Here is a 72,089-nt window from a genome sequence, read left to right as displayed (position 1 = left end):
TGGAAAAAACAATTATGGAGTAAAAAAAATTAGAAAAAGGATTCTGAAAAAGGAATTTCAAAATCCAGAAATATATTCTACAATGTTAAATCTGGAATGTATTTTGATTCACACCCTCCCTCTTATTTAAAAACTAAAAAGAAAAATTTTATCATTTCACATAAATGATATTATGGGTTCAGGTTCTAAAAGATTGGGTGGAAGAAGAAATTGCCCATTTACATATGTTAGGCCTATAGCTTGTTTGGTCCGTGGGCTTGAACTCATATACCCAACTCTTAACACCGGGCTAATAAAGATTTAAGTTATACGTTACAATATTAAACAAAGGCAAAGACTTCCTACACCCAACATTTTTAAACATGCACCCAACAAATTTTTCAAATTCCAAAAATGTCCTTTATTTTGGAAATAAAAATTTGAAATTAAAAATAATACATTTTAGAAAAATAGATTTGGAAGAGATTATTTTGTTCCGGAAATAAAAATCCAGAAACAAAAATCAAAATTTCATTTCGGATAAGAAAATCCGAAATTGAAAAGAATACATTCCAGAAAAAGTAGATCCGAAAGAGATTATCGTGTTCCAGAAAAGAGAGTCCAGAATGTATTTTTATATGTACCACATTCTTTAAGGGCATTTTCGTATTTTCCCCTAAAATTGGGTGTAGTGATATGGTACCGGAAGCAATTGCCTTAAACAAACAGTGTAATACTAATAAATCTTTGTATACCAATATGAAAAGTAAAGAATATACTTCACTTCATTCTATTCATTCTCATTGTATTAAAAAAAATCGTTAGAATTTAAAAGCAACAAATTTATGTTTTTAAAATTTATATTCAATGAATTGTATCATATTTTAATAAATCGATAAGAATAATTCACATTATTTTATAATTTTAATTCATTTTTAATTCATTTGGATAATTTAAAATACTAATTTAGGAGATGAATTGGATGTTATTTCAGGAATGGATTGGCTATCTGCCAATCACATTTTCAAAGGTTGTGCTCAACAAAAGATAGTGTTTTCAAATTCCAATGAGTTAGAATCTATGTCTTCTCAACAAGTGTGGTCTGAACTGAAGAAAAGATCAAGTTGTTTTATAATTTTAGCTCAGATGGGACTTAAGAATGAAGATGAGATGAGTAGTATACATGTGGCGAAGGAATTCGTGGAAGTATTTCTAAAAAGGAATACTTGGATTAACTCTAAATAGAGAAGTAGAATGTTACATTGATCTGGTACCTGGTGTTGGACCAATGTCAATAGGACCTTACAGAATGACTCTAGTTGAGTTGACTAAATTTAAGAAACAAGTAGAAGAGTTGTTAGAGAAGTGGTTAATCCGGCTCGGTATATTTTCATGGGTTTCCACTGTTGTTAGTTAAAAAGAAAGATGAAGGGTCTCGATTGTGTGTGAACTACAGGCAATTGAATAAGTTGACCATCAAGGACAAGTATCCTCTACCCAAAATTGATGATTTGATGGATTAGTTACATGGAGCCACAATTTTCAAAGGTTGATTTGGGATCTGGATAGCACAAGATTTTGGTAAAGGCTGAAGATGTGCAGAAGACAACCTTTAGGTCTCGATATGAACTTTATGAGTATGTATTATCAGCTTAGGGGTCTCAGTGGATCCAGCCAAGATGTGAACAAAGTTTCATAAAGTTGAAGAAAAGGTTGACAAGTGCCCCAGTGCTGGTGATTTCGGATATAGGAAAAACCTTTTGAGATTTAGTATGATGCTTCACATCAGAGATTGAATTGTGTCTTAATACAAGAGAAGATATGAGTTGCATATGTTTCAGTACAACTCAAAGTTCATGAGAGAAATTATTCTACTTATGACTTCAAGTTGGCAGTGGTGGTGTTTGCTTTGAAGAATTGAAGACGTTATTTATATGAAGCTCAATTTTAGATGTTCAGTGAATACTTGTTTGATTAGAAAGAGTTGAACATGAGGTAGAGAAAATGGGTGGAGTTTATGAAAGATTATGATTTCCCTGTTGATGTACTATCCAGGGAAGGCTAATGTAGTTGCATATGCTCTTAGCAGAAAGTCAACACAAGTGTCAGCCATGATGATTGAAGAGGAGAAGTTGATTGAGCAGTTCAGAAATCTAAATTGGGGAGTACAATTCCATGTTAATCATATTAGTTGTAGTATATATCAAATTAAGGACTTTGTAATGGGAGAAGATGAGATCTTGAGATTCAAAGGCAGAGTTTGCATATCTACCAATGAAGAACTGAAGAGAATGATTCTAGAAGAGAGTTATAAGGGTTATATAAGTTTACGTCCCAGTATGAATAAGATGTACCAAAATTTGAAGGAATCCTTTTGGTGGTCAGGCATGAGAAAAGAAATAGCTTAGTATGTTGTGAAAAGTTTGACATCTCAGAAGGCAAAGATAGAACATTAGAGACCTAGTGGTTGTGGCAGTAGTTCGATATTCTCGAGTATAAATGGGATAACATTGTTATGAATTTTATTACCTATATGTGAGAATAGTAAGAGACCATGATGCAGTCTGGGTGATAGATGATCGACTAACGAAGAGTGCTCATTTTCTTCCAGTTAATTTGGAATAATATGGCCAAGTTGGCATAGTTGTACATCAGAGGGATTGTGAAATTGCATGGAGTGCCTTCGAATATTATTTCTGGTAGAGATCTCAAATTTACTTAATAGTTTTTGGCAGATTCTACAAGATTCTTTGGGGTCTAGATTGAGAATCAGCTCTGCATATCATTCTCAAACAAATGAGCAGTCCGAGAAAACGATCTAGTCCTTAAAAGATTTGTTGAGGATATATGTATTGGATCATCTGGGAAGTTGGAATGAGATGTTGCCTTTGGTGGAGTTTGTATAGGAGGAAGTACAAAACTCTTTTATGTTGGTATCAGAATGGTGAGACAGTATTGGTTGAGCTAAAGTTAATTCAACAAATCATTGTGAAAGTGGAACAGATACAAGACAAAATGAAAATTTCTCATAATAGGCAGAAATCATATGCAAATTAGAAGAAACCTTTGGGGTTTACGGTTGGAGACCATGTGTTTATGAGAATATCATTTACGAAGAGTGTAAGGAAGAGCTATTAAGAAGAAGTTATTCCTGAAGTTGGTTGTACCCTATCAAATCCTAAATCTGCATAATGTCTTTCATGTGTCTCAACTAAGCAAAGTATATTCAAGAATCTAGTCACGCATTGGAAATGCATAATGTGCAAATCAAGGATAACATGTCTTTTAAAGTAAAATCAGTTTAGATTGAAGGCCATCAGTATGGTAAAGGTAGTGTGGGTTGATAGGTTTGGTGATTCATCTTAAGAAATAGAAGAAACCATGAGAGAAACCTATCCCTGTCCCTTTTATAGCAAGTCAATTTTCGAGGACGAAAATTTTTCTTGTTAGGGAGAATGTAAGGATCAACAAAAATAGTCTTAGAGTATAAATGATACAATTAAAATGGTACCTGAATATTTTATTATTAAAGTGAAAAGGCTATATAAATAGAAATTTAGTTATTCAGGTTTCATTTTAAAAGAACCATCATCTCTCTAAAAACTCTTTTTCCTTTCCTTTGCCTTCTCTCTAAAATTTCGTCCTCCTCGCTCATCAGATCAACGATCAGAGTCCGCCATTGGACTCCTAGCAGTGAACTCTACAAGATTGACCGATCAAAATCTTAGATAGAGTAAGTTCATTCTTGGCTCCTTTTCCTTTGAGTTAGTTTTGATCTGGTTAGGTTTTCTTTTAGTTTAAGTTTGCATGTGAGGTTTTTAGCTTCATAATTAGTCTCTGTTAGCTCAGGGTCCTAGTGATATAGTTAGATTTGTGATCAGGAGTCTGTGGTGCAGGTTAGGGTATCCTTAAGCTTTTGGTGGGTTTGGACCTCTTAGTGAGCATCTGCTAAAGTTCAGGTAAGGGAAGCTAGTTTAAAATTTCCAATAGAACCCCATGTTAGAAGATTTGAATGTGAGTGTGATGTGGTCACCAATTCCAAATTTTGTTGCAAGATTCCTTGTTTTGAGTAGATTGTAGTTTGATTGAAATTGAAAGTGTTGTGATTGAGAATTGGTTGTTTTGATTTAAATGGTTTTGGAATTAGAAATCATATATATGTATAGATGGACATAATAACTCAATGATTCAATGAAAGTGATTCTATCATGTTGAACAGGAACTGTCAATGTAATGTGTAAATTGATAATTTATTAATTGAATGAGATATTGATTTATAATGTAATAGGTATATTAAGTTATGCATAATTTTTTTGCATATTTCGCTCAAGCTAGCAAGTTCTAGCGCAAGCTAAAAATTTTGGGTGCTCTCTGGAGAATTTTAGCTCAAGCTAGTGAATTTTAGCTCAAACTAAAATTATGGGTGATCTCTGGAGGATTTTAGCTCAAGCTAGCGAATTCTAGCTCAAGCTAAAATTTTGGGTGCTCTCTGGAGGATTTTAGCCCAAGCTAGCGAATTTTAGCTCAAGCTAAAATTCTGGGTGCTCTCTGGTGGATTTTATCTCAAGCTAGCGAATTCTAGCTCAAGCTAAAATTTTGGTTGCTCTCTGGCGAATTTCTAGCTCAAGCTAGCAATTTCTAACTCAAGGTAGAGTTAATAATAATAATAATAATAATAATAATAATAATAATAATAATAATAATAATAATAATAATAATAATAATAATAATAATAATAATAATAATAATAATAATAATAATAAATAAATAAATAAAAATGTTAAACTAATTTTTATTTGCTTTTAAAAGATTGATTTATTTATTTTTATATAATTTTTCTTATAAAGTATGTAAACTTTTATTTCATGTATAGTTAATTGGAAATCTCTTTAATTAGATATTTATATGATTAGTGAATGAATTGTTGTGTATTTTGGAAATTCTAAACATTTGTATGATTTGATTGTTTGATGTTGGATATTATGAGGTTCAAAATATGAATTCTAATCAAGACATAGTATTTTCAGGAAAGAAAATAGCGTGTTGAGATTTTTATTAGGGTGTATTGATTTGTGAGTGTCCTGTGAATGAGACGATCCTGACTCTACTGATATAATGGAATCATATAGATGAAGTTATTCAGTTGGTGAGAGTCGAAGGAGATTCATTTGGCAGAGTCTGAGGTTTGAAAGAACTAATCAGAGCAGATCAAATGGATTTATCCTGTCATATGAGATGATGAGATATTGAGATTGATTATGCACATGACTGTGTGGATTCACAGTGAGTAGTATGACGGATGCAGGTCTCTGGATGCTAATTTAAATACACGAGTCTTCAGAAAGTAGAGTCAAGTGTCTATGTGTTATGAGTCAGTAGAAGTCTGACATGGAAAAGATGAATGTTGAAATTGTTGATAGAAACTTGATGGTTATGTGAAATGCATGAGAAAGGATGGATTTATGTGGATGTTTAAAGTTATATGTATGTTATAAGTTTTAAAAATACCTAACTTACCCTTTGTTTTGTTTTGTGGTTGTTTTTCTTTGATCTGTGATGATCGTGTATTTTACACGGGAGCAGATGATGTTACCGTTGATAAAGTTTCTCGGTGAGAAGATGGATGATGGAAAAATATTTTTTTTTTCTTTTGAAATTTTGTTTTTAATTTTATGTAAATGTTTCAAGTCTTATGAAGAGAGAGATATTTTGAAACATTATAATAATAAAATTGTAGATATATTTATATTATATTTATATATTTATTCTAATATTTAATAGAGATTATGGTTATTAGATATGAGAAATATAGGAATGTTACAAATGATAAATACTTCATTTTACTAATAAAATGAGATATATTAATTAATATAAGATAAAACTTGTGTAAAAAAAAAATATTACAAAGAAAAATCATCTTTATATATAGGTATAGATTAATAAAATATCATTTATATTAAAAGCTACATGTATTTTTATTCTTTATTAATATAAATATTTTATATTTTATATAATTTAGGATTTTATCTCTGAGTATAAGAAAAATAAAAACTTTAAATTTATCATTGTAAACATGTTATATATTGAAACTTTATATAGTAAAGTAAAAGTTCGTTAAATATGCAATTTAAAATTTAAAATCGGTAAAAACTAATAGTCGACATACTATATCATATTTTTAATTTTTAACTCTATTTATCTATGAAAATAATATAAATATTTTTTTGTAGATTTATATTAAATATTAAAATTTGGGACCCCTTGTATATGGGGCCTAAGATGGTTGCACATATTATCTATCCCGAAGACTGTTCCTAACCACAGTTCAAACAATCACTAAACATGTTTATGCAAAACTCTTTACTATTATTACTTTTAGAAAAAAATAAAATCAACTTCTTTAAAAAAATAAAATAAAATCAACTTCTGTATAAACTAAAACAGTTTATTACAAGTTAAATTATTGAAACCTTTTTTCAAAACCTATTTTTTAATTCAAATATAAATTAATTTTAACTTAATAAAAAATAGTTTTATTTTTCTCTTCTATAATTGCTTTTGAAAAAAAGAGAGCCCATGAATAGCCTTTTCCTTTCTAGTTTATCATAAACATGATTTTTTTCGATACTAAATTTGCAATATGTTTTTAGAAAGTTCTGGTTGTCCAAAAATTAGTATATAATTTCCTTTTTTTTTTACTTTGGAAATTAGTTTTCTAACTTTTTTTCCTTCAGAATTTTTAAACAATTGCATTGCAAAAACTAGTTTATGAATAACATAACAAGATAATAATATTTTTTTCTCACTCATAATAATGTACTTTTCATATAAATTAATTTCTCTTTACACTCGTTTTTTTTAACCGACTAAATGGAGTTCTCCCTCCCTCCCCTCTTTTTTTTACATTGATGAATATAATTTTCTTTCTTTCTTTAAATTTTTATTGTTGCAAATATTATTTTTAATAGGAAACAAAACGATATTACTATTGAGGTAGTAAAATAGAATAAAAATAAGATATATGGATGACAAGAATAATAAAATTTATAATGTTTATGATTTGTGTAACATTTAATATATATCAAATAACACACATAACAAAAACAAAAACAAGAAAAATTCATTTTAACTTCCAACAAAAAGTGGGAGTTATAAAAAAGAAGCCACTAGTAATGACGAAGTTTACTCAAGTTGGACACAAAAATAAATGTCAAATATTGTGTCCAAAATGAAAACCTCTAACTCACACTAAAAATTATTAAAATAATAATAATAAGTTAGCGTATGGGATGGGAATACATGCAATAAAAAAAATTAAGTGACGGAATAATATTGAGTACAGAATGAGGACACAAAGTGAATGCAAGTTAAAATTTATTAAAATAATAATAAGTTAGTGATGTGATTCCACTAGCACAATTAGAATGATTCTTGACATTCCTAGGAATCATCTTGAGTTGGTTATGAGATAGGCACTTTATCATAGAATTGGATCAAGGTTCTATGAACAAGAACTCACCAAAACTAGTGCCAAAACACAAACTCATATGGAAGTTCCAATTATTGTAAAATTGAACCGATTAAAATGAGAGGAAAAGCAATTGCATCGAATAGAATTAACATAGAACTGAAATGAACCGATCAAAATGAAATAAAAGGCAAGAATACTGAAAAGAAGTGCTGGAAATGTAAAAGCACCGAACCAAAACACAAAACAAAGAAGAACAACTTGCTGAAAAGTGAAACAGCCGAACCAAAAGACAAGAACACAAGCTAAGACATGAATAACAAAAGAGAAGGAAGGAAGGAGAAGAGAAAGCTCATGAAGATGGAGGAATGGTTGGATGATCACGCCACTAGGAGGATGGAGACTCCAAGATAAGTGTGCAAGCCGCCACTTGAGGTAACCATGGAACCATCAAGATAAGACTAGTGAAGAAGGCACAAAGCTCTCCAATGCTCTCTCAAAAATTGAGTATAGTTTCTCTAATTAAAATTCAAATCTGAAAAATACAAGGGCAGCACCTTAATTTATAGCCTAGAGGTGCTGAAATGCAAGCTAAATAAATTCAAAAACTCCCCCCAAATTCAAATGAAAGTGGCGCCTAAACCAAGTCATGAGGAAGGTGTGATCTCTTCTCTCACTTTGGCACCTCCTTATTTACTCCTACACCTATCTACTAACGCACCCCCCCTTCCTAAGACTCCTAACTAAATACTAAAAGATGCTTTAACAATAGAGGTTTCTAATGTTTCCCTCTAAGCACCTTCAACCAAAGAAATTACAAAAAGAGAAAATAAACGTTCCCTAGCTCCTAAAGCTTTGAACATGCTTCTTGTAAGCCTTTGAGGTGGGCTTTGACCTCCATGGCCGTCCTCAACCTCTTCTTGCTCTTGATGATTGGCCTCCATGTTCACTTGAGCTTGATCTCCATCAGTTAGTGTCTAGAATGGGGACACAAAGTATATGCAATTAAAAAATAAGTTACAGAATGAGGACACAAAATATACTACATTGAGAATGAGGACACAAAGTGGATGCAAGTTAATATTTTATTACATTTAGCGTAGGTCTAGGTAACACTAATATTTGTTTCCCAGGTAGTGTTTCCAATGACGACAATTTACTCACATTTGTTTTCTCATGTAGTGTCCCCAACGACGATGCTAAGTTTAGTTATTGTTGGAGACCCCACATCGACTAAAGATTAAGACATTTATGTTGAACAAGATGTTTTTATGTCTTCAAATCCAAGTGGAAAGCTTGAAGACATTGCTGTTGTTGTGTGTGTGTGTCTAGTTGTTTGGAACTTGTTAATTCACTCCTTAAGATGATCCAAGTTCATTTGAATCATTAACCTTTTGAAAAGATGGGTTTTATAAAAAGCTGTTGAAATTTCAACAGGTTGAAATTTTGAAACAACAGGTTGAAATTTCGAAACAACAGATTGTTTTACCTTACTAGTTTTTGAAAAGGTTTTGAAAAGCTTGACTTTGCTCTCAAGTTAATTCAACCGGTTGTTTCGACAAAACAACCGATTGTTTTTATGAAAGCCTTAACAAAATTATGTTAAGTGATTTTAATATGTTTTAAATGATCCTAACTACCTTGGCTCCTTTATTAAATGTTTTTGACCACTTGGTTGGTCTATATAAAGGTGGTTTTATGCTCATAATCTTGGAGTAAGAAAAAGAGTTTATCAAAAACAATTTTTCCAAGATTTGAAAGAACTTTGGATCATTCTTAAGTGTGTGAAATAGGATTGGGTTGTAATTCTGAACTTTAAGCTTTGTAATACCCATGTGTATTCTATTCCCTTATTCCTTGATTAATGTATTTCTGTTGTTGTATTGCCAAAAAGTGTTGTGTGTTCTTAAGGTGTTTAAGATCAATACTCTTGGTGTTGTTTGCCAAAGGTAGTGTGTTTCTTGAGGGGTTCAAGGTCACTAGTTTGGTGTGTGGTGTTTGTAATCTGGTTTGATTGCTTAGTGGATTACTCAGTGATTTCTGGGGACTGGATGTAGCTCTTGGTGTAAGAGTGAACCAGTATAAATCTTTTTTGTGTGATTCTCTCTTTCCCTGATCTTACATATATCTGTTTTAAGTTTTTTTTTGTTAACTGCTGGTAAAAACAACCGGTTGAATCGCAAAAACAACCGGTTGATTTTCTGGAAATCAACTAAAACAACTGTGTTTTGCATTCCTTAGTTTCTTTCTCTATGATCCTTCATTGCCTTTCATTATACTTTCAAAGTTTTCGAAAATATTTTATAAACAATTCACCCCCCTCTTGTTTAAGGCCATATATTCTAACAATTGGCATCAAGAACTTGGTACTTGAAAAATACTCAAGTTTGATCCTAAAAATCTTTTTTCTTATGGCTGAAAAATTACCCTTTGGGGAGGGTGCATACATAAACAGACCACCTCTGTTCTGTGGTTTGAATTACCAATCTTGGAAGGTACATATGAAGATCTTTGTTGAATCTCTTGATAAAGGAATTTGGGATGTAATTGAAAATAGTCCTTTTATTCCTATGCTTGAAAAAGATAAAGTTTTTTCTGAAAAACCTTGGTCCCAATGTGTTAGAATATATGGCCTTAAACGAGACGGGGGGTGAATTGTTTAAGAGGGGTTTTAGAAAACTTTTTCAGCTAGAACAAAATCCTTTGTGTGAATCCAAATCAGAATTTCAGTTAGCCAAGAATTTAAGCGCAAAACAGCAAAGCACCAAAAAAACAATCGGTTGTTTCTGCGAAACAATCGGTTGTTTATACTAGTAAAGCAATAACAACTGAATTTAAATGAGTTTAAGAGAAGAAAGAGATACACAAACAGTTTATACTGGTTCACTCTTAAACCAAGAGCTACATCCAATCCCCAGAAGCCACTGAGCAATCCACTAAGCAATTAAAACAGATTACACACAAACCACCAAAGTAGTGTGACCTTGAACCCTTCAAGAAACACACTCACTTTGGCACAACACACACCAAGAATTTTGATCTTGACCACCTGGCAACAACACCAGAAAATACAGAAGATTCAGAACGAATTACACTTGTTTACAAAACAATCTGAAATCAATACAGATGCAATCCTATTCCATTTTTTCTTGAGAAAACCCAAAGCTTGATGTGAATGTTCAAAACTTGAAAGCTATCTTTCTCACAACTGAAAAAACTCAAATCTGTTTCTCTTCTTTGTTTTAAAACATAAACAAACCATTTATACTTTTCAAAGATTGGTCAAAGCATTTAATAGAGGAGCGTATTCAGTTGGAAATCATTTAAAGCACATTCAACCACCAAAACATAATTCTGTTAGGATTTTCAAAGAAACAATCGATTGAAACCACGAAACAATCTATTGTTTTGGTTTGACAGCAAGTCAACCAACCAAAACAGTTTTCAACCTTTTTAAAAACACCTAAGAGTAAAACAATCGGTTGTTTCGACAAAACAATAGGTTGTTTTTCACTTAGTTTGAAAAACACTTAATTTCAAAAAGGTTTTAAAAACACATTAGCTTTAGATTCAACAAAGAGTGGATTACACTTTTAAACTACCCAGATCCTATCCTAAACACAACAAGAACTCCAGCCTTGCACCAAACACTTGAATTTGGATTCTTCAAAGCCCTTGATCACTCTTGATCAACAATCTCCCCCTATTTGATGAAGACAAATCTCTGATTGTTTGTGTTGGACTTTGTTTGAATCTGAAACAGTAGCTGCAAAACAAAGCATCTATAGCAGCAGGTTAGGATAACATATTTGCTAAACACTGTATCAGACAAACAACCGGTTGTTTCCTCGATTCAATCGGTTGTTTCTGTTAGCAGAAGCAGGAAAACAGTACCAATTTCAGAAATTGGAGAGATTTAACAGTTTGAAACATTTTACAGAGAGCAGACAACACAAAAACCAACCAATTCTCCCCCTATTTGTCTTCACAAATAGACTTTAACAATTAAAAACAATTTAAGAGAGATTTTGAGAGTAAAAAATGCCTAACTCATTTCTTAAGAAGAAAAACCTTTCTTTTGGTAGAAGTTTTGTGAATATATAAGCAAGTTGCAATTTTGTTTCAATGAATTTCACTTCACAATCTCCATTGTTCACATGATCCTGTATGAAGTGATGACGAATCTCAATGTGCTTAGTTCTTGAGTGCTGAATCTGATTTTTGGTGAGATTTGTAGCACTTGTGTTGTCACAAAGCAAAGGAACCTTGCTGATCTTTAATCCAAAATCTGCAAGTTATTGTTTAAGCCAAAGTATTTGTGCACAGCAGCTCCTATCAACAATGTATTCAGCCTCTGCAATAGAAAGAGCTACACAAGCTTGCTTCTTACTATGCCAAGAAATGAGACTTGATCCAAGAAGATGACAAGTGCCACTTGTGCTTTTTCTGTCCAGCTTACACCCAGCAAAATCAGAATCTGAATAACCAATTAAGTGTATAGGAGAGTGAGAAGGATACCATAAACCAACATTGGTTGTTCCTTTGAGATATTTAAGAATTCTCTTTGGAGCTTTAAAGTGATATTCCTTTGGATTTGCTTGATATCTTGCACAAAGACATACGACAAACATGATATCCGGTCTACTTGCTGTGAGATAGAGTAAGGAACCAATTAAACCTTTGTATTTTGTTTGATCTACCCCTTTTCCAGCAACATCTGCATCCATATAACAACTTGAAGGCATAGGTGTGCTAGCTTCCTTGCAAGTTTCCATTTCAAATTTCTTGAGAATTTCTTTGCAATATTTTGATTGGAATAGAAAAATTTCATCCTTTGTTTGCTTGACCTGCAATCCAAGAAAGATAGAAAGCTCCCCCATCATAGACATCTCAAACTCACCTTTCATAGCAGCCACAAATTCTTTACACAAACTATCTTTGGTAGCACAAAAAATGATGTCATCAACATAGATTTGCACCAAGATAATTTCAGAATTTGACTTCTTGGTGAAAAGAGTTTTGTCTATCATTCCACTTTCATAACCATGAGATAAAAGGAAGTTGCTAAGCCTCTCATACCACTGCCTTGGAGCTTGCTTAAGCCCATACAAAGCCTTTTTCAACTTAAAAACATGATTGGGATGTTGATGATCCTCAAAACCTGGTGGTTGCTCAACATACACTTCTTCATTGATAAACCCATTAAGAAAAGCACTCTTCACATCCATTTGAAATAGTTTTAATCCACTCATACAAGCCAAAGCCAACAACAACCTCACAACTTCCAATCTTGCAACATGGGAAAATGTTTCACCATAGTCAATTCCTTCCTCTTGATTGTAGCCTTTGGCAACTAGCCTTGCCTTGTTTCTAGTAATTACTCCAACTTCATCTAGCTTGTTTATGAAAACCCATTTAGATCTAGTGATTTTCATCTCATCTGTCTTAGGAACCAGAAACCACACATCATTCCTAGCAAACTGATTCAGCTCTTCATGCATAGCTTCCACCCATTTTTCATCTTTAAGAGCTTCTTCAATAGACTTTGGTTCAACTTGAGAGACAAAAGCAGTGTGCCTGTAGAAGTTTGAGATAGAGCTACATGTAGAAACACTCTCCTTTATCTGCCCAATGATGTTTTCCACTGACAGATCTCTTGGTATTCTCCACTCTTTAGGAAGCTCACTCTGCTGTAGAATTTCAATCGGTTGTTTCGATGAATCAACCGGTTGTTTTTCTGCACAACAGTCCAACATCTGCAAACTGATGTTCTGTTCATCCTCTTCTGTGTTGTTCTTTGAGGCTTGAATTCTTTTATGATCAACTTCATCAAACACCACATGAATAGATTCTTCTACAATCATGAGCCTCTTGTTGTAGACCTTATAGGCATGACTATTTAAAGAATAGCCAATAAAGATGCCATGATCAACTTTTTCATCAAACTTTCCTAGATTTTCTTTCCCATTATTCAGAACAAAACAGCTGCATCCAAACACTCTTAGGTGACAAATGTTTGGCTTCCTTCCATTGAAGAGTTCATAGGGTGTTTTCTTCAAGATTGGCCTTATTAGCACTCTATTCATCACATAACAAGAGGTGCTAACAGCATCAGCCCAAAAGTACTTGGGTAGGGAGGATTCACTTAGCATCGTTCTTGCTAACTCTTCAAGAGATTTGTTCTTTCTTTCCACTACACCATTCTGTTGAGGAGTTCTTGGTGCAGAGAAGTAGTGCAAGATCCCCATCTTCTCACAGAATTTGCTGAATTTCTCATTTTGAAATTCCCTTCCATGATCACTCCTTATAGAACCAATGTTGCTGTTTTTTGTGTTTTGTAACCTTCTAGAAAGCTTTTTGAAGGTAGAGAAGACATCACTTTTTGATTCCAAGAAGAGTATCCATGTGTACCTAGAGAAATCATCCACAATAACAAGAGCATAATAGTTGCCACCAAGACTCATGGTTCTTGCAGGTCCAAATAAATCCATGTGAAACAGCTCAAAGGGTTTTAAAGATGAAACAACATTTTTAATTTTGAAGGAATTTTTAACTTGTTTCCCCTTTTGACATGCTTCACATATGTGGTCCTTCTCAAACTTAAGCTTGGGCAGCCCAATCACAAGATCTTTTGAGATTAATTTGTTTAAGTGATTCATGTGAATGTGAGCAATTCTTCTATGCCATAACCAAGATTCATCATGCTTAGAAAGAAGACAACCAATAGAACAAGGAGAAGAAATATCCAAGAGATAGACATTGTTGATTCTCTTACCAATCAACATTACCTCTTTTGAGTTTGGAAGGCAGATTTCACAAGAGTTTTTCTTGAAGATTACTTGATAGCCTTTGTCACACAGTTGGCTAATGCTAAGCAAGTTGTGTTTTAGTCCCTCTACATAAAAGACATCATGAATAAGCAAGATACTTTTGTCTCCTATAGAGCCTCTTCCAAGAATTCTTCCTTTGTTGTTGTCTCCATATGTTACATGGCCTTCTTTTTTGAAGATGATGCTCACAAACTTAGATTTATCTCTTGTCATGTGTTTTGAGCAGCCACTATCCAGTTACCACTATTGCATGCTTTCCATCAATTTTCCCTACAAAGGAAATTTTCAAGTACAAAGATTTGGTCCCCTTATAAATTGTGGGTTCTTTTGATTTACATTCATCACTGGGAACTCCAGAATCTTTAGGAATCCATCTCATAATGCCTTTAGGAACATAATATTTCCTAATTTTACAGAATCTGACATAATGGCCTCTTTTCATGCAGTAGAAGCATGTAACAACTGGTTGTTTTGACAAAACAATCGGTTGCTTTTTTGGCAGTTTTGAAAATGACTTTGAAAACTTGTCTTGCTTGTTCTGTGGATTAAAACCTAATCCAGCTTTTCCAAAAACACAATTTTGAGATGCCAAGACATTCTCAAAGTTGGATTTACCCTTTGAAAGCTTATCCACAATTCTTACAAGATAATGAACTTTCTTTTCAAGATTTTCACAATTTTCGCAAACAAGAGAGTCACACTTGCAAGAAAAGTTTTTGTAAAGAATTTCAAGATTTTCAAAATCAGTTTTTGAATTTTCCAACTCTCTTTCAAGTGCTTTAACTCTATTTTCTAGCCAGTTGTTTAATCCTTTCAAACGGTTGTTTAAGAGAGCCAATCGGTTAGCTTCTTCATGAGTTTCTTGAAAAGCTTGAAGCAATTGACTGTAACTTTCAGCATTTGAAGAAGTAGAAGAACTTACACTGCTTGCATCATCTTTCTTTTTGGCTATGAAACACAGATTGAGACCTTTTTTATTGTGCCTCCTTTTTCTTCTTGCTTGACTTCTAGTCTTTGCTTTCTTTATTTCAGTGGTACTCTCATGAGTTGCTTTAAGTGTATCCCACATCTCCTTAGTAGATTCACATTCTGAGATCATAAACAATTCTTTAGAATCCAAGGCACAAGTTATTATATTCTTGGCAATGCAATCAAACTTGGCCTTCTCACTTTCTTCATTAGTCCATTGGGACCAAGGTTTTTTAATAAAAGATCCACTCTTTTTAATTTTAGGAATGAAAAGGCCATTTTCAATTGCAACCCAAATTCCTTGATCAATGGATTCAACAAAGATTTTCATTCTAACTTCCTAATACTTATAATTCAAACCACAAAACAAAGGTGGTTTGTTAATTGAAGCACCCTCCTCAAAAGGTAGTTTTCCAGCCATAGAAAAAAGGTTTTAGGATCACACTTGAGTATTTTTCAAGTACCAAGCTTTTGATGCCAATTGTTAGAATATATGGCCTTAAATGAGAGGGGGTGAATTGTTTAAGAGAGATTTTTGAAAACTTTTTCAGCTAAAACAAAATCCTCTGTGTGAATCCAGATCAAAATTTTAGTTAGCCAAGAATTTAAGCACAAAACATCAAAGCACCAGAAAAACAATTGGTTGTTTGCGAAACAATAAGTTGTTTATACCAGTAAATCAATAACAACTGAATTTAAATGAGTTTAAGGGAAGAAAGAGATACACAAACAGTTTATACTGGTTCACTCTTAAACCGAGAGCTACATCCAGTCCCCAAAAGCCACTGGGCAATCCACTAAGCAATCAAAATAGATTGCACACAAACCACCAAAGTAGTGACCTTGAACCCTTCAAGAAACACACTCACTTTGGCATAACACACACCAAGAATGTTGATCTTGACCACCACAAGAGCACACAACACTCCTTGGCAACAACACCAAAAAATACAGAAGATTCAGAACGAATTACACTTGTTTACAAAACAATCTGAAATCAATACAGATGCAATCCTATTCCACTCTTTCTTGAGAAAACCCAAAGCTTGATGTGAATGTTCAAAACTTGAAAGCTATCTTTCTCACAACTAAAAACTTAAATCTATTTCTCTTGTTTGTTTTATACTTTTCAAAGATTGGACAAAGCATTTAATAGAGGAGTGTATTCAGTCGGAAATCATTTAAAGCACATTCAACCACCAAAACAGAATTCTGTTAGGATTTTCAAAGAAACAATCGATTGAAACCACGAAACAATCTATTGTTTTGGTTTGACAACAAGTCAACCAACCAAAACAGTTTTCAACCTTTTCAAAAACACCAAAGAGTAAAATAATCGGTTTTTTCGACAAAACAACAGGTTGTTTTTCACTTAGTTTGAAAAACACTTAATTTAAAAAAGGTTTTAAAAACACATTAGCTTTAGATTCAACAAAGAGTGGATTATACTTTTACACTACCCAAATCCTATTCTAAACACAGCAGCAACTCTAGCCTTGCATCAAACACTTGAATTTGGATTCTTCAAAGCCCTTGATCACTCTTGATCAACACAATGGACTGAGCAAGAAAGGAAAAAGGCTCAATATGATTATATTGCTAAGAACATTATCACCTATGCCTTAAATTCTGATGAGTTTTTAAGGGTCTCTCAATGCGGATCTTCTAAGGAGATGTGGGATACTCTAGAGGTAACTCATGAAGGAACGAACAATGTAAAGAGGGCAAGGAAACATACTTTAATCCAAGAGTATGAGATGTTTAGAATGCTCAATGGAGAATCAATTGCGGATGTGAAAAAGTTGTTCACTCACATTGTCAATCATCTCATGAGTCTTGGAAAGGTCTTTGACAAAGAAGAGTCGGATATCAAAATTCTCAAATGTCTTGATAGATCTTGGCAACCTAAAGTCACGACTATCTCAGAATCAAGGGACTTGACATCCTTGACTACAATCTCCTTGTTTGGAAAACTTAGGGAGCATGAGTTGGAGATGAATAGACTCAACATTCAAGAGAGTGAAGATAAACATGTGAGAAACATTGCCTTAAAAGCTGCCAAGCACAAGAAGAATCAAGTTTCAAGTGATGAGAGTGAAAAGGAAACATTTAGCTTGCTGTTTAAGAAATTCAGAAAGTTCCTAAAGAAGAGAAACAACAAAAGTGACTCATCCAACATGTATGATAGCAAGAAACCTACTGAGTTTAACACTAACAAATATACATGCTTTGGATGTGGTGAACATGGTCATATTAAAACTGAATGTCCCAACAAAGAGAGGAAAAACTTCAAGAAGCATGAGAAGAAAGGAAAAACAAGAAGAGCTTACAATGATGATTCATCAAGCTCCTCTTCAAGTGTTGAAGAAGAAGCCAATCTGTGTTTGATGGCCAAGGAAGAAGATGATGCAAGTAGTGTAAGTTCTTGTACTTCTTTAAATGCTGAAAATTATAGTTAACTTCTTCAAGCTTTTAAAGAAACACATGAGGAAGCTAACTGATTGGAAATCTTGAACAATCGGTTAAAAGGGTTGAATAATTGGCTTGAAAACAAATTCAAGGCACTCAAAGAAGTGTTGGAGAATACAAAATCTGATTTTGAAAATCTAGAAATGCTTTACAAGAACTCTTCTTGCAAGTGTGACTCATTGGTTTGTGAAAATTGTGAATCTCTTGAAAAGAAGGTTCACTACCTTGTGAAAATTGTGGATAGGCTTTCAAAGGATAAATCCAACTTTGAGATTGTCTTTGCATCTCAAAATTGTGTTTTTGGAAAAGCAGGTTTAGGTTTTAATCCACAGAGCAAGAAAACTGAGTTTTCAAAGTCGTTTTCAAAACTGCCAGAAAAACAACCGATTGAAAAATCAAAACAACCGGTTGTTACATGTTTTTATTTCATGAAGAGAGGTCACTCAGTTAGATTCTGCAATATTAGGAAGTTTTTTGTTCCTATAGGTATTTTGAAATGGGTTCCTAAGGTTTGAGGTTCCTAAGACTTCTACTAACATCATTGGACCCAAATTCATAAGGGGACCAACTCTTGCTTTTTAATCTTTTCTTGTAGGTATCCTTGGCAGCCAAGAATCACTTTTGGACTTGAAGAGTGACTACTAAAAGGGAAAACCATCAAAAGAAAAGTTTGTCTTTGCAAGGTTCTTTAAAAGTCAAGAGACATCTTGGCACATGCATAGTGGTTGGTCAAAAGAGAAATTTCAAGAATAAAGAGTATGTGTGTTTTCATTTCTCAATTTATGTAAGTGTGCCTTGTGACCATATGAACATCTCAAAGTCTTCTTTTTGGGTGAATCTATTGGGGTTATCTGTGCAAAGGTATGGACAAATTGCATACTACATTTTCATCAATTTGAAAGGTAATTTTTGGTTATGAAAATGTTCTTTTTGCTGTCACAGTAAAACAACCGATTGTTTTTCCTCTAGCACCTCTGTATAATGCTGCCAAGTTTGCTTATGCATGATTAAACCTATTTCTCTTTTTCAAATCTTGCTTTTGGACAAATATACATTGAGTGTGCCTCAAAATCTGATAATAAAAGATTATATCCACTTGTTTTCTTGAAAGCTCTATATCATTTTCTATTCTTGAAATGTCAACATTGTTTTTACTACTAGACTTTTGTATTATCATTCTGATTTCTGCTTTGTACAACCCTTCTCATTGTTTATTTGTGAGAACAAATAGGGGGAGAAGTCTATGCTTGATTTTGTTGTATAGATAGCTTTAAAGTTGCGCATTATGTTGTTGCTATTCTGCACTTGAAAGCACTTGAACACTTGACTTTTTCTAGTTTTTCTACTAATGTTATATATGCAAAAAACCAGTTTGTGTGTGTCTTCTAATCTTGTTGCTATATTTGCTTTGTATATGCATCAATTCTGTGTTGCAGGACCTTTCAAGTACAGGTGCTATGATGAAGAATAATCAAAGTGATGCTTATGGTTCAAGAGCATACACCTTACTCAAATTCTTGACAAGTCAAAACTCATGACCTATATAAAGTAAGTTGTATATGTTCATCTTATGCTTTTGGCTTCATAAGACCAAATGAAATTCTAAACATGCTTGAGGTAATGCAAAGGAATGAATGTATTTCATTATGCATTTCCCATCACTTTGAAAGATGATTTGCTTTGAAAAATAACATTTTCTTGTTGTCTCAAAAAAACAACCGATTGTTTTCATGAAACAATCGATTGTTTTACCTCTGAAACATTTGAATAAAGCTGTTATGATTTCTTATGCATGATTACAGTTGTTTCTTTTCTTTCATAACCCATTATGAGTCAAATATGCATTCTTTGTGCCTCTAAATTAGATCATAAAGAGATATATTCTTTGTTTTCCTTGAATTTCAAAGCTTTTTATGAATGCCAACCACATTGGTGGTCATGGGGTTGATGAATATTTGTGAATGTATCTTTGGAACATCTGGAAGGTTTTCTCTTAACAGAAGAAAGACTATTTCTACCAAATCCACCTCTTGAGCAATCATTTGACCAACTTGAAGTTGAACCTTTTGAAGTACTCCCTTGATAGGTACTACTGGATGAAGAAAACATAGGGGGAGAAACTGTGGTCTATGGTTCTTTGATTATGTTGTTGTCATAGCTCTGATACACTACAAATTTCAGTTGCAATTTTGATATGGTATCACAAGTTTGTTGTTGCAATGGTGTTGCTACACATACTAGTATTCTGGTTTTTCTTAATCCTATTTTTACCCATTCTTCTATTCTATTTGTGAAGACAAATAGGGGAAGAATTATATGGTTTGTATGTTGGGTTTATATGATTTAGTTAGTTGCTGTATAACTCTGATTTTGCACCTTGTTTTCACTAGTTTTCACACTGATTTTGTTGATTTTCCTTATGAAAATCACCTAGTGAAAATTAGTTTTGTGGTGCTAATGATATATCAATATGATTACTGTTGGTACATGCACAAATTATGTTTTGCAGGTACTAACAAATTCAAACAAGACATCACAAGCACATCACAAGCAAACCAAGGATTTGTCTTCATCAAATAGGGGGAGATTGTTTAACAAGATGTTTTGATGTCTCCAAATCCAAGTGGAAAGCTTGAAGACCTTGTTGTTGTTGTGTGTGTGTGTATCTAGTTGTTTGAAACTTGTTAATTCACTCCTTAAGATGATCCAAGTTCATTTGAATCTTTAACCTTTTGAAAATATGGGTTTTATAAAAAGCTGTTGAAATTTGAACAGGTCGAAATTTCGAAACAACAGGTTGTTTTACCTTACTAATTTTTGAAAAGGTTTTGAAAAGCTTGACTTTGCTGTCAAGTCAATTCAACCGATTGTTTCGACAAAACAACCGATTGTTTTTCTGAAAACCTTAACAAAATTCTGTTAAGTGGTTTTAATATGTTTTAAATGATCCTAACTAGCTTGCCTCCTTTATTAAATTTTTTTACCACTTGGTTGGTCTATATAAAGGTGATTTTACGCTCATAATCTTGGAGTAAGAAAAATAGTTTATCAAAAACAATTTTTCCAAGATTTGAAAGAGCTTTGGATCATTCTTAAGTGTGTGAAATAGGATTGGGTTGTAATTTTGAACTTTAAGCTTTGTAATACCCATGTGTATTCTATTCCCTTATTCCTTGATTACTGTATTTTTGTTGTTGTATTGCCAAGAAGTGTTGTGTGTTCTTGAGGTGTTCAAGATCAAATACTCTTGGTGTTGTTTGCCAAAGGTAGTGTGTTTCTCGAGGGGTTGGTGTGTGGTGTTTGTAATCTGGTTTGATTGCTTAGTGGATTACCCAGTTATTTCTAGGGACTGAATGTAGCTCTTAGTGTAAGAGTGAACCAATATAAATCTGTTTGTGTGATTCTCTCTTTCCCTGATCTTACATATATCTGTTTTAAGTTGTTTTTTATTAACTGCTGATAAAAACAACCGATTGAATCGCAAAAACAACCGGTTGATTTTCTGAAAATCAACTAAAACAGCTTTGTGTTTTTCTTTCCTTTGTTTCTTTCTCTATGATTCTTCATTGCCTTTCATTATACTTTCAAAGTTTTTGAAAATATTTTATAAACAATTCACCCCCCTCTTGTTTAAGGCTATATATTCTAACAATTTCATAGTAAGTGAGTGCAAACCTCACCTTATAAGCTGATTTTATTAGGTTGAGTTAGGCTTAAAGACCACTTTTTAATATGGTATCAGAGTCATTTTGAGCCTATCCTAACAATTGTTTGTTGGTTTTATCAGGTCACCTGCTTTCGGTCTGTTATCAGACCACCCATAATATATAGTCTCACACACGAGTTGGTAGCCTCGGCGTGAGGGGTGTGTGTTAGATACCTCACATCGACTAGAGATTAAGACATTTCATAGTATATAAGTGGGGGTGCAAACCTCACTTTATAAGTCAGTTTTATGAGGTCGAGTTAAGCTTAAAGTTCATTCTTAATAATTATTTAATTTTATATCTATTTTAGTGTCCCCCAAACCTACGCATAGTTAAATAGTATATTTTGTCAACACTATCTTGTAAATTTGTGTCCATTGAAGGTCGTCTCTAATGCATAGCCACAAAAAGATTAACTTCAATTTCTATTGGAACGCTAAGCCCACATTAGTCCCATGTAACATTTCTCTTTTGTGCTTTGTGTCAATTTTTTAGGAATTATTATTTCTTGTAGTGACAATATATTAAACTTTGTGAAAAAAAAATAGTATAGTATAATATTTCTGTTATGACATTTACCATATGAAATCTAAGTTAAGGTATATTTTGTAGATTCTATTGTGTTATATTATATATTATATTTGAGACTTTACACTACTAACTTCTATTCTATTAATGATTTTTATAAAACTTATTTTTAATAGCATTTTATTTGAAAATTTAATGTTTTCAAATAAATAATTTTTTAATTGTTACGACACAATCACGATCTCTAGTTTTATGTCATGTGAACGTACTTTCTTAAGGTAATTTTTTTTTCTTTTTTTTATAAAAAAAAATAAATATTTCTTTTAATAGATAATAATATATTTTGTTATTTTTTTCTTAAGTCTGTTAATATAATATTGATAGGATACATCATGTATTTAAGATATAATTTGTTTTTTTTTAAATTTGGAATTCCGTCGTAATATTTTCTTTAAAAAATGTGTTGGTGAAAATGTATATAAACTACGTTTTACCTCAACTATTTAGCTATTTAGCAATTGTGAACTGTTAGTGCAAGAATCTTTTATTTTAAATATTATTATTATTTACACTAATATAAAAAGGAGGTTACATATACCTATTTGTTATATAATTAAGAAAATTAGTTATGTTAAATATCTTTGTTTGATAAATCTCATCAAACATAATTATCATTAACTGATTACGTAACATATGCAACTATTTTTATGAATTCTCACTCTCATGATACTAAAAAATGTAAACAAAAATTTAATTATTTTTCTAATTTTTTTCTCTTTTTTTACATACTTTAATTGAAAAGTTTTACAGGTACGGGTCTTAAACCTACAACCTTAAGTATGACCCTTGCAGTAAATATATAGTAAAATATAGTAATGTACAAAGTTGTATTGAGAGAGCTATTATTTAATGTATGACTTCGTCATAAAGAACATTATTTCTAAAATTAAAAAAAAAATGACTAAGTTTATTTTCAAATGTCTAAAAGATACAAACTAATTCTTAAATATTACAATTCAATGATGTTCTTGCAAGGACCTAGAAATAATCTTTTTTCTTCTGAGGCCGTTGATTTTTTGGTTTTCTTTCTCAGTGCGAGCTATCAGTTTGGGCTTTTGGCTTGGACCTCTCGACCTGGGCTTTTGACTTGGACCTCTTGGTTTGGGCTTTCGGCTTGTACCTCTCGGTCTGGGTCTTCGGCTTGGACTTGGATATGACTTTTAGACTCTCACTTATTTGGGCTAGGTCAACTAGATCTCTTGGTTCTTAATCTCGGTCTCCTCTCACGGATGGGTGTGTGTACCTGAAAGGTGCTCCGATACCAAAGTCAGAATTGGTACTAGTTAATTATCAGATAAATTCACTCTACTTACCTTTTAGGTTGAACATCTATTTATAAGGCTCTCTTATTGGGCTTAGAGGCTGCTTGGGTCTTTCCTTTTTGCACCTAATATTTTTTAAACACACATGTATCTTTGGGCTTTTTTATGGGCTTTGCTAATTTAACTAATTTTATTTTATTTTTTTAATTGATTCTGATTGCTACCTTTGAAAGTGATTCTGGATTATTGATTGCTTGATTCTTGTAAGAACCTTAAGTAGAGAAAGAGTGGTAAAAGGCAGTGTGATCATTAGAAAAAAAAAAGCCTTATTGTGTGAAACACGAGTGTTGAGTGTAAACATGTGAGAAAGTGGTGTGAGACCCAAAATTATTGTTATTTGTAACCTGTTTACTTGAGCATGGCAGGGGAATCTTCAGATAGTGGACTTTCTCAAAATACAGATGCAAGCCTTAACACAACACTTGGAAAGGATAATGAAACAACAAAGTGATGGACTCCATGAAAGGTTGGGTCAAATGGAGCAAGCACAACAAGTAAATCAAGAAAATAGAGGGGGAGATAGGAGGAGGAGAAGAGAGAATGAGGGAGAACAAAGAACTATAAGAATTGATGGAATAAAATTAAATATTTCCACATTCAATGGGAAAAGTGATCATGATGCTTACTTGGAGTGGGAAATTAAAGTAAAGCATGTGTTTGCTTGCAATGAGTATAATGAGGAGGAGAAGATGAAGTTGGCAGCAACTGAATTTTCACATTATGCCTTAACTTGGTGGAATAAATACCAAAGGGAGAGAATTAAATATTGAGGAACCCATGGTGAACACTTGGACAAAAATGAAAAGGATTATGAGGAAGAGATATATTCCAGCAAGCTACAATAGGGATTTGCAACTCAAACTTCAAAGAATGACTCAAGGGAATAGAAGTGTGGAAGAGTATTTTAAAGAGATGGAGGTGACCATGGAAAGAATGAAGAAAACGAAGCAATCATGGCAAGGTTTTTGAATGGATTGAATCATGCTATTAGGGATGTTGTGGAGCTGCAAGAGTATGTTGACATGAAAGAGTTGTTGCACAAGGCTAACCAAGTAGAACAACAACTCTAGAGGAAGGGAATCATGAGGAGTTTTAACAATAATAAAAATTTCAATTGGAAGGATAAGGTGATGAAGAATAAAGGAGTTCCCTCAAGTTCAGTCACATCTTCAAATGGGAAGTCACCTCATAGATATAGTAACTAACCACCTAAAAGGAAAACAAGTGAGGTAAAATGTTTCAAATGCTTGGAAAGAGGACATTATGCTTCAGAATGTCCAACAAAAAATAATATGATCAGTTTATCAAAGACACAAATAGACAATAAACCTTCAAGTGAAGAAGAGAAGGAAGATGTAGAGGTGGAGTTGGATGCATTGGAGGGTGATTTGTTGATGATTTGAAGGCTTATGGGAAGCAAAATGCAAGCTTTGGACCAAACCCAAAGGGAAAATATTTTCCATACTAGATGTTCCATTCAAGGGAAAATATGTTCACTCATAGTTAAAGGAGGAAGTTGCACCAATGTAGCTAGCTCAAGACTAGTTACCAAATTGAATTTGGAGACAAAACCGCACCCAAGGCCATACAAGCTCCAATGGCTTAGTGAAGATGGAGAGATGACAGTGAGTAAGCAAGTGGAGGTGAACCTATCCATAAGACAATATAATGACAATGTCTTGTGTGATGTGGTTCCAATGGAGGCAACTCACATTTTGTTAGGGAGGTCGTGGCAGTTTGACACCAAGGCTATTCATGATGGTTTCACCAATAAAATCTCTTTCATGCAGAATAACAAGAAGATCCTTCTCAAACCCTTATCTCCTAGAGAAGTGTGTGAGGATCAAATCAAATTGAGAGAAAAGAGAGTCCACGAGAAAAGAGAGATGAGTGAAACACCTAAGAGCAAGAGTGAAACACTTAAAAAGAGAGAAACACACGAGAGAAAAATGAGTGGATTACTGAAAGTGAAGAAGTTGCTACTTTCTAGCAAACCTCTTTATTTACCTTATTGCAAAAACAACACTTTGGTTGCTGACCATTCTAACCAAATTAATTTGCTTCCCAGTGTTGATTCTGTTTTGCAGGAAATCCAAACTCAAGTTGAAGAATTGATGAACAAAGGATGGGTACAAGAGACCATGAGCCCATGTTCTGTTCCAGTAATTTTGGTGCCTAAAAATGATGATTATTGGAGGATGTGCACAAATTGTAGAGCACTCAATAACATTACCATCAAGTATAGACACCATATTCTCAGGTTAGATAATTTATTGGATGAACTGTACGGTGCTTGTATATTCTCAAAAATTGACTTAAGAAGTGGTTACCATCAAATTAGGATTAGGGAGGGGGATGAATGGAAAACTGCCTTTAAAACAAAATATGAATTGTATGAGTGGCGTGTGATGTCATTTGGGCTAACAAATGCCCAAGCACTTTTATGAGATTAATGAACCATGTTTTGAGTGAATTTTTGTGCAAATTTGTTGTGGTGTATTTTGATGACATCTTGATCTATAACACTAGTTTGGAATTACATAGGGACATTTGTGTGCTGTTTTGAATGTTCTTAAAAAAGAAAAGTTGTATGCTAATCTTGATAAATGCAGATTTTGTACTGATCAAATTGCGTTTTTGGGTTTTGTGGTAAGTGCCAAAGGTGTTCGGGTAGATTATGAAAAGGTGAAGGCTATCCAAGAATGGCCTATCCCTACAAATTTGAGTGAATTAGGAGCTTTCATGGCCTAGCTAGTTTCTACAGGAGATTTGTAAGGAATTTTAGCACCTTGGCAGCACTCCTAAATGAGACTGTTAAAAAGCATGTTGGGTTTAAATGGGAAGAAAAATAGGAAAAAGCCTTTGTCGCCCTTAAGCATGAATTGACTAATGCCCCCATTCTTGCATTGCCAAACTTTGCAAAATCTTTTGAAATTGAATGTGATGCATCTAATGTGGGTATATGAGTTGTTTTGATGCAAGAAGGTCATCCAATTGCTTATTTTAGTGAGAAATTAAATGGTGGTTTCTTAAACTATCCCACTTATGATAAGGAATTGTATGCCTTAGTGAGATCATTACAAACATGGCAACACTATCTCTTACCAAAAGAATTTGTGATTCATAGTGACCATGAGTCTTTAAAGTACTTAAAATGCGAAGGAAATTTAAATAAAAGACATGACAAGTGGGTTGAATTTTTAGAACAATTTCCATATGTCATTAAGCATAAAAAAGGAAAAGGAAATATTGTGGCTAATGCTTTGTCTAGAAGACATGTTTTGATTTCTACTCTTGAAACAAAATTGTTTGGTCTTGAATTTTTAAAAGATACTTATCCACATGATTCTGAATTTGCATAAATCTATAATGCTTGCACAAAGTTTAGTACCAATGGCTATTTTAAGGACAATGGTTATTTGTTTAATAAGAAAAGATTGTGTGTTCCTAAATGTTCCATTAGGGATCTTTTAGTAAGAGAAGCACATGAGGGAGGGCTAATGGGGTACTTTGGGATTCAAAAGAGCTACGACACTTTGCATGAACATTTTTATTGGCCTCGTATGAAATGTGATGTACAAAAGTTTTGTGAAAATTGCATTACTTGTAAAAAGGCCAAATCAAAAGTCAAACCTCAAGGTTTGTACACTCCTTTACCTATTCCTGATAGCCCTTGGATTGATATTTCAATGGACTTTGTATTGGGTTTGCCACGAACTCAAGGAGGGAAAAATTCTATTTTTGTGGTTGTTGACAGATTTTCCAAAATGGCTCATTTTATTCCTTGTAAAAAAATTGATGATGCTTACCATGCAGCTGGCTTGTTTTTCAGGGAAGTAGTAAGACTTCATGGGCTACCAAGAAGTATTGTGAGTGATAGGGATACAAAATTCCTAAGTCACTTTTGGAGGACTTTATGGGGTAAGTTAGGTACCAAACTTTTGTTTTCAACTACTTGTCATACCCAAACAGATGGACAAACAGAGGTAGTGAATAGAACTTTGGGTACCTTACTTAGAACTATTTTGAAAAAAAAAATTGAAAGCTTGGGAATTATGTTTACCTATATTGAGTTTGCTTACAATAGGGTTGTTCATAGCACAACAAATTGTTCTCCATTTGAAATTGTGTATGGATTAAATCCTTTAACTCCATTAGACTTGTTACCTATGCCTAACGTTTCTGTTGTAAAGCATAAAGATGCACAGGCTAAGGCTGACTATGTGAGAAAGCTACATGAACAGGTCAAAACACAAATTGAAAAAAAGGTTGAAGGTTATTCTAAGCAAGCTAACAAAGGAAGAAAAAAAGTAATCTTTGAGCTTGGAGATTGGGTCTGGGTACACATGAGGAAAGAAAGGTTCCTTGAACAAAGAAAATCAAAGCTCCAACCTAAAAGGGATGGACCTTTCCAAGTGTAAGAAAAGATTAATGACAATGCCTAAAAGATTGATCTTCCAAGTAAGTACAATGTGAGTAACACTTTTAATGTGTCTGATTTGTCTCCTTTTACTGCAGATGATGAAGCAACTTAACCACTAGGGCAAATGATCCTTCTTGAAATATAAGGATTGTAGTTTCGTCTTATTTTCTTACAAACAAGGAAAAACCTCTAGCTAAACTTGTAATTTATACACTATTGGAACTCAGAATAGAGGAACGAATATTTTGACAATTTTAGAGAGTGTTTCTCTGCTAGGGTTTTTCCCTGCATCTTGCGATCTTATCAAGGATCCACCAATTCTTGTGGTGATCATCCTTAGGCTTTTCAAACTTTGTTTGTGGCGCCTTCCTTTATCTAGGTTTCTATTGTTACTGTTTTGAATTTATTCCGTTTCGTAACCTTAAATTCCTAATTTTACTGTCATTTCTATTTGGATTCATATCAACTAACCTTTCGGCTTCTTAAATAAGAACTTCGTTGATTGAGATTTGATTTGAATGAAACACTCTCAAGAGGAATTTCACCTAGAGTGAAAGCATCCTGGTCCGAGAGGTTTGAAGTACAAGATACACTCTCAGGAGGGATTTCACCTGGAGTGAAAGCATATTGGACTGAGAGGTTTGAAATACGAGATACACTCTCGGGAGGGATTTCACATGGAGTGAAAGCATCCTGGACCGAGAGGTTTGAAGTATGAGATACACTCTCGGGAGGGATTTCACCTGGAGTGAAAACATCATGGACCGAGAGGTTTGAAGTATGAGATACACTCTCAGGAGGGATTTCACCTAGAGTGAAAGCATCCTGGACTAAGAGGTTTGAATTATGCGAAGCATTAAGAAACTTAATAGTTTGATTCTTCATATGAATAACTTCTTCATTAAGTGTTTTGATATTGAATAAGACCTTCTTTATACATGAAAAATCGTCCTTGATCGAAAGGTTTTATATACAATGATGAGTGTTTAACTGCCCTGGACTTTGGCTGCTCCTTATCCCTCAATCTCTAACAGCGTTTCTACTACCCAGCTTGAATCAATTCTTCAATTCTATGTTTCAAAGCTACACATTCTTCTGTATGATGACCATGGTTTTTGTGGTATTGGCAATTTTTACTCTGATATGCTCTTTATGGAGTTCTTGCCTTCCTTGGTAGTGGGATTATCTTTACCGCCATTGCTTCTTGTAGGATTCTTGATCAATTAGTACTCAACGGTGTATATTGTTGAAACTTTCGACTACGAAATTCTTCTCTTCCTTTTCTAAACGAGTTTCCTCCTTCCTTCTCACTCATCTTCTTATCACTTCCATCCGTCATCGCTTGATTACGAAATTCTCTCAACTCTTCAATTTGCATAAACTTTGATGCACGTTGTCTTAATTCATCAAGATTGGTTGCCGGTTTCTTACAAAGACTGTCGGAAAATGGTCTTGGTTTCAGTGCTGTAATCATATGATGCATTGTGACTTCCGGACTGAGATTGCGGATACTTAGTGCTACCTTTCCAAAGCGCTCCATAAATGTTCTTAGGGATTCTCCCTTTTCTTGCCTTATATTCACTAATGCAATTGATGTTAGATGATGTGGTCGGCTTGTAGCAAAATGAGCTCCAGACTTTACTAAAATGGTGAAACAATCAATGGATAACGGTGGCAACCGAGTAAACCAGCTCAAAGTCGCTCCCTTCAAAGTTGTTGGGAATACTCGAAACAAAATGGCATCATTCCATGTATACAAACTTATTTGTGTTGTGTATACTGCAATGTTTTCATCAAGATCTTATCTCCATCATACTTCTCCATGGTTAAATTCTTCCAATTTTCGGACAGTGGGGTTTCTATAATGGCTTCGAAAAATGGATGCCTCCTAACAGATATTCCGACAAAGATACTAGAAGTCTTTGTATTTTCTTCCTTGTAACTTCAAAGCTTTCCTCATTATGTACCCTCTGGTGGATATGTGTTCTTGGTTGAACAGTTTCAAGTGATGTGTTTAAAATCGTCTCTTCATTCAACTTCCTCTTCATGTACACATTCTCTGCCCTTAACATACTTAACTCTTCTTCATTGCTCTTCTTTAGTGTTTCGAACTCTCTTTGTAACTGCATGAACATAGCCATTGACATGGCATTCTGATTATCTCCCTGCTCCCCAGACTGCTCTCCTCCTCTACTCATCTTTGCTTACTTCCTCAGTTGTCCTGTTTCTCGACCCCACGGTGGGCGCCAAAATGTTCTTGCAAGGGCCTGGAAACAATCTTCTTTCTCTTGAGGCTGTTGACTTCTCAGTCTTCTTTCTCGGTGCGAGTTTTTGGTCTGGGCTTTTGGCTTGGACCTCTCGGTCTGGGCTTTCAGCTTGGACCTCTCAGTCTAGGCTTTCGGCTTAGATCTGGATATGACTTGTAGACTCTCATTTCTCTAGGCTATGTCAACTGGATCTCTCGGTTTTTGGTTTCGGTCTCCTCTCACGGATGAGTGTGTGTACCTTAAAGGTGTCCCGATGCCAAAGTCATAACTAGTACTAGTTAATTATCAGATAAATTCACTCTACTTACCTTTTAGGTTGAACATCTATTTATAAGACTCTCTTATTGGACTTAGAGGCTGTTTGAGTGTTTTCTTTGTGCACCTAATATTTTTTAAACACACACTTGTATCTTTGGACTTGTTTTATGTGCTTTTCTATAATAACTAATTTAATTTTTTTTTATTTAATCTTTCATTCTGACCTTTTGATTACCGTACAAATCACAAATAATATTTTTTTTAAGTATAAAATAATTACATTTTAATGATTGTCATAAAAGGTAATGACATGTAATTGATTGACGTTTTACACCTCTGGAGACTAAATAAATAAAAAAAACATTATTTGGAGACAAAACTGACAACATAGATCTCACTTTACAAAATAAATCAATCTACCGTAAACAAACTTAATAGATATTATTGTAAAACTGAATGCATAATATAGTATTATCCTTATTATTTGAGGAGTCTAGTAACTAATCACAACAACTTAGAAAGACAACTATAACAACAATAATTATAATAATAATAATAATTATTATTATTAATATTATTTTAAATTGTTTTAAGTGGTAACAATAATTGTGATGATAATAATCACATATGATATGATAAAATGGTAATGACAATACAAAATTAGTGACAATAATACAATCAGAGGTGATAAGAACATTTTTTTAATATGTTGTTTCTAATACACACACTCACATTAATTAGCATGCACACGCAGCAACAAAGTAATCAACCCTTTAAAAATTTATAACAAGTAGTGACCTCACAAGTCTCGTACCCTTAAGAATGTCAGAATGAGGTTGTAGTTGCAAAAAAAAGTGAGGTTAAAAAAGAATGAAATGGTGGCTACATAAAATCATACTAATTCTTTTAACACTTTTTTTAACATTTATATTAGGAATGCTAATGTGGGATAGAAAAAAATGTGGAACAAATTGCTATTTTAATCTATTGGCCACCCACATAACTTCTAATTTGGATGGGACAAGTGCAAAGTAGGGCGGACTAACCCACATAGTTTCCATATCGAAAAATTTCTTTTATGTATTTTCATAATTTCTTTATGCAACTTTATATTTTTGAAATTTCTAAAATTATCTAATCTAAATTCTACAATCCAAAATATAAATTGATATTTTGATTGTGTAATATGAAATATTATACAATTCAAAACATAAATTTTAATTTCTAGAATTTTTGACTTGGGAAGTCTCTTAATTTCATATTTCGGAATTAAGGAAAAAATGTTCAATAAAAAATGTTAAAGGATAATTTGAATATTTTTCGAAATATGGGTGAAAAAGAAAGACATGGAGGTGTAGGTAGAAATTCACTTCAATCCCTACTTCATGCCACCTTCCTGAAATTCCATAATTGTTTTTTAATATTTATTTCTTTTTATCTTTTTAAAATGCATAGATTATTTATGTTTTAATACTTATCCAATATCTCAGGTGATCTTAGTTTTTTTATAATAAAATTTAAATAAAATATTATATTATATATACATAATTTTATACTATTTTTTAAATTGAAATAGTAATCATCTATCTATAGGTATTACTTTAAAAATGTATATATTTAATAAAAAATATTTGTAAAATTAAAATTAAATTAAAATTTTATTAAAAATTAGAACATCGTTATAATTTTTCTACTTATAATTTATACGTATTTATACGTATGAAAATAATAATTTGAGACTATTTACCTAATTCATCTTAATAACAAATTTTATTTTAATAAAAAAAATTATTCAAAATTTATATTTAAAAAATTAATTTTTATTAATTACTTTTTTTATGCGGATTGATCAGAAACGTATGAGTCAACTCTCATATAAGACAAATTAATAAAATCAACCATTACTTTATATAGAACAAAGTAAATACTCAATATAGATTCTTCATCTTAAAGACAACATATAAAGTAAGTAACTAAGAAAGATAACATATAAACTAAGTAACTATTGATGCGTACATTTTGAAAGACTTGGAAAATTTGACAATGCACATTACTTATCTCTTACCTATAATATTCTTTTGACCAAATTTTACGTGAAATTATTTACCACATTAGATCTTTACAAGATCACACTTATAATATATGCAAACAAATCTTCCTTAATATGATTATTGAAAATGGACACAAATATAATTGTGCTATAAAATTCTTTAATGTAGTTAATAATACTTCAAATATTTGAATTATTTAATAATCTTCATCTCAAATTTAGTTAAAAATACTTTCAAATCATAATTCTCATAGTAAAAAAATTAATTACTAACTTCAAAGAGACTAGTTGAACATACTTGAAGATGTTTTTATCACAACAATAATAAAAAATATTTTCTATTAAATGGAATGTGTTTCTCATTTTTATGTCTTTGTCTTATTTTAATAATATTTCCCTTCCTTATATATTTTTTATATTATTATTCTATTAAAAGTATTTTTATAACATATTTAGTTAATATTTTTAATTTTGTATCAAATTAAGTCTAAATTTTAAAATTTATAAACATGAATATCTTATAATTATTTAAAATTTAACCACTAGAAAAAAAATAGTATCTTATATAATTAGGAGACTGAGGAAATTAAAACAAAGCGGTTCAGATGAGAGGCCACCAACATAAATGAGGGTAGGTATGATAATTTCCATTCCAGCTAGGGGCACTACTGTAATTCAGCATATAAGATATTTCCTCTGAACAACACTCAGATATTTTCGAACCCATCCAAATATCTGCGCGTCTCTTTTGGTATACTTTCAACTTCAGTCATACTATAACCCTTTATTCCAAAAATAATTACACCCTTATATTAGTTCATTAATTAATATCACTACCTATTATTACCAAATAATTATTTATTTTAAACCTCTAATCAGAGGTTTATAAAAAACTTTATGGAGAGAGATGAAGTCACTAAACATATTTTGAAGGACTAACCTCTAAGTCTTCATCAGATCTTAACTTGATTCCCCTACTTTATAATAATTCATTTGTTTTTATTTATTTAAATTTAATTAATTTGTTTAGATGGATTAACATCTGTAGCGAGTTAGACTTTCCAAAAAAAAAAAGAATAAAACTAATCAACTTGTGTGATCTGATTTAATACATATTTTTTTATAAGTATCTTCTTTAGTATTATTGTATTAAATGAATAAATAAGTAAGTGGGAAGTGGTTTTATTAAAAAAAAAAGATAAAATCAACGAGGATTGACCAGAGTACTGGAGTCGAGAGTTGAGAGTACACCTAGATTAAATAACCCTGGTTGGGCGATGCGTGGTGGAGGTTAACCCTAGTTAAAAGATTGGACGCTATATAACAAGACATGAGGGCAAGGCATTGTTCTTCGTGCTAATCTTGTTGGTTCTTTCCGTTTGTGTCATTTAGGGTTTGTGAGTGTTGTCAATGGCTTCTGCAGAAATTGAGTTCCGATGCTTTGTTGGTGGGCTTGCTTGGGCCACTGACAGCGAAGCTCTTGACAAAGCCTTCTCAAAGTATGGCCAGATCATCGAATCGAAGGTCCGTTAGTCGCAGGGATCGGATCTGACACCATTCGGATTTGGATTCTCTCGATCTCTTCTGATCTGTGCTCTCTCATCTGTTTTGCGTTACTTGATCTATGATACTTGTGTTACTATAATGATTCTTTTATTACTCACACCAATCGGTACGTTCATCTTCATCTTTGATTCAAAGGCGAAGATCGATCGGTTCTAATCTGTTTTTTTTTTTTTTCATTTTCCCTGAATTTCAGGGTTCCGATTCCGATCTGACGCGATTCCTTGTTTTTTCTTGTGTTCAGGTAATCAACGATCGCGAAACTGGAAGATCAAGAGGGTTTGGATTTGTGACCTTCGCCACGGAACAGGCGATGAGAGACGCTATCGAAGGTATGAACGGCCAGAACCTCGACGGCCGTAACATCACCGTCAACGAGGCTCAGTCTCGTGGGAGAGGCGGTGGTGGTGGTGGTTATGGAGGCGGCGGCGGCGGTGGTGGTGGATATGGCGGTAATGGCGGTGGAGGAGGATATGGCCGAGGTGGTGGAGGAGGTAGTTACGGTGGAGGCGGCGGCAGACGTGAAGGTGGTTATAACCGTAATGGTGGTGGTGGAGGTTATGGTGGCGGTGGTGGTGGATACGGAGGTGGTGGTTATGGAGGTGGAAGAGACCGTGGATATGGCGATGGTGGGTCCCGCTATTCGAGAGGAGGTGGTGCTTCGGATGGTGGAAGCTGGAGGAATTAGGGTTGTTTTGATGTAGGGTTTAGTGGGTGAAAAAAGGGGGACGGTATGTTGTATCCTCCTCCCCTTCAAATATTGTGGTAATTTAGGTTTGGAACATCTTTATGGTTTGAGCACCTGTTACTCTTATTGTTTCTCTGTTACTGTACTGCTGTTATCGTTTTTGACCTCTCAATCAACCTGTGTACTGATTTTAAACAATAAAAAAAATGAATAGTCATAAATTATGATCCTAGTTTTTTTTTATAGTCTGTCTTCTCTGTTTTATTTCTTAAAGCTTTTCCATTCTTACAATTTGTGTACTTATTATTTCTAAAAGTTTTAATATTTTTTTAGCTCTTTCGAAAGAGTTGAAAATTGAGAAAAATAAATGTAAAATTGTAAAATGGTATAATAATGGTCAACTATGTATTCTATTGATATAATAATGGTATAATACAATTCGTTACGTCCTTCACGAAGTGACTCGATGGAAAAGTACGAGAAAGTCATGTACAAAATTATATTTAACTATTATGAGGTATTAATATATTAAGTTTTTTTTTTATTATAATTAATATAAGACTTTTGCAACTTAATATTTTATTATTATAAATAAATTCTTGTAGGATGCATGCACAAAATTATCTTTAACGAAATAAGGTTAGTTAGTAGTATGAAATCCCATAAATCTTAATTAATATTATTTAATTTAAATTTTTTATTTTTTTATTTAATCTAAATTTTTTATTTTTCTCGCTTTTAAGTATTACAAATAAATATTTTTTATAATTTTTTATTAAAATTATGGGTTATAATTGAAAAGGGTAAATGTTCTTATAAAAGTTCTTAAACTTTGAGTCACAACTAAATTATGAGTGAGATCACTTATTATTTTCTCTAAAACCATTTAAGTAGAATGGTCAGTCTCATTTCAATAGACTAAATTTTAGTCATGCTAAAACTATTTAGTATAATGATTAACTTTAGTTTAATCTACGATTATTTCCATTTGTTTTTATTTTAATTTTCTATCATTATTTTCCAATTCAATTGGTATCGATTTCTCCTATATAAGTTGGAGGCAATTTTTCTCCTTATTTTTCATTATAAATATTTTACCAAGTTGTGTTCGGTTGTAGATTTTCTGTTGTATATTTTTTGTCATTTGTAGTATATTTTTTCCAACCATACTGGGCTGTAGATTTTGTATTGTACATTTCCTTTCAATAGTAGTATATTTTTGAAATTATGTTGGTTTGTAGTTCTTTAGTTGTAGATTTTCTCTCAATTAGAGTATATTTCGTCCAACCATGTTGGCTTTTAAATTTTTCGTTGATTTTCTCTAAATCATAAAAGATATCATCCAATTGTATTAGGTTGTAATTGGTATATTCTTCGATGTAGATTTTTCGATTTATAGGTTTATTATTGTATTTGGAGGAAAGGAAGGCAAAATTCTCCAGTGAAGGTTACTTCTACAAGACCATAGAACAAAAATTGACCTCTACAAACAAAGGGACAACAATTATTAAGAATTAAGAACTGGAAAAATTGATTTTAAGTCTATCTCAACCTCATAAAACCGACGTATAAGGTGAGGTTTGCACCCACTTATATATTACGAAATGTCCTAATCTCTAATCGATGTGTGATCTCCAACACATCTCCTCACGCCGAGGCTACCAACACATGGTTCGATAACAGCCTGATAATGGATGACCTAATAAGTCCAACAAACAATTGATAGATTTGAAATAACTTTCATACCATATTAAGAAGTGAAAACTCAACCTCATAAAACCAACTTACAAAGTAAGAGATTTGCATCCAGTTATACACTACATAATATCCTAATCTCTGTAATCGGTGCTAACAACAATAAAGTTTCATTACTTTTCCTTTCTCACTTCTATCTCTTTTAAAAAATAATTAATTTATTTTAAAATATAGCAACCCATAAATTTAATATACACATTTTAATATAAAAATATTTAGAAACTTTTTGTTTTGAAGTGAAAAAACACATCAAAATATTTTGTTAAAGATAAAATTACAAATCAAGACAATAAAGTATTAAAAAAAATTTAAAAAACTTTTTCAAATATAAGTGTACCGATCAGTCCTCGGACGTCGTTGATTGCTAGTAATGGTGGGCCACGTGAGCTGGGTCCCTCAAGCGGCATGGGTCAGTGTCTCGCAGGTCGATCACCAGGATGTGCTGATGTGTCCTGGCAACAGAGTGAGGGCGATGTGACATCGGAATTGGTGACTTGACTCAAACAGCAGAGCTGGACCACGAGAGGTGGATCGCAGACGACACACCAGTTATTAGTAGGGGGAAGCCTAGATCACGAGGGGTCCGTGCGTGTGGTGTGAATAGCGCATTCAAGCACGCCACAAGCAAATAACCATTGGAAGCGCTAAGGCTCATTAGGTTGCATGCATGGCACGTGAATAACTAGGGAACTCCCAGGACAGATGACCCCAGAGATTAGGTGCACAAGTTGGTACACAGGTGGTCATTCCGTCAGAGATTGCACTCCAGTAATGGAGCCTTACGCGCTAGATTGCCCTAAGATTGGGTGAAAGCGGCACTAAGGCATGCCCTCAGAAACCCTAAATGCGGGCAGTGAAAACCCTAGACTATATAAAGGGTAGTAAGAAACCTCACAAAGTACGCAAGTTTTATGCAGTCTTCACATAGTTCTTGAGACGAGAGCTGGGATACACATTTCTGTTTCTTTGCCCCAGTATTGACTTGAGCGTCGGAGTGTAAACGGCTTTTAGGACGCTCCTTTGTCTTTGTAAGTACAGGGTGTTTGATCGAAGAAAAGCACAAACCTAGGCAGAGAGAATTTGACGTGTGATTACGAAGGCAATCGAGTCAACCGACAAACAATAAGTTTTTTTAATTTAATCGATCATATATATTATATTATAATATAGATATTTTAAAATTTTATTATTATAAAATAAATAATTAAATAATAAATAAATTAAGTTTCCTTAATTTAAATTTGATATTGTATAAATTAATTTGTTTTAATAATTTTTGTTTTTAAATAATATTTTCTTTAAAATTTAAAATAATCTTTTATTCTGGTATAGGATGTTTACCTTTTTAACTAATTTTAAAAATAAGAATAAATTTATAATATTATATTTTTAATATTTTTAAAAAATAAAAAATTTAATCATATTTATCACATTAATCATACATTTTAGTAACATTTTCTTACAAATTCAGTATTTTATTTTTTATAAAATTTAAATTTACACAAAAATAATTATTTTTTATTATTTAAATATTTTTAAAGACAACATAACTTTATAAACTTATATTTTATATTTTTTAAAAACTTAAAAAAATTCTCATAACTATTATATTTTTCACAAAATTTAATAATTTTTTATAATAAATTTATTATAATTTGTCCAAAAAAAATTATATTTTATAATTTCCTTTCCAATTATTTCAAATTCGGTGGTTAAATCTTTCCACATTGAGTCACCAATGTAAACGCATCCTAAGTTTCGGGCACACGATAAAGAATAATTTGTGTGGAAGTTCGTGGGAGTGGGGCCGTAACTAATAGCAATCATTGAGTCTCTGCCATTTTCACGTGTGAATGTCATAATACTAATTTTCGGTCAAAAGGGTAGGAAAGGTTTAGCGTTATCATCAACTCATCATTGTCCTGCTATTCTCACAATTACCCATTTTCAAATCAAGATCAATAGCCCATCATTTATCATTTATTTTCTGGTGGGAGTTACAGAGAACACAAATAAAATTAAGTAATTGAAAAATTAAAAAAATGTTTTCTAAAAAAAATAGATAAAAAATTATTTTTAAATATATTATCTTATTTATAAGTTATTTTTTCAAAATAGTGTCCTTTTATAAGATTTCTCTATAATAGAATAGTACACTCATTATTTTTTCTTAAAATATCTTTAATTAAATCATAAAATCATTTTTATCTTAATTTGGTTCAAGAATATAATAATTCAGCAATACTAAAATCTCTCCAAATTATTTTAACTTTAAATATTTAAAAATAAATTTGGAATAATAATATATACTATAAAAAATTTGTTATTTTAAATCAATTCAATTATTTTTTTAAAGGATGTTAATTAGTTGAAAGGGTTGTATAAATATAGATGAAAACATATATTTTTATTATAATTAATATTATTCATTATTATTATTACTAAATTTTTTTTGGATGTTATTATTTATGTGTAATATATGATATGAATCATCTATATGAGAGTCATAATATTTTTTGTTTGTGAATGATTTGTTGTAACAATGTTTTAAACTTATTAGGAATATAAAATGGAAAAAATACTGTAAATATTATATGTTAGCACAAAATATTATACATGACTATACTGTAATATTAATATTGGAAAAATTTAAAACAGAACACAAAAGAACATATGTGAAAATATTAATAAAATATAGTGAAAGTAACTCTTATTTGCATAAGAGGAACAAGGAACTGAATTAGTAAAACTATATACAACCCAAATTATCTCTTTATGCATATTCTTGCAAATAGAAAAGTAACAAAGAAGGTGAATAATTGAGACACTGGAATCAAATCCTCTTGTTACATTACATTTTAAAATTATATTGTCATCATTTACAGTTTCAACCTTACATTTTTGTTGTTTTTCCTTGTTTAGATTTAAGATTTACATTTCTTAGAGTTTTACGTGTTTCATTGCATGTTTAGATTCTGTACTTGAGTACGAGTACATTTTATTCTTAAGTGGATTCTGGTAAATTCAATTTGAATCTTATACTGTGACTAAGAAGAAACCTATTTGAATCAATTTTTACGTAAACACTTTTTAAAAAATGAAATAAAATATTTTTAAGTTAAAATTGACTTTCATATATAATTTAATTTATATAATTTGTTTAGCTTGTTAAAATTGACTTCCATGAGTTATTTTTTGTTATCGTTATAGAGTAATGACTATTCATTTCATCCTTGATACCATGGCAACTGTTAAACAAAACTGAACCATACATTGTAATATGGTCAAAGAAAATATTATAGCAAAATTAAAATGTCGAGAAAAAAATATAAAACAAAAAAGTGTATGAAATTACAAATTTCATCTATAATTTTTTTTCCTTCTGGTCACTGTCTAAATATGTTTGCATGTCTAGCCATCAGAAACAATAGCAAATCATTAAGTTAAAAAAAAAAAAAACAACGAGTAAAATTTAAAAATAATGAGCCTATCCTAAATAAATTGAAACCATAAGAATTTACCAATATATTTATTTGTAATTTTGAGTGACTTGATTTTCGTCCTAACCTATAACAATGTTATCTTCTAACAGTTGTTTTATTGAAAATTGCAATTTTTACTTTTAACTATGATATCGATTGTTGTTTTATAGGGTTTGCAATAACATCTTCTTTTATAGACTTCAAATATATGACTATTGTAATACTTAATCTTTCAATTTGATATTGTTAAGATAGTTTTAATAATATTTTTTTTTATATTGACGTGCTCATTACTTGAATTAATTTGGATCTCCACTCAACACGTCTTCTTTAAAAAAATACTTAATATATTGTACCTATTATTCATTTATTAAAGGGAAAAAGAGTTTAGATACATAATATCATAAAATATATTATTTTTCTTTCTATTAGTGTGTGATATATGGAGTGATTAGTTCAACACAATTAGTAAAAAACAATAATATAGTTGTTGTAACATTTCATTACTTCATCTACCAATACAATTATAAAACGATAGGTTATTCCATGTTGTTTTATGCATGAGGTAAAGATTATTATAAAAATAATAACATTTATATTTTAAATAAAAATTTAGATAGAATAATAGTATTTCATGTATCAATGATATTCGAAATTGGTCATTATAATGTGATTATTGAATCAAAGACTTCCCACTAAATTAAAATTGTATACATATCAGTTATCTTGTGGCGTAATTAAGCTAGATGAATTAAGTTATATCAAAGAATTTGTTTCCTAGTTGCCAAAAAGTGAAATTATTGTAGGATTTATTTATTATCTTAACTAGGTCAAATACACTAATTATTATTGAATTGTGATGATTTGATTATTTTGTTTCATATTTTTTTACGATTTTGTCTTTATTTTTTTATATTTACAAAAATAATATCATGTTAACATTTTCTTTATTGACTCCAATAATATCATTTAAGGACCAACTTAAACTCTTTTGTTTACTTTTGTGTTTTACACGAATGTACTGAAAATTCATTGGTGTCTACTGTGTAATGAAATATGATGAAAGAATAATAATCAAGGGACAAAATAATAAACAAGGGACCAATTGCAAAAACAATGACCAGAAGAATCTATGAATAATGAAATTCTAATAACTATATGAAAAACTATCCTTTTACTTGAGTCCTCTCTTAATAAACTTATTAATAATTTGGGCTTAAAATCAAGTTAGTGATGAGTTTAAAAATGAATCAATCATAAGTGGCCCAAACAAATCCTTCACTATCAAAAGGATTATGGAGAGTGACAACATGAAGGGTGCAAGAAAATGCCAATATGAAGAATGCAAGGAGGATAGAAGAAGGTTCCTATAATGTAGTGTATAGGAGAAACTAATTTTTGTAATTAATCTTTATTTTGCGACATTGATAACTTAAATGAGAAGCTTGACTTGCAAATTGTATTTTGAAGTAGAGTACTTTGCAAGTTTCATAATATTTTTTTTTAATAAATTAATAAAATTTGAGCTTCATTCACGTTAGAGTAAGTAAAAAATTATCCACACCCATAAATAAGATTCTCTTGAACTTTGTAATCACTTTCGAATTTTTTGAGAATTGATGTTATTTTTGTTTTTTTTTTCTTTTAAAGTCAATTGAGATAAATTTCCCCCTTAAATTTATTTCACAAAAGAAACTTAAATTTGTTATAAATTCCAATTCCTTTGCAATTCGTACATTCTCTTTTCCTTCATGAATGGCTTGAACTCATTTTCTTTTAAGTAAAAAAGCTCATCAGAATATTTCTTGATATAACAAGTGACTATTAATTACCTATTTGGTAATACATGGTTGTCACTTTTTTTCTATAAAAATATTAAATGATACTATTTAATAACCCTCTCTTAATTAATATAAACAATAAAAATGATCTTTATTTCATCATTTTTAACAATATCATTTAAGGATTATTGAAAAAATATTGTTTGATTGAAAAAAAGAAATAATGTATTTTTATAAATTTACTACTAAAATAATAATAATAGTTGACATATTTAATGGTAATCTCTTCATAAATTTGATATTATGCACTTTTTTTTTGGTTTTATGCGTAAGTCTCTTATACTGTTGTTATAAACAATTTTTTAAGAAAACCTCCATTTCCCTCTTTCTTATTTTCTAGCAAAACATTATAAATGAAACAAGTAAAAAATAGAAAAATTCCAGTCATCAGAACACTTGTTCTGGAAACAACTTTTAAAATTTAGTTAAGTTTAACTTGGAATCTGAATGTTGGACGGTGTAAAAGTACTGTAAAGCCAGTTTTTTTACAAAGAAAAAAAATTTAAGAAGAGAAACAAAAACATGTTAAATATATGTTAGTATAAACATTTTAGCAAATTCATTGTGATTATGAATTTCAACGAAAAATACAATAACTATAAACATAAGCTATACTAAAAGAAAGTTTCATGAAATAAAGTTCATAAATTAAAATAAACCTACTACAAGTTTAGTTAATTTTAATTTGTAAAAAATATATTATAGATAAATTTGTTCAAACGTAAAATTGAAAGAGAATAATTTAATTTTAATTTATAATTTTTTTTTGTGGTTGTAAATATTTGTATATACAAGTTTGCCCGTAAATATAAAAACACTTTTTTTTAACGTAATTAAAATAAGAAAAAATATCTTTTGAACACTTGCTATTTTATCAACATTTATTTAATAAATACTTTTTAAAATGAAAATTAGATTAAAATATTAATAATAAAAAATATTAATAAAAGAGTTATGACTTAAATGTATGAATGGGAATAGATTGGATGGTTGAGGAGGAAGAAAGGGGTGAAAAAGACAGAAAGAGAAAGAGAAACAGCTAATTAATCCGAAAACAGAGTTGCAGAAAGAAAGAAAGAAAGTCAAGAAGAAGAGAGAGTGAAGAGGGCGAGGGCGAAAGGAGTGACATTGAAGCTCCCTTTGACCCTCACCGCACCATTCTCTCCTTCATATATCATTCTCCTTTCACTTCCTTCACCCATTCAATTCCATTTCCAACGCACTCATCCTTCTCTCTCTTCTCTTTCTCTGTTCCCGTCTGATAAGAACCAGATTTGAGATCAGATCAGATCCCAATATGAGTTCCGACATGAACACCAACACCAACACGACCACGAACACGAACACAACCTCGAAGGAGTCGAAAAAGAGGTTACCGGATTTCGTGCAGAGCGTGAAGCTGAAGTATGTGAAACTGGGGTACCACTACCTGATGTCACACCTGGTAACCCTGTGCCTGCTACCTCTGATGTCCGTAATCCTCATCCAAGCCTCTCAGATGAAGACGCAGGACATTCAGGAGCTGTGGGCCCACCTACAGTACAACCTCCTCAGCGTCATCGCTATATCCGCCATCCTCGCCTTGGGATCCACCCTCTACATCATGACCCGCCCCACCTCCATCTACCTCATCGACTACTCCTGCTACCGTCCCCCCCACCACCTCCGCGTCCACTTCCAAAAGTTCCTCCACCACTCCACCCTCACCGGCGACTTCCTCCCCTCTTCCCTCGATTTCCAGCGCAAGATTCTCCAACGCTCCGGCCTCGGCGAGGAAACCTATCTCCCCGAGGCCATGCACTCCATCCCCCCGCGCCCCTCCATGGACGCCGCCAGGGAAGAGGCCGAGCAAGTCATGTTCGGCGCCCTCGACAACCTCTTCGCCAACACCCGCGTCAAGCCCAAGGACATCGGAATCCTCGTCGTCAATTGCAGCCTCTTCAACCCCACGCCCTCCCTTTCTGCCATGATCGTCAACAAGTACAAGCTCCGTGGCAATGTCAAAAGCTTCAACCTTGGCGGCATGGGCTGCAGCGCCGGCGTCATCGCCATCGATCTCGCCAAAGACATGCTTCAGGTCCACCGCAACACTTACGTTGTCGTCGTCAGCACCGAGAACATAACTCAGAATTGGTACTTCGGGAACAACAAGGCCATGTTGATACCCAATTGCCTCTTCCGCGTTGGTGGGGCCGCCATTCTCCTGTCCAACAAAAGCTCCGATAAAAGACGAGCCAAATACAAGCTTTTGCATGTGGTGAGGACTCACAAAGGGGCGGATGACAAGGCCTTCAGGTGCGTGTACCAGGAACAAGACGATATCGGAAAAACCGGCGTGTCTCTGTCGAAGGACCTCATGGCAATTGCGGGTGGAGCTCTTAAGACTAACATAACCACTTTGGGTCCCCTTGTGTTGCCTATAAGTGAGCAACTTCTCTTCTTTCTCACACTTGTTTTGAAAAAGCTTTTCAACGCCAAGATGAAGCCTTACATCCCTGATTTCAAGCTCGCGTTTGACCATTTCTGCATTCACGCTGGTGGGAGGGCTGTGATTGATGAGTTGGAGAAGAATCTGCAGCTTCTGCCGCTGCATGTGGAGGCTTCGAGGATGACGCTGCACAGGTTCGGGAACACCTCATCGAGTTCAATTTGGTACGAGTTGGCTTACACGGAGGCGAAGGGAAGGATGAGAAAGGGGAACAGAGTGTGGCAGATTGCGTTTGGGAGTGGGTTCAAGTGCAACAGTGCGGTGTGGGAAGCCCTCAGACATGTGAATCCCTCACCCAAGAGTCCCTGGGAAGATTGCATTCATAAGTACCCAGTTCAGATTCTGTAGTCTCAAATATTCGAGGTTTGATTTTAGATTAGTTGCGTCATGTCATATCTCTCCTATTCTACCACCTCTTTACAAACTCCACCGGACTCATCACATTATTCTGTTTTCATGGGTTCCTTGACTACATCATTTCTTTTTATCTTCAGATCAGTGTTAATGTCGTTTGTGTGCATTTTTGTTGCTGGGTTGAAACAATGTTGTAGGTAGGTAGGTGGTGTAATTGTTTGGATTTAGTCAGAAATTACCTTTTTGTGGTGCATAAAGTTGCATTAAATTGTGGAATTGTGAAGAACGAGTCTTCAAACTGAGTGCACTGTAGCTGCCAATTAAGCATACGAAAAGCGAGGAGGGCAGAAAGAGCGTAACCTATAACAGTTTCAAAATCCTTGCCTTTGTAAAACAAAATGGCACATGGCCAGGCTCCTTGCACGCCGCGTCCTTTATTTCATTTTAGGTATAAATATGATTGCGTGCACATTAAAAATCACCCTTGGCTAGTTCCTATATATAGGGTAATAATTTTTTCAGTCTTAAAGATCATAGCAGTGAGTTTTACGGTCTTAAACAAACAATAAATGAAATTTGACTTGTTTTCTGAATGAGATGTGCAGAACTTTTGTTTGTTGCATAATTTGTTTCTTTAATAGTCTCCATTTATATTTTATGATTGTGTGCAACCTGATTTTTTTAACAAAAGAACCTTTTCCCTCATTACTATGCAACTCTTCCTTCTTTTAATCACAGCTTAAATCGTAAATTTAAAACACGAAAGACAAACCATTCATACTGATTTAAAATTGAGTGGGGCAAAGAAAAGATTGTGTTGGGTGTACAAACAAGCTTAGCTATTATTTCTGCTCATTTTCTGGTCTGACACATGATGTGTTTTTGGCAATGCATGTTTCCCTTCAATAAAATATTCTTCTTTTTCCCTTAAATAAACAATATTCTTCTTTTTCCCTTAAATAAATAATATTCTTCTTTGTCCCATGTTTTTACAATTGTTTGATTTCAGCTATGTTAGGGGGAGGGAGACACACCCCTCATTTCTCTTTCCAAGCGCGTTGCGTTTCACTGATAATAATAGAATGGATTAAAAATGTTATTTTCTTATTTCGATAATTTTAAATGAACGAAATAAACATTTCATATGTTTTTTGAAATAAGCACGAAAGGGATAGGTTATGGTTTTTTTTATTTATTCTGGTGTTACTCTCATTTTAAAGTGACTACTTTTTTCCCTGTTTTCATCACCAAGATCTATATCATTTAAGGTGTCCTTTATTGTTTATACAAAACCAGTAAAATAATATCAAACAGCAATTACAGTTCTAAGGTACCTGTCTTTCTCCAATTATGCCCATAAATCCTTAGTACCATCTTCCAGAGCTTCTCTACTTACAACTTCTGTAAAAGTCAAAAGGTACTAGATTATAATTAAATAAAAAGACTAAATTTTGTTTAATATTTTGGACGATGTAGGTTATTATGGCTTTAGGGTTAGCAGTTAAGTGATGAAAAGATAACCCTCCTAGAATAGTCTAAGATGGTATCTAAAATAAAGGTGCATGGTATTAGTAATAATTGTTCCTTTTGGGGTACATACAAAATTGAGCAACTTTTAATCTTAACCTTGGAAGTAATGGATAATTTGGTGGGATTTTTGACCGGGCAATGTTGATACTTTATTATCAAAATATGATGGCTTTTGAAAGTTGGGGAAGTTATCACAAATTTTGTGAATAAAGATAAACATCTAATTCCATGGTAGGAATATACTCAGTTTTAAAAGATATGGACGTAGCTATCCGTGTAAGCAATAATAACCTCTATAATGTATATTGGTCATTCAACCACCACCAAGGGTGTGGATATTATATTGCCTCACTATTACTTAGTCAAAAAATTTCTTTTCTTTGTTAAAAACTAGGTCTTTAACTCGTGCTATGCACGAAATGACAAGTTTTAGTACATTACATAAGTAACTATAATGCCAGGTTTATCATATAAGTTATATTGCTTTTAAATATTGTTAAAATTTTTACTGTAAACAACATTTTTTTTTCTTGTTTGTTATATTTCCATTTTCGTCAAGAATTAGAATTTTCAATCCTTATTTCGTTCTAACTCTAGAAATAGCTACGTACAACTGTCCATGTGTAAAAACTGGACGTGGAAGATATAAATCAACTTTGGTCAATGATTGACCTTGATTTTTATTGATTTTCATTGCAAAACAAAGAGCTATTGGAAATTGTCTTCTCTGAAATTTGAATGACATACCTACATTTGAAGGGATCAAATTCATTTTTGAAATGAAGATTTTATCACCAATATTTGATCTGTTAGAACTGTTGCGTTGCACAAATAACATTTTTATTAAGGAAATAATAATTATCAAATTATACACAATTATTGTATGCAATTATTGTATGATATTGTGCGATATTGTACACAATTATATGTAATTAATTTAATAATTATAGAATCCATGGGGTAATTGTAATTAATTTAATAATTATAGAATCCATGGTTAGTGGATCCCTACCTAATTAGCTTGTAATTTGGAGAGAGAAAGTCTCCATACACTTGTATATATTTGCTATACAATGAGTGATGTAAATACACACAAGAGAAGAAGAAATATCTCTTTTTCTTACCATTTTCTTATATATTATTTTCTTATATGGTATTAGAGCACCGATCTTGGTGCTTTGACAACCTTTCCATTTTTATCCCTAAATAAGAGATAAGAGATCTTGTCTGACAAAGAAGGCACCAGTAACACTGCCAAGTTGATCCCTACTATGTTCATCATTCAGACCAACCAGGACAATGTTGGTGTCGACCAAATTGAATGCCGCCAATTATCAATCCTGAAAGACAACAAAGGTACACGCACTCACGGCGAAGAAGAAAGTTGGATTTGTTGATGATACCATAGAAATGCTGTCACAAGAAAAAGATCCATCCCAATTCGAATTGTGGAATCAATGTAATTCCATGATTCTTTCATGGTTAAGTCACTCCATCGAGGCAGAGATAGCCGCAATGGTAATTCACGCGAAGACCGCCTGACAAGTTTGGGAAGATCTCCGCGACCAATTCAGATAGAAGAATGCGCCAACCATTTTTCAAATTCAGAAGGCAATAGCAACCATGTGTCCCAAGGTACGATGTTAGTGGCTTCATACTACATCAAACTCAAAGCGCTGTGGGATGAAATCGAGCTATATCGTTCATCCATAGTTTGTAATAAGACAAATGAGCACCAGATCGAGAAGGAAGAAGATAAACTGATGCAATTCCTCATGGGGTTGAATGATTCGTTCAAAACAATCAGGTCCAATATTCTCATCATGAATCCTCTACCAAATGTCTGACAAGCATACTCTCTGATTGTGCAAGAAGAGACACAACAACAGATGAATTCAAATCCTGGTGAGAATTTTTCAATCGCGGCATCAGTACATGGTCGATCTGCCAATTGGAAGCAATCAAAAGGTAAGACATGTGAACACTATAACAAACTAGGTCATACCATAAATGAATGTCGTACTTTGAAATTTCATTACACATACTGTGATAAAAGAGGACACACGGAAGATAGGTGTTGCATAAAAAATGGGATGTGGAACTCCAATGGGCGCCATGGCCAGCAACAACGAATAAAAAATAACTCCAAAAGCTCTCATTCATCAACAACAAACATGGAAAATTCCTCTTCATTACCACATGACATCAATGAGTCCGATAGAAACCCTTTATAAGGTTCACTGCCAAATAAATTCAGCAATTGACAAAGGCTGTTTACTCGCTCAACAAAAATGGTAAAAGTGAAGCGTTTTTAAACGCTGCAGGTCTATTTGCTCATAACTCGTATATTAATTCTGCTTTTACAAAACCATGGATTTTGGATAGTGGAGCAACCGGTCACGTTGCATATGATTCACAATTTTTCACACACACTTCATCATCATTTATTCCAAATGTTAATCTGCCCATAGGCTCAACTGCGACCATCTCATCTACATGCACAATTAAATTCAATAACAATATCACTCCCAAAGATGTTCTTTGTGTTCCTTCTTTTAATTTAAATCTCATGTCTGTTAGTAAGATAACCAGTGCACTAAATTGTTGTGTCGTTCTTTTTCCACATGGTTGCATCTTGTAGGACTTGGTCACGGGGAGGATGATTGGCTCAGATAAACAATATGCAGGCTTATACTACATGTCCCCTCTTCCAAACCAAGCCCACGCATCTCAAATTTTGATCGACCCTGATTTATGGCACAAGCGCCTCGGGCATCCTTCTCCGGTGCGTCTACAACTTGCATCTTCATTACTACCTATCAATAAAAATCTCATTTCCATTCATAATAATTGTAGTGTTTATCCCAAAGCTAAACAGACAAGGCTACCCTTTCCTTTAAGCACAATAAAATCTCATTCTCCATTTAATTTATTGCATTGCGACATTTGGAAAACCCCAACTCATTTTGGAAAACGTTTTTTTTCTTCACTATAGTCGATGACTATACTAGATGTACTTGGCTATTTCTCTCTTAGAATCATTCATTACATTTGCACAAAATCAATTTCAGGCATCTATTAAAACCATCCGTGTTGACAACGAATTGGAATTTATTTCAATGCATGATTTTTTTTTCTCAAAAAAGGTATTGAATGTCAATGCACTTGCGTCTACACTCCTCAACAAAACGGAGTAGTAGAACGCAAACATAGACACGATTTAAACACAACACGAGCCCTCCTATTTCAGTCAAATTTACCATTAGAATTTTGGGGGGAATGCGTTTTAACCGACACATATATCATTAATTGCTTGCCACCACCTTTACTAAAAAATGAATCACCTTTTGAGCTACTATATAATCAACCACCTTCACTTTCTCACCAAAAACTTTTGGTTGCCTCTGTTACGCAACTGTTGTTTCACCTAAGCAAAAATTTGATCCGCGCACCCGAAAATGCATCTTCATTGGTTATCCTCACAATAAAAAAGCATACAAATTATTTGATATAAATGCATACACTTTTTTTACAAGTCAGGATGTCACCTTCCATGAAAGTGTTTTCCCATTCTGTCAACACTCTCAGACGCAATCCTCACACCCATTACCAGATATTTTGCCTGCCATTGACATTGACTTACCCACTCCTGTCCAACATTCACTTGATCCACCATCTTCTCCTACTGAACCTCCAACAGATCAACCTTCTTCTCCCACGCCAAGAAGTCCTGCACCCCGTTACCGAACCTTCTCCAACCAACCTTCTTGTTCGACGATTAAGTCGCACATCAAACCCACCTTCCTGGCTTTAAGACTACGTAACGGAATCCCAAGCCAATCATTCGATCACTGCCCAAGACCGACCGAATGGAACCAGGTATCCTATGCATCATTTTCTTTCTAATTCACGATTTTCTTCTACACATAGTGCATATATTGCTAACATCACAACAACCAAAGAACCTCACACTTATGCTCAAGCTATCTTTGATCCAAATTGGCAAAAAGTAATGGACGAAGAGCTTTTCGCCTTGCAGCTAAATCAAATGTGGACCTTGATATTGTTACCCGTTGGGCAGAAACCCATCAGATGCAAATGGGTCTATAAAATAAAGTACAACTCAGATGGCAAAGGGGTACACTTAGATTGAAGGTGTTGACTATTTTGAAACTTTTTCACCAACAACAAAATTAACAACTTTGAGGTGTCTCCTTACCATTGCAGCAACTAGAAATTGGTTTACTCACCACCTAGATGTGCAAAATGCCTTCTTACATGGCACATTGCATGAAATTATTTACACGAACTTGCCACCCGGGCATCATCGACAGGGGAGAACATTGTATGTCAACTCAACAAATCCCTTTATGGTCTCAAACAAGTATCCTGAACATGTTTTTCAACATTTTCTCATGTGATTAAATCTGTAGGATTTCAACAGTCCAAGACATATTACTCTCTATTCACAAGACAAAATAACTCATCATTTACTGCCCTTTTGATTTATGTGGATGATATTCTTTTGACAGGAAATGATTTGACATAAATTCAACATGTTAAAGACTGTCTATTACAACAATTTCGCATTAAAGATCTTGGAGACTTAAAATATTTTCTAGGAACTGAATTTTCCCGTTCGAAAGCTGGTATTTACATATCACAAAGAAAATATGCGCTTGATATTTTGCAGGATATGGGACTCACAGGTGCTCGTCCAGACAAATCTCCAATGGAGCCAAACTTAAAACTCACACTAGACGATGGAGAGTTGTTAAAGGATCCAGTCAAATACAAGCGACTTGTGGGACGATAGATATACCTCACGGTTACTCGGCCTGACATAGTATTTTCGGTTCAGACCCTAAGTCAATATATACAGGCTCCTCGAAAACCTCAATGGGATGCTGCAATTCGAGTCCTAAAGTACATCAAAGAATCATCGGGACAAGGATTGTTATTGCCATCTGAGAACAATTTGACATTGAAAACTTATTGCGACTCAGACAGGGGAGGTTGTCAGACAACTCGGAGATCAGTATCTGGGTATTGTGTTTTTCTTGGTTCCTCTATTATCTCATGGAAATAAAAAAAACAGACAAACGTATCAAGATCATCTGCAGAAGCAGAATACCGCACGATGACAATACTTGTTTGGAGATAGTTTGGTTGCGATATCTGTTGCACGATTTAAAGGGGCCATGTAACTTGCCAGCTCAACTTTTCTGTGACAATCAAGCAACATTACATATAGCAGCAAACCCAGTATTTCATGAATGCACAAAACACATTGAGATAGACTGTCACATTGTACGAGAAAAATTACAAGCCGGGATAATCAGTCCTTCATATGTACCGACACAATATCAACTCGCAGATATTTTTACGTAGGCACTGAACAAGGAACAGTTTTTGACGCTGCGACACAAGTTGGGGTTCATGATCTTCACCTACCAACTTGAGGGGGAGTATTAAGGAAATAATAATTATCAAATTATACACAATTATTGTATGCAATTATTGTATGATATTGTACACAATTATATATAATTAATTTAATAATTATAGAATCCATGATTAGTGGATCCCTACCTAATTAGCTTGTAATTTGGAGAGAGAAAGTCTCCATACACTTGTATATATTTTCTATACATTGAGTGATGTAAATACACACAAGAGAATAAGAAATATCTCTTTTTCTTACCATTTTCTTATATTTTTCTTTAAATCAATAACTTGCAACCTTGTTCCATTACAGAGACCATTGGCTTGATCAATATTTCTCAAAAGCATAATAGGCACACCAATTTTCAAATGAAGGAAATGATTTGGTATCCTTGAACATTTTATCTCATTAAAGAACTTAGACGTGAACCATTCACCTTCAATTTCCTGATCTTCATCTGATTGGCAAGGTGTATCCGAGCTAAGATAAGTTATTTCTTTAGCACTTAACAAAGATAAAATAAAATCATTCACTTGCTCTACTGCTTCAGTTGTCAGACAAAGTATTGCTCCATCCTCAAAGTACCTAGGACACGTCATGTCAGTCAACAAATTAGGATAAACAAAATTCACCAATGACAACAAAGGTGTTTATGTGGCCTCAATCAATAGATCATGTGGAATTTCCATTACACACTCACCATTTTCATTCAAACCAATTATTCATCTCCAATTTTGAGGATCCTATCAACAAATTCTTTGATATTGTCTGCATTTACATTAGATTTTGCATTGTTTAATCTCATGTTCTGAGAAAGTTTTAAGACTCGACAACTTAGCCACAAATGAGAAGAGTTGATTGTTGACTTCACAACATCATATCTTGTTCCTTTTTTTACAACTGACAATATTTGTCTGAAATCACCTCCCAAAACCATAACCTTCCCACCGAAAGGTTTTTGGCTATTTCCTTTCATTAACTATTCTCATAATATCTCTCAAAGTTTTGTCAAAGGCTTCAAAACTCATTCGAATCATCATCAGTGCTTCATCCAAATAATCAATTTCTTTTCAATCAAAAGTCTAGCATGATGACTTCCTTGAGGTATATTGCAAGTTGATTGTTCATTATTAAAATAGGAATGTAGAATCTAGAATGTGCTGCCTTCCCTCCAAGCAATAGTAAAGAAGCAATTTTGCTTGATGCAACATTCAAAACAATCTTTCCTGTACATCTAACGACAACAAACAACATTCTCCACATAAAACTTTTGCTAGTTCCACCATAACCTTATAGAAAGAAGAAAATACTATTTTTAGAAACAAATGATGATATGATCTCTTTATAAACATTTAATTGCTCAGCAGTGAGACATTTCAACAATGACGTATGCTCTTTTGCCATTTCATCTTTGTTGTAGTTAAGTTTGTCCATAATAAAGCTATTTTGAAATAAAGATGAATTAGAAGGATCAAGTTAAGGCAAACAAACAAACTCTTCTAATGAGCACCCATTTTCAATTAATAACTCTTGTATTTTTAATAGGCAAAGATCATGTAGTTGCTTCTCATCGAGCTGAAGACTTAACATTATTTTTCAAAATATGCATAAGGTTCATAATTTATAGTGAAAATATGTAATTAATTATAGCATTTTAAAAGTTCAATACTTGGCAATCGCGGTTTTTTTCATTTGTGGCATAAGATTCCATTTGACATTAATTTCCAAGAAGCTTTCTAAACCACTTCCGGTTTCGACATGTGTGCATGTACAATAATGAAACAGACAAACGTCTGAGTTCATGACCAACAACTATTTCACTTGCTTCTTTTATTGCATCAATGAATTCTTTGTCACGTTTCAATAGTCCTAGTTGATGAGAATCAAAAAGATGCTGTTAATAGGAAGAATGGACAAGGGCCAAATCATTTAAAGTTCTTCTTATTAGTCTTTTCAAAAGATGAGGCCCAAGCCCAAAGCCCAAGCCCAAAGCCCAAGCCTAAAGCCCAAGCCCCAAGCCCAAGCCCAAGAAGGCCAAAGCCCAACAAGCCCAAGTCCATCCCATGAGGGGCAAACCCAAGCATTAAATAAAAGAGCATCATTTGAATTACTCTTGTATAGTTGTAGGAGGTGTGGATATTAAATAAAGGAGTGAGAATATGTAAAATAAAGTCACATTGTCCATGTGACTTAGGAGAGTAGGTGTAGGTGTAGTTTTTAGGAGGTGTCATAGTAGAAAAAGGTCACACCTCCCATGTGACTTGTTTTTGGTGGGAATTTCAAATGAGTTTTATTTGAATTTTCCCACCTATTTTCCAGCACCCTCACACTATAAATAGAGGTGTGGGCTCTTGTAAAATTCATATTGGAAATTGGAATTAGAGAAACTCTACTCAAATTGAGAGAGAATTGTGTGAGAACTTGTTTTCTCCTCTACCTTGTCTTATCTTGAGTGCCTTGGCTCTCTCAAGTGGCGGCATTTGCTCACTTATCTTGGATCCTTCACACTCCAAGTGGCGTGATCACTAGTCAAGCTCTTCATCTCCATAAGTTCTTCTCTCCTTCATCTTCCATTTCATTTTCCATGCTTTACGAAATGTTAAACATGTCTTAAGCTTCTTTCTATTCGGTGTTGTGCTTCCTTTCCACTTATGTTCGGTTCATTTCTGTTCTAGCTTGTTTTGTTCGGTTCAATTCTGTATTTGAAGCATTCTATTCGGTTCTTTTGCTTTTAAACACATTTTAATCGGTTCAATTGGCAATAGATGGATCTTCCATGTGAGTTTGGTGTTTGGTGCAAGTTTTGGTGAGTTCTTGAAACATAGAACATTGATCCAATTCTATTAAAAGTGCCTATTCTTTCTCCAATTCAAGTTGATTCCATAGAATGTCAAAGAATCATCTCTACTTTGCTAGTGGAATCATATCATGTGGTATCTAGAGTTTAGGTTTGTTCTTGTTTAATTTTGAGTTGTGTTGCACTTTTAATTCAAGAGCTCTATAATTCTTGTTGTTTATCTGTATGTTTTTAGGCTTATTTTGAGTTTTATTGCTGTTTTCTTAATTGTGCCTATCATGTGTTTGTGTCTTTTCCTTTTTGAATCCATCCAAGTTTTGTCATATTCATGTTTTTCCAAGAATGTCATCACTTCTTGTAGTACTTTTATTGTATTTTTTGTTTCTTGCTTTGGTGTAATACAGTTTTTCTGAACTTGTGTTTTGATCCTTTGTGCATTTTCTTTTTTAGTATTGAGTTCATACTTGTATTTTAGATCTATACAAGTTCTTACACATCATTTCCATTATGTCTTTGCTAGTTCTTAATTCTGTTTTTTCATTCCAGTATAGGTTCCTCTGTTTTTCATAAAAACGTGCTGACTGTTTGGTTTATCAAAATTTCTGTATTTACTGAAAAATTCTGAAATTCTGGAATTAAGTAGTTTGAGGTGTTACAAAATAGTGAAAAAAAGAAGTACATCAAAATTCAATATACAAAAAAAATGATAAATGAAATAAGAACAGTGTGTAATTCTGCCGAAAAAAATACGGTAATCTGGCAGTGATTTTAGAAAATTTATCTCAATTAATTGGCTTACTATTTTTGCGTAATTCCAGTGCCATTGTTGATCTAAGATCTTGAACTTTCTGTGGTTAAAATTTCATAATCCAGTTCGATTTATATCGTTCCAGTGTAATCAGTGAACATCAAGCACAGTTTGCATAAAAAAAAAAAATATTTTCCAGTAGTTCTGTTTTTGTTTTCTTCATCTACTCTTGTGCTTTTCTTTAGGTATCTTTTGTGTGCCTTCTTTTTAATTGAGTCCCTTATTTTCTTGCTTGTCTTTTATTCATTACTCTTTGAGTTTGTCATACATCTTGTATTCCTTTTGTTATAGCCTTTTATTGCTTATACCTTTTCTTGTTTGTCTTTCATTGTTCATTGGTTTTGTGGTGATTTGCTTTGAGATTGTGTGCTCTTGCTTTGACATATTTCATTTGAGGTTACTCAAGGCCTCAAGATCAGCTTGGTAAAGGGAGTATTCTTTCTTTGGAGTGATTTAAGTGACACTTCACTTCGGCATTTTGCTCCAATTTCTTTTTGGTAACCTTGATTTCTTAACATTGTTTGTTGTTTTTGTTTGCTGTTTTCTTTTATAAATGGCTTCATATTCCAGCAGTGATGCTTACAAATAGCACTCTCCTAGCAAAGCTTCTGTTCTTGGTGAATTAAAAGAGGCCAAGCGAACCATTACACTCAAAGATGAAGCTATTAGACGGTTGGAAGAAAAATTGCAAAGCATTGAAATGACGCAAGCTAGGTCCTCTCATTCTATCCATGGAGAGCGTCATTTTCATAGACCTTCATCTAGAGGCTCTTCCAATGATCATGGCCGCGAAGAGGAACATAGAAGAAGGAGACCTCAACCCCACTTTCAAGGATATAGACCTCATGCTCATGAAGATAGACGCAAAGGCTAAGCTCCCTTCGGTCAAAATTCCTAGTTTCAATGGGGATAATGATCCTAATGTGTACATAGATTGGGAGGCTAAATGTGAACAAATTTTTGAGATCCATGAGATCCAAGATGAGCACAAATTTAAGCTAGCTACCTTAGAGTTTAGTGATTATGCCATGAAATGGTGGCATAGGGTTGTAAAGGACATTATCTATCACAAGGGTCCTCCCGTGGACTCTTGGAACTCTTTAAAGGATCAAATGCGCCTTAGGTTTGTGCCACCACACTTTAGGAAAGACCTCATGTTGAGACTCCAACGGTTTCAACAAGGCACTCTAAGTGTGGATGCTTATTTCTAGGAGTTAGAAACACTTTTACTTAAAGTTAATTTGAAAGAAAGTGAGGAAGCTATGATAGCTAGGTTTGTAAGTGGCCTAAGAAAGGATATTCAAGATGTTGTTGAACTTCAAAAGTATTCATCTTTGGGATCTTTGGTTCACCTTGCAATGAAGGTTGAAGCCCAAATTGCTAAGAAAATTGCTTTTAAAAACTCTCCCAATGATGGTTACTACAACAACTCTTGGAAAAATAAAAAATCTTTTTCAAACCTTCCTTCTAAGGATTCTTCTTTCACACCTAGAGAGTCTAAGCCTTCTACTTCTACTCATATCTCACCCATCAAATCGTCTAGCAAGAAATGTTTTAAATGTATGGGATATGGTCACATAGCTTCTAATTGCCCTTCAAAAAGAAATATGTTTGTGCATAATGGGGTAGTAGTTAGTGAGCATGATTCCAATTCCTCTAGGCATTCTTCACCTTCTAAGCCATCAGGTGAAATTTAGAGTGAAAGTCCTTGTGAAGGTGACTTATTGATGATAAGGCGTATGTTGGGAACAATTCCAAAATCTTTGGATGATGCTCAAAGAGAAAATATTTTTCACACCCGATGTCTTATCAACAACAAGTTATGTTCCTTGATTATTGATGGGGGTAGTTGCACTAATGTGGCTAGTACAAGAGTGGTGGAGAAGTTAGCCTTACCCACTATCTCTCATACCAAGCCTTATAAATTGCAATGGTTAAGTACCAAAGGAGAAATCATGGTTAATAAACAAGTCCTCATTAACTTTGCAATAGGAAAGTATAAAGATGAGGTTTTATGTGATGTTGTGCCCATGGAAGCAACTCATATTCTTTTAGGAAGGCCTTGGCAATATGATAGACATGTTTTACATGATGACCTATCCAATACAATGTCTTTTTCCTTCCAAGGGCGCAAGGTTATCTTAAAACCCCTCTCTCCAAAAGAGGTTCATGGGGACCAAATAAAAATGAAAACTAAAAGAGAAAATGAGAAAGAAAAAGAAGTAAGTACTAAACCGAGTCACACCACTTTGCCCACTAAATCCAACATGTTGACTCGTGCTATGCCTCAAATGGAACCTCCAAAGGTCTTCTTCTTCTTCATCTTTTTCATTACCCAAGGTTCCTATTTCAACACCAACTTGGTTAAAAAATGTTAGGGATGATTTTTTCTTACCTCCTGATGGGTTTCACCATTTAAGAGGTCTTTTTCCAAAACATATCATCATTCCCAAACAAATTTTCCAACTTGGTCGATTTATAGAACCTCCTTTTCTGAAATCCCATTGTTTACAAATGCTAAGTCATGTTTGCCTTTTTCTTCCACTTTTAATTGTAAAAATAAACTGACTTTGTTATATGCAGGGATTCAGAATTCGTGGACGAATTCTCTCCAACTCGAGGAGTATGATGAGAATAAAAAAGATACTGTTAATAGGAAGAATGGACAAGGGCCAAATCATTTAAAGTTCTTCTTATTAGTCTTTTCAAAAGATGAGGCCCAAGCCCAAAGCTCAAGCCCAAAGCCCAAGCCCAAGAAGGCCAAAGCCCAACAAGCCCAAGTCCATCCCATGAGGGGCAAACCCAAGCATTAAATAAAAGAGCATCATTTGAATTACTCTTGTATAGTTGTAGGAGGTGTGGATATTAAATAAAGGAGTGAGAATATGTAAAATAAAGTCACATTGTCCATGTGACTTAGGAGAGTAGGTGTAGGTGTAGTTTTTAGGAGGTGTCATAGTAGAAAAAGGTTACACCTCCCATGTGACTTGTTTTTTGTGGGAATTTCAAATGAGTTTTATTTGAATTTTCCCACCTATTTTCCAGCACCCTCACACTATAAATAGAGGTGTGGGCTCTTGTAAAATTCATATTGGAAATTGGAATTAGAGAAACTCTACTCAAATTGAGAGAGAATTGTGTGAGAACTTGTTTTCTCCTCTACCTTGTCTTATCTTGAGTGCCTTGGCTCTCTCAAGTAGCGGCATTTGCTCACTTATCTTGGATCCTTCACACTCCAAGTGGCGTGATCACTAGTCAAGCTCTTCATCTCCATAAGTTCTTCTCTCCTTCATCTTCCATTTCATTTTCCATGCTTTACGAAATGTTAAACATGTCTTAAGCTTCTTTCTATTCGGTGTTGTGCTTCCTTTCCACTTATGTTCGGTTCATTTCTGTTCTAGCTTGTTTTGTTCGGTTCAATTCTGTATTTGAAGCATTCTATTCGGTTCTTTTGCTTTTAAACACATTTTAATCGGTTCAATTGGCAATAGATGGATCTTCCATGTGAGTTTGGTGTTTGGTGCAAGTTTTGGTGAGTTCTTGAAACATAGAACATTGATCCAATTCTATTAAAAGTGCCTATTCTTTCTCCAACTCAAGTTGATTCCATAGAATGTCAAAGAGTCATCTCTACTTTGCTAGTGGAATCATATCACTAGTGCTTAGCAAACTTCTTCATATGTATTGAATGTTTGCTCGTTTACTGTCCTTATGCTAGCATAGTCAAGATAACCATTTTGAATAGTCAACAATATCCTCATGTAATAAAGTTCTCCACATCCAGGTGGTACATAACTTAGTCTACCAATGTTGTAACCTTGCTTCCTTGGTTTCCATTTTCTCTGTTGAGCAATCCACATAAACTTTCTTGTAAATTCATCATATGTCAACTTCCTTCCATCAACATATTTTTTGTTTGCCTCAAACCAACCTAGAAACATGGTCTTCATAGATTCATTTTTTTGCCACAATTGATCAAGATTGACATCATCTTTAAACAATTTATTTTTGTTGCTTCGACAAATGAAATGACAACCCTTGTACAGCTAGCCATCTATGATGTATGTCAAAGCCAAAAGTTCGCCAAACAGCCTCACACAGAGATAAGTATCTACAATCATAATAATTCTTGATTTCGTCAACATTAGTTTTCTCTTCATCTTTTGTAGTACCATTGCTAATTTTCATTGTAGCCCTGTCAAGTCCTTTGTTAACATATTTGAAAAGATATTTGATAGAATTTGACTTGTTGCAATATTCTATATTCACATGTGCTTAATACCTCATAAGAAGATGGACAATATATGGAATAACATTGCTGTTATCCATTTGGATATAATTTTTTTCCACAAATATTCCATTATTCTGACGTTTATAGATTGGGTATCCATCTTCATCAATAATAGTCGCAACTATAAAATTTTTTGGAAAGAATTTTGAACATTTACCTTGTTTCATGCAAGGTGAATTTAATTTAGCCAATCCACATGGTCCATGTATCATGTAGCTTGTAACAACTTTGAACAATTCTGGATACAAATGTGGGTGAGGTAATTCAGTAGATATGACATATCAATGTCTGTTGCATTATGCAGCTTGTTTGATCCATCCAACCATAATAGTATATGAGCATGTGGTAAACCTTTTTTTGGAAATTCAATGGTGTACATGTTTGAAACAAAAGAAGAGGATAAGCCAATTAATTATGGTAATTTCATACTGTTAAACATTTGACTGTAAATATTTAATTTAATAACCTGCAGTTGTTTGATCAAAGAACTTATTCTTCTTAAAATCTGTCATCATTGCATCAAGTTTAAGTTTGAAGAATCTACAAACAATATCAGGTTTATCTAATGGACTTAATCCTTTTGGTCCAAGAACATCACGAATTTAAGGCCAATTGACATTGCATGTTATTGTTATGAACAAATCAGGATAACTAAATCTTCTACAAATGGCCATAGCATCTTGACAATTGTTGACCATGTAACGCATTCCACCAGTAAAAGATGAAGGCAAAACAATACGTCTACCAACGCAAGAAGGATCAGTTTCTCCCCTGTTAATTGCTTCTTGTAGGCCATTCAAAATTTCAGATCGAAGTAATTTATGATTTGACCTAATGAAAGACAAACATTGTGCTTCAATCATGGTATAATAATCCACCACAAATTGCTGAAACAGCCTACGTGCATGTACTATGTTACCAAACTCACAATGTCTTTCTTAAATCCGGAAGGCAATAAATTCCCTTAAGGAAACACAAATTCTTTTTCTACTTTCACTACCACTATGAAGTTCCCTTATTGGAATATTTTTTTGATAACCATCTTCTCCAGAGGGAAACATCAAAGGATATTGTAGTGAGATGAAAGTAGTGTCATGAAGCCTTGATAAACCACCACTGAACTTCTTCATAATTATATCTCTGCCTATGTCCATGTTTGTGAAATCTCCAACAATTAAAACAACTATCTCATTTGATGACGACATATTGTACACTCTTGGATCTTTCAATCGATTTCTAAATAATCGCAGTGTAAAATCTGATGGTGTATCCTCAACAGACAAATCTCTTACTCTTCGTAAGGATTTAACAAGAATATTTTATTGATCTACCATCTTTATGAAATCACCAACCAAAGATTTGTCAAGTATGGATTTATTGTTAGTTGACCTGAAACCACATGCAACAATAAACAATGAGATCACTGGAACGTTTAGATAGTAGTAAATACAAACATACTTACTCAAAATGGCTCATTCTATTATTTAATTCATTCTCTGTATCATATATATACAACTGTGAAAACTTGGGATTGGAATCTGCAACTGGTAACAAACTTCCAATATGATGATAATTTTGCCCACTAAGTATGAACTGAGGAGGTGCATAATCATTATTCATAGAAGAATCAATCTTTCCAACTATTGAAGTAAACGAAAACATACTGTTGTAAGTTCTAATGTTATCTAAGAAATGCTTGCTTCTAGGATCTTCACCGTTTAATAAATTGTTTAGTAGTTCTGGAGGTTTTTGTAAAAATGGTAGCTGTACTTTTCCCTTTTGGCAACATATAGAAAATTCCACTTCTCCTGAACGTTTTGTTTTATCAACATGTTTGTCATACCAGAGAATAGCTCCTCAATGAACACATTCAATTGAAGGTTCACCAACATGAAGAACTTATGAAAATTACAAAAAAAATCAGATAAAACGTTACATTGCAATCATGTCTTATATTACGATGTACTATGAAGCAAGTAATAATAATGTGCTAACCTTGCAATTCAGATTTTGAATATAGTTCACTTCTAAAATTGCTGTGTACATCACCTGACATAAATAATAAGAATCATATTTATACATCATGGGAACAATTTTGTATACAATATAAGGAAACACATTAAAGATACTTGTATGATTTACCATTATTTCCAAAATTTGGAGACCATTCACCATAATGTAATGTTTTGATAATTGAATTTATTATGCTCAAAGGATATCTAATAGCTTTCTTTTGACAGACAAAGTAAGAATGATGTACAACTTCAGAACATTGAACATATTCAATTCTTCCTGTATAGAAAAAATTATTGATATCAACACTATGTACATATAAAAAGTAATTAATAAAATCATATGGGAAGGCGTATACAATGACAACCTACATGTTCTTCATCAATTCTTGTGGGTTGCTTCGATGTATTCAACAATTTGTTCAAAGATAACTGATATAATTTTTTATTTGACATAGAGTGAGATGACTTTGAACTTTGGAACATAAAGAAGATATATGTGACGCTATTGGAGTATCTGTCATCAATGTTTAAAATAAGATAAAACATATGACAAATGCACTATTAATTGAAATCTATAACAAATAATCATGTTTCCAAATCAATCGAATTTCAAGGTTTAAGACATCACTTACTAAAGTTCAAATTTGATAATGGTTTCCTTTGTGCAATTGATTGCAGTATGTTTTGATCAGAAGAAAATTCTACTACGAGTAAAGGATATTATAAACAATGAGTAATTTATATAATAATATGCAATATCCCTTTATAAGAAAGGCCTTAAGACTTACTTGTACTTAAAAGAGATGAGGGTTGCCTATTCTCTAAGTCAGATATTGCATTCTGTGAAAAATAATAATCTTCTCCATCATTTGTAGCTATTAAGTTCCTTTGGATTGTGTATTCTCGGTTAAAAACCATTTTCATTTTCTTAGTTGGATTTTGATATGATTTGTCACAAACATCTGCAGTGCACTAAATAACAATAAACTAACATAATTTCATGTATCTGTTGTTAAAAAAGAATTTGATTTTCGAAAAGAAATTGTGGTATTCTGAGGACTTTGTTTGGTGTAATTCTGATTTGAAGTAAATGACCAAATTAAGTCATCAAGGATAAACTTAAATTGTATATTACAAAATAGATAAACACCATATGAGGTTCTACTGTAACTTTGGTAACCTTTCTATGTAACTTATTATGAAGGATGATTTTCCTTCGATCTCTTGCAGACTTTGACTCATCTGGATCCATATGCATATACAAATGTTAGTGAAGTTCAATTAGTAGTTAAATGGTTTCCTTTGTGCAATTGATTGCAGTGTGTTTTGATTAGAAGAGAAATTAAGTGCGAGTAAAAGATATTATAAACAATCAGTAATTTGTATAATGATATGTAATATCATGTTATAAGAAAAGCCTTAAGACTAACCTGTACTTAAAGGACGTGAGGGTTGTCGATTCTCTAAGTTTGATATTGCATTCTGTGAAAAATTACACTCTTCTCCGAGATTTGCAGCTCTTAAGTTTTTCTTTTGGGTTGTATCTCGTGGGGTAACAACAATGTCAGATTCCTCTGTTAGATTTTTGAATGAATTATCATGTTCATCTACATGAAAATTTTAAATTTTATATTCAAAATGTTAGCCGTTAATTGATAAAACTTTGATTCTAAACTCCTTCAAATATACTGCATATAAGACCAAAACCTGAATTACAAATAGTTTTTCTGTGTAAGTTATCATCACTTGAAAAACACAACTCTTCTGTACTCTCTATGTCAGAAAAAACCTTCTGTGTGTATTTTAATCCATATGAAATAGTTGTTAACTTATCCCTTGGTTTGTGGATTCTTGCTTAAAAACAATCTTCATTTTCTCTGTTGGATTGTGGTTTGATTTGTCACTGACATATGCAGTGCAATTTTCATTTTAATACATTAGCACTAAATAATAACCAACAATCAGAACCTCATCTAACTGTTCTTAAAACATAATTTTCTTCTCCAAAAGAAATTGATGTGGTCTAAGGACTTTGTTTGGTCTAATTTTTATCTCAACTACATCAACGAATCAAGTAATCAAGGATAAACTTAAATTGTATATTACAAAAAATGATAAACACCACATGACGTTCTACCTGTAACTTTGGTAGCCTTTCTGTGTAACTTATTCTGAAGGATGATCTTCCTTAGATTTCTTGCAGACTTTGACTCATCTGGATCCATATGCATATACAACTATTAGTGAAGTTCAATTAGTAGTTACATGGTTTCCTTTGTGCATTTTATTGTTGTGTGTTTTGATTAGAAGAGAAATTAAGTGTGACTAAAGGATTATAAACAATCACTAATTTATATAATGATATACAATATCACTTTATAAGATAAGCCGTAAGACTAACCCGTACTTAAAGAACATGAGGGTTGCCTATTCTCTAAGTCTGATATTGCATTCTGTGAAAAATTACATTCTTCTCCAACATTTGCAGCTGTTAAGTTTTTCTTTTGGGTTGTATCTCGTGGGGTAACAAGAATGGTAGGTTCTTCTGTTAGATTTTCGAATGAACTATAATGTGCATTTGCATGAAAAATTTTCATTTTTATATTCAAAACGTTAGCATTTAATTGATAAAACTTTGATTCTAAACTCCTTCAAATATACTACATATAAGACCGAACCTGAAATATACATAGCTTTTCTGTGTAACTTAGCATCACTTGATTTGTCACTGACATCTGCAGTGCAGTTTTCATTTTAATACATTAACACTAAATAATAACCAACAATTAAAACCTCATATAGGTGTTCTTAAAACAAAATTTGCTTATCCAAAAGAAATTGATGTGGTTTGAGGACATTGTTTGGTCTAGTTTTTATCTCAACTACATCAAAAAATCAAGTCATCGAGGCTAACTTAAATTCTTTATTACAAAAAGATAAACAACATATGAGGTTCTACCTTTAAGTTTGGTAGGTTTTCTGTGTAACTTATTCTGAAGGATGATCTTCCTCCGGTATACTGCAGACCTTGACTCATCTGGATCCATATGCATACACCGATGTTAGTGAAGTTCAATTAATTGTTAAATCCTTTCCACAAAACAATTTTTCAAATGGCTAGTGACCAATGAAAGGTTAGAGCGGGAATATCCAAATATTCTTTCTAGGATGCACTTTGTGTTGAACCAAGTGTGTTCAAGCTTTGAAGAATCCAAACCCTTTGAAAGTTGATGAAAGGCTGGATGTGCTTGTTGTTGCTGAGCTGTTTTTAGATAGGATCTAGGGTAGATTAATTGTATAAATCCACTCTTGATTGAATCCAAAGCATAAGCATTCTTAAACCTTTCAATTGAAAAGTGTTTTTCAAACTAAGTGAAAAACAACCTGTTGTTTTGTCGAAACAACTGATTGTTTTATACTTAGGTGTTTTTAGAAAGGTTGAAAACTGTTTTTGATGATTGACTTGCTGTCAAACCAAAACAATCGATTGATTCGTGGAAACAATCGATTGTTTGTTTTGGGACCATAACAGAAAACTGTTTCGTGCTTTGACTGAGCATTAAATGTTTTTCTAACTGTTTACGCTCCAGTTTTTAATGCTTTGACCAATCTTTAAATGAAATTAATAGTTTGTTAAGATTATGCAACAAACAACTTTGATTAAATACAGAAAAACAGATTTGAGTTTTTGACTGATTTTGAGATTTTGAAAAGTTGAGAATTGCTTAGAGATTGCATTGATCAAAGAGTGTGAGATAGGATTTTCATATTGTATTGATTTCAGATTTGTTCTGTAACAAGTGTAATCCTTTGTACTTTTAAAAGAAACTCTGTGTGTATAGTTGAGAAGTGTTGTGTGTTCTTAAGGGGATCAAGATCAGCATTCTTAGTGGTGTTGTGCTGGACCAAAGGAAGTGTGTGTCTTGAGGGGATCAAGGTCACTTCTTTGGTTGTGTTGTAAGTAATCTAGGGTTGATTGCTTAGTGGATTCCCAGTGGTTTCTGGGAAGACTGGATGTAGCTCTTGGTTAAGAGTGAACCAGTATAAACCTCTGTGTGCATTCTCTCTATCCTTTAACTCTTTAAATTCAATTTTTATTATTTTCGAACGGGTATAAACAACCGATTGTTTATGCGAAACAACCGATTGTTTTTCTGGTGCTGTGCTTTTTGCTTTGTGTTTTGGTAAACTGATTTCTTAATCAAGTTATTCTCGAAGTAATTTCATTCTTGGCTTAAAAGTTTGCGAAAACCCTCTTTAAACCATTCACCCCCTCTAGTTTAAAGCCATACATTCTAACAATTGGCATCAAGAGCTTGGTACTTGAAAGTTAATCAAGTCTGATCCGAAATTTTTTTTCTATGGCTGGAAAACTATCTTTTGAGGAAGGTGCTTCAATCTACAAACCACCTTTATTCTGTGGATTGAATTACAAGTATTGGGAGGCCAGAATGAAAATCTTTGTGGAATCTATTGATCAAGGAATTTAGGATTCAATTGAGAATGGTCCTTTCATTTCAAAGTTTAAAAAGAATGGTTCTTTGATTGCAAAACCTTGGTCCCAATGGACCAATGAAGAATGTAAAATGGCCAAGCTTGATTGTATTACTCAAAACATAATAGCTTCTGCACTAGATACTAATGAGTTTTTCAGGATATCAAAATGCAAAACTGCTAAAGAGATGTGGGACACACTCAAAGCTACTCATGGGAATATCAATGAATCAAAGGAAGTAAGGTCAAGAAGTCAAGCAAGAAGGAAAAGAAGGCAAAACAAGAAAAGCCTCAACCTCTGCTTCATGGCCAGAAAAGAAGATGACTCAAGTAGTGTAAGTTCATCTAACTCCTTAAACTCTGAAAACTATAGTCAATTGCTTCAAGCCTTTCAAGAAACACATGAAGAAGCCAACCAATTGACCCTCTTGAACAACCGGTTAAAGGGAATGAATAACTGGCTTGAAAACAGAGTCAAGACACTGGAAGAGGAATTGAAAAATTCAAAAACAGATTTTGAAAACCTTGAAATAGTTTACAAAAACTCCTCTTGCAAGTGTGACACTCTTGTTTGTGAAAATTGCAAAAATCTTGAAAAGAAAGTCCACTATCTTGTTAAAACTATGGATAAGCTTTCTAAAGGTCAATCCAACTTGGAGAATGTCTTGGCATCTCAAAACTGTGTTTTTGGAAAAGCTGGATTGGGTTTTAACCCGCAAAACAAGCAAGATAGATTTTCAAAGTCATTTTCGAAAATGCCAGAAAAACAACCGATTGGACCATCGAAACAACCGGTTGTTACATGCTTCTACTGCATGAAAAGAGGCCATTCTGTTAGGTTCTGTAAAATAAAAAAATATGCTGTTCCTAGGGGCTTTATGAAGTGGATTCCTAAGTGCAGTAAAGGTTCAAATGATGAATGTAAACCAAATGGACCCACATTCATAAGGGGACCAAATCTTTGTACATGAAAATCTTCTTTGTAGGAAAACTTGGAGGAGAGCATGCAACAATGATACTTGGACAGTGGATGCTCCAAGCACATGACTGGGGACAAATCAAAGTTCCTGAGCATCTCCTTTAAGCAAGAAGGGCACATTACCTATGAAGACAACAACAAGGGGAGGATTCTTGGGAGAGGATCCATAGGAGACAAAGATATCTTGGTCATCCATGATGTGCTATGTGTAGAAGGTTTAAAACACAATCTGCTGATCATTAGTCAATTGTGTGACAAGGGATTTCAAGTTATCTTCAAAACAAACACATGTGAAACCTGTCTCCCCAACCCTAAAGAGGTAATGTTGGTAGGTAAGAGAATCAATAATGTTTATCTTTTAGATATCTCTTCACCATGTTCAATTGGTTGTCTTTTATCCAAGCAAGATAAGTCTTGGCTTTGGCATAGAAGAATTGCTCATATTCACATGAATCACTTGAACAAGCTAATTTCAAGGGATCTTGTGATTGGGCTACCAAAGCTCAAGTTTGAGAAGGATCATATTTGTGAAGCTTGCCAAAAAGGGAAACAAGTGAAAAGCTCTTTTAAAATAAAAAATAAATGTTGTTTCTTCTTTAAAACCTCTTGAGCTACTTAACATGGATCTTTTTGGACCTTCAAGAACAATGAACCTTGGTGGAAATTATTATGCTCTTGTTATTGTGGATGATTTTTCTAGGTTCACTTGGACTCTTTTCTTGGAATAAAAAAGTGATGCCTTTTCTGCATTCAAGAAGCTTGCAAAACACAAAAAACAGCAACATAAGCTCAATAAGAAGTGATCATGGAGGAGAATTCCAAAATGAAAAGTTCAGCAAGTTCTGTGAAAAGATGGGAATTCTGCATAATTTCTTTGCTCCAAGAACTCTACAACAGAATGGTGTGGTAGAGAGGAAGAACAGGTCCCTTGAAGAGCTAACAAGAACAATGCTTAGTGAATCTTCTCTTCCTAAGTATTTTTGGGCTGATGCTATTAGCACTTCTTGTTATGTGATGAATAAAGTGCTAATTAGGCCAATTCTGAGAAAGACTCCTTATGAACTCTTCAATGGAAGGAAGCCTAACATCAATCATCTCAGAGTTTTCGGTTGCAGCTGTTTTGTTCTCAACAATGGAAAGGAAAGCTTAGGGAAGTTTGATGAAAAAGTTGATCTTGGCATCTTCATAGGTTATTCTCTCACAAGTCATGCATACAAAATCTACAACAAGAGGCTAATGACTGTGGAAGAGTCTGTTCATGTTGTCTTTGATGAGGTAGATCGCAAAAGCATCCAAATCCCGAAGACCAGTGCTGAAGAGGATTAGCAGAACATCAATTTGGAAAAGCTGGGCATCAGTGCAGAAAAACAACCGGTTAATTCGCAGAAACAACCGATTGAAATTCTGCAACAGAGTGAGTTGCCCAAAGAATGGAGGATTCCTAGAGATCTGTCAGTGGAAAACATCATAGGGCAGATAAAGGAAGGTGTCTCAACATGTAGCTCCATCTCAAACTTCTACAGGCACACTGCTTTTGTCTCTCAAATTGAACCAAAGTCAATTGATGAAGCTCTCAAGGATGAAAAGTGGGTTGAAGCTATGCATGAAGAGTTGAATCAGTTTGCGAGGAATGAGGTATGGTTTCTTGTCCCTAAAACAGCTGAGATGAACATCATAGGTTCGAAGTGGGTATTCAGAAACAAGTTAGATGAAGATGGTGTGATCACAAGGAACAAAGCAAGGCTAGTTGCCAAAGGCTACAATCAAGAGGAGGGCATTGGTTATGGTGAAACCTTTGCTCCTGTTGCTAGATTGGAGGCTGCGAGGTTGCTGATGGCCTTTGCATGTATGAGTGGTTTTAAAATCTTCCAAATGGATGTCAAGAGTGCTTTCTTGAATGCCTACATCAATGAGGAAGTGTATGTGGACCAACCACCGGGCTTTGAAGATCATCAACATCCCAATCATGTCTTCAAGTTGAAAAAGGCTTTGTATGGACTGAAGCAAGCTCCAAGGCAGTGGTATGAGAGGCTTAGCAACTTCATGCTGTCACATGGCTATGAAAGGGGAATGATAGACAAGACTCTCTTCATCAAAAAGTCAAATTCTGAAATTATCCTTGTGCAAATCTATGTTGATGACATCATCTTTGGTGAAACAAAAGATAGTCTGTGTGAAGAATTTGTGGCTGCTATGAAAGGTGAGTTTGAAATGTCTATGATGGGAGAATTGTCTTTCTTTCTTGGATTGCAGGTTAAGCAAACAAAGGATGGAATCTTTCTATGCCAATCAAAGTATTGCAAAGAAATTCTCAAGAAATTTGAAATGGAGAGTTGCAAAGAAGCAAACACTCCTATGCCATCAAGCTGCTACATGGATGCAGATGCTGCTGGAAAAGGAGTAGATCAAACCAAATACAGAGGGTTGATTGGCTCTTTGCTATATCTAACAACAAGTAGACCGGACATTATGTTTGTGGTGTCTTTGTGCAAGATATCAAGCAAATCCTAAAGAGTCACACTTCAAAGCTGCAAAAAGAATTCTGAAATATCTCAAAGGAGCATCAATTGTTGGGTTATGGTATCCTTCTCACTCTCCCATTCATTTAATTGGTTATTCAGATTCTGATTTTGCAGGATGCAAGATAGATAGCAAGAGCACAAGTGGCACTTGCCACCTTCTTGGCTCAAGCTTTATTTCATGGCATATCAAGAAGCAAGCATGTGTAGCTCTCTCTACTGCTGAGGCTGAGTATATAGCTGCTGGAAGCTGTTGTGCAAATATTTTGTGGCTCAAACAACAACTTGCAGACTTTGGATTCCAAATCAGCAAGGTCCCTTTAATGTGTGACAACACAAGTGCCATCAATCTCACCAAAAATCAGATTCAACACTCAAGGACCAAGCATATTGAGATAGCCATCATTTCATCAGGGATCATGTAAGCAATGAGGACTGTGAAGTGAAATTTGTAGAGACAAAACTGCAACTAGCTGATATTTTCACAAAACCATTACCAAAAGAGAGGTTCTTCTTTCTAAGAAATGAGTTAGGTATCCTTGACCTTAATAATCTCTCTTAAATCTGTTTTAATACATGTTAGAGTCTATTTGTGAAGACAAATAGGGGGAGAATTTCTGTTTAAATCTGTTTAAATCTGCTGAAATCTTTGATATTAAATATGTTTCTGCTTCTGTTGATAGAAACAACCGATTGTTTCGTATAAACAACTGATTGTTTGTATGAAAATGAGCTTTCAATGTGTGAAAATCTAACCTGGTACTGTAAGAAGCATTGGATTGTGTATATGCTATTTTTTGCAGGTACTGCTTCAGATTCAATCAGATCTAACACAAGCACCAAGGATTTGTTTTCATCAAATAGGGGGAGATTGTTGAACCAAGTGTGTTCAAGCTTTGAAGAATCCAAACCCTTTGAAGGTTGATGAAAGGCTGGATGTGCTTGCTGTTGCTGAGCTGTTTTTAGATAGGATCTGGGGTAGATTAATTGTATAAATCTGTTGAACCATGTGGTGTTCAAGCTTTGAAGAATCCAAATCCTTTGAAGGATGTTGAAGCCTTGGCTGTGCTTGCTGTTGCTGTGCTGGTTTAGTTTAGTTCTAGGGTAGTTTGAGTGTTGTAATCCACGTTTTGATTAAATATAAAGCATAGGCATTCTCAATATTTTTGAAAGTAAAATGTTTTCAAACTAAGTTAAAACAACCGATTGTTTTGTCAAAACAACCGATTGTTTATACTTAGATGTTTTGAGAAAAGATTGAAAACTTTTTTTCAAATGGTTGAGCTGTTAAAACCAAAACAACCGATTGATTCGAGGAAACAACCGATTGTTTGTTTTGGGACCATAACAGAAAAACTGTTTTATCTTTGACTGAGCTTTAAATGATTTAACTGCTTACGCTCCATTCATTAAATGCTTTGACCAATCTTTTAATGCAATTTAGGAGTTTGTTAAGATTTGATAACAAACAACTTCTTTGAATAAATTCAGAAAAACAGATTTGTGTAACAATCTTTTACAAGATTTTGAAAGGAGTTTTTGAGTTTTTCAAAGAGCTGAGATTGCTTAGAGTTTGTGATTGATCAAAGTGTGTGGAATAAGATTCTGCTTGTATTGATTTCAGATTATCTTCTGTAACAAGTGTAATCCTTGTACTCTTTGAAACAAGTTTCGTTTCTGTGTTTGCTGAGATTGGCTGTGTGTTCTTGAGGGGATCAAGATCAACAATCTTTATGTTGGTGTGTTGGCCAAGAAGAGTGTGTGTCTTGAGGTGATCAAGGTCAGTTTCTTGGTTGTGGTGTAAGTGATCAAGGTGTGATTGCTTAGTGGTTTTCCTCAGGGTTTCTGAGAAGACTGGATGTAGCTCTGGATTTGGAGTGAACCAGTATAAACATCTGTGTGCAATCTCTCTATCCCTAACTCTTTAAATTCAGTTTTGTTTGTTATTTGCTGGTATAAACAACCGATTGTTTATGTGAAACAACCGATTGTTTTTCTGGTACTGCTGTTTTCGATTACTGTTTTGGCAAACTGAATTTCTTATCAATTGTTTCTTGAGATAATTTCATTCTTGTTTTAAAAGTTTGCGAAAAGCCTCTTTAAACAATTCACCCCCCCTCTAGTTTAAAGCCATCCATTCTAACAAAATCCACTATTGATTGAATCCAAAGCATAAGCATTCTTAAACCTTTCAATTGAAAAGTGTTTTTCAAACTAAGTGAAAAACAACCTTGTGTTTTGTCGAAACAACCAATTGTTTTATACTTAGGTGTTTTTAGAAAGGTTGAAAACTGTTTTTGATGGTTGACTTGCTGTCAAACCAAAACAACCGATTGATTCGTGGAAACAACCGATTGTTTGTTTTGGGACCATAACAGAAAACTGTTTTGTTCTTTGACTGAGCATTAATTGTTTTTCTAACTGTTTACGCTCCAGTTTTTAATGCTTTAACCAATTTTTAAAAGCAATTAATAGTTTGTTAGGATTATGCAACAAACAACTTTGATTAAATACAGAAAAACAGATTTGAGTTTTTGACTGATTTTGAGATTTTGAAAAGTTGAAAATTGCTTAGAGATTGCATTGATCAAAGAGTGTGAGATAGGATTTTCATATTGTATTGATTTCAAATTTGTTCTGTAACAAGTGTAATCCTTTGTACTTTTGAAAGAAACTCTGTGTGTATAGTTAAGAAATGTTGTGTGTTCT

General features: G+C 33.5%; 2 protein-coding genes across 2 annotated transcripts; both read left to right on the top strand.

Annotated features, from left to right (window-relative positions):
* Positions 1 to 33,668: 33,668 nt before the first annotated feature.
* On the top strand, positions 33,669 to 34,822 carry LOC137820296 (glycine-rich RNA-binding protein-like). The gene is made up of 2 exons (XM_068624287.1): positions 33,669 to 33,854; positions 34,138 to 34,822. Exons 1-2 carry the CDS (start codon positions 33,741 to 33,743, stop codon positions 34,579 to 34,581), a joined length of 558 nt encoding a protein of 185 aa, XP_068480388.1. The 5' UTR covers positions 33,669 to 33,740; the 3' UTR covers positions 34,582 to 34,822.
* Positions 34,823 to 42,638: 7,816 nt separating this feature from the next.
* On the top strand, positions 42,639 to 44,758 carry LOC137820387 (3-ketoacyl-CoA synthase 4-like). The gene has a single exon (XM_068624455.1). The coding sequence runs from the start codon at positions 42,957 to 42,959 to the stop codon at positions 44,493 to 44,495; it is 1,539 nt and encodes a 512-aa protein (XP_068480556.1). The 5' UTR covers positions 42,639 to 42,956; the 3' UTR covers positions 44,496 to 44,758.
* Positions 44,759 to 72,089: the final 27,331 nt, after the last annotated feature.

Source organism: Phaseolus vulgaris, chromosome 9 (genome assembly GCF_000499845.2).
Source record: "Phaseolus vulgaris cultivar G19833 chromosome 9, P. vulgaris v2.0, whole genome shotgun sequence".
NCBI lineage: Eukaryota > Viridiplantae > Streptophyta > Magnoliopsida > Fabales > Fabaceae > Phaseolus > Phaseolus vulgaris.
This window is presented reverse-complemented; position numbering and strand designations above follow the sequence as displayed.

Coding starts and splice junctions, on each gene's coding strand:
- LOC137820296 (XM_068624287.1), top strand. CDS start 33,741: ATGGCTTCTGCAGAAATTGAGTTCCGATGCTTTGTTGGTGGGCTTGCT. Junction 33,855..34,137: donor GCCAGATCATCGAATCGAAG/GTCCGTTAGTCG, acceptor TCTTGTGTTCAG/GTAATCAACGATCGCGAAAC.
- LOC137820387 (XM_068624455.1), top strand. CDS start 42,957: ATGAGTTCCGACATGAACACCAACACCAACACGACCACGAACACGAAC.